The following is a 72,089-nucleotide window of genomic DNA, read 5'->3' on the forward strand; positions in this document are numbered from 1 at the left end:
TACGAGCTGCAGAACTGAATCGCTCAGGCACAATTTTTTATAAGAGCGTACAATTGTTGGCGTATGCCGATGATATTGACATTATCGGCCTTAAAAACCGCGCTGTTAGTTCTGCTTTCTCCAAACTGGATAAAGAGGCAAAGCGAATGGGTCTGGTGGTGAACGAGGACAAAACGAAGTACCTCCTGTCGTCAAACAAACAGTCGGCGCACTCGCGTATCGGCACCCACGTCACTGTAGACAGTTATAATTTTGAGGTTGTAAAAGACTTCGTGTATTTAGAAACCAGCATTTACACCGAAAACAATGTCAGCCTTAAAATCCAACGCAGAATCTCTCTTGCCAACAAGTGAGCATTAAAGTCCTCTCTCGACGAACAAAACTACCACTTTCCAGGCTTTCATCATGCCCGTCCCAACGTATGGCGCAGAAGCCTGGACGATGACAACATACGATGAAGCGACGCTTGGAGTGTTTGAGAGAAAGATTCTGCGTAAGATTTTATGGACCTTTGCTCGTTGGCAGCGGCGAATATCGCAGGGTATGGAATGATGAGCTGTATGAGCTTTACGACGACATAGACATAGCGCAGCGAATAAAGATCAAGCGGCTACGCTGGCTGGGTCTTGTTGTCCGAAGGGATACACACGCTCCGGCTCTGAAAGTATTCGATGCGGTACCAGCTGGTGGTAGCAGAGGATGTAAAGATCAGGTGGAAAAGGACTTGGCTTCACTTGGTGTGTCCAACTGGCGCCGGTTAGCACGAGAAAGAAACGACTGGCGCGCTTTGTTAAACTCGGCCAAAATCGCTTAGGCGGTTATAGCGCCAATTAAGAAGAAGAGAAGCGACTACAAGAACAAAATGCATTCAGAGGCGCAGGCGTAGCGGCCATCATTCTAGAGCCATGGTGCTGAACAGCCTAAAATAGTCGCGGCGCCGAACAGTTTCAATAAAAACTCATCATCAAAAAATTCATTGATAAATTCGAGCTCATATTTCTACGAGCAAAGTACTTTCATTCATAAAACGTGCCGCCCATATTTTTTCGACTGTTCGAAAATAGTCAATATTGGAATATTTCGCGTAGAATTATTTGCCAATATTTGGTAAATCTTGAAGTTTAGTCAAGTCGAGTGCCCGCTGCTTCGTACATATGTATTAGGGTGGTCCTTATTTTTCGAAATCAAAATTTTCAATGCAGGAATCTCTCATTATTTTGTTTTTGATAAAAAAAAATATTTCCCAAAGTTTCATACCGATAAATTACCGTTATCACGTGCCGCAATGCCATTGAAATCATGCTTAGAAAAGATATATGAAAAATTGACGATATGTTTCATTAAAAAAAAAAACATAAATAAAAAGAAATTCAATTAATTTTTGAATAAAAACTTAGTTCACTTGTTATTTTTGTTACTGAAGTCGACACTCATAGCCTCTCTGGTGTGTTTAGGGTAAGTTTTTCTATATTTCTCCACAACCTATAATTATAATATAAATGAAAATCGTTAATTTTTAATAAATAACAAAATTTTGTATGACGTGTTTTACTTACTTGAAGAACGAACTGCTTTTGGTTTTCATTTTTAGTGAAAGAATTGTTGAATTCTTCCATCAACTTCACCCCCCTTTCAGCTGTGTCGTTGACTACATTAATGTTGTCCAAGATTTTTTTCCCTTCAATATATTTCGGGTTAAGATGCCATTCAGCAGCATTTTCATTCAAAAATGCGGGATTTATATTGATGCGTTCAAATAAATTCATTGAATTTTCAGTTATTAAACAACTTGGAAGGTCTTTTTGTAAAAAAATTTTCAGGTCCATGTATTGAACAGAAAGTTTTTTCGAGGCATCGGTTTCATTTTTTGATTCACTTTGTTTATCCTGCATTATATTTTTAAGCTTTTGCGCCATCTTCTCTCTTTCTTTAATTGGCACATTGTGATCAAATAATGAAAACACGACCGCCTCATCTGCCAAGTACCAGAGATGATTTATAAACTTCATTATACATGCTTTTGCCACTGTTTCGTCTTTTTGTAGGTAATTATTCAAGTTTCTCAAAAGACAAGTATCTTGCCATAGAGCCTCGATTGCTCTGTTTGCTCTAAACCATGGTTTTATGTAGTTAACAACAATAAAACCACATATTCTGCATAATGCTTGTTTTTCATCTTCCGTTGTTTCGACTTCATTCCGTAATAGAAATATTTTTATACTATAAATGGCCTTTGCCATCCACCGAGCTTGATGATAAGCACCTGGGTTTCGTATGATATTGCCCTTAGGAAGTGTTCCACCCAAGAGTATTATCGATAATTCAAGGAATTCCTTATAATCATTACGTGGTTGGTGCTCTTTTTCAAGTGTTGTCAAGCAAAATTGTAATATTTCATCGCGTTTTCCTTCTAATAATGTCATTAACATACTGCTTGTGCTAAACTCACAGATATTTTGTGTATTTAGCTTTGAATTTTTTAAATAATGGAATGTCCGGACCAGTAGATTTAAATAGTTTTACACTTGAAATAGCCGATTGCAGCACCAACTCATAAACATGATGCCGACAAGCTAGATATAAAATGCTGCGACCAAGTTTCATTTCCAACATGGCACAGGCGCCATTTAATCGGCCGGTATTGGAAGATGTTGTATCAAATACAAAGGCTTGAACTTTATGTTGCAATGACCACTTTTCTAATGTGTCATAAACTGCGCTGGAGATTTCTTTTCCACATCCTGAAGGAATATGTGGAACTCCTAAAAGCTGCTCGATTACAGGCGTTTTGACTATAACGGGTAGGCGGTCAACTTTACTCGTATTGGTCAAATCTGGCAGTAATTTGGTATCCCAGTGCACTATTGCAAAGTCAACGTTTAAGCCTGAAAAATTTCTTTCGATATCTTTTGCTATATCTTTGCGATATTTATGTCTTGCTCGTCTAATAGATGACCGATTTATGACAAAGTCCATTGGATCTAAAGAAAGACTTTCCACACAAGCATTTAAAATATGTACTGCATCTCTATCACTGACATGACATTTATCTAAAGCAGCAGCAAGTCTTCCAGTCAGAATCAAATTTCTTGCTCTGCGGAGTTTTCTATTATCAGGCACAAGCGATAAATTATTTTGTTCTTCCCATGATGCTGTAGGATCGGAACAAGTATTGAGAAGTCGAGGTTCTGCCTCTTTCAGAAGTTTCTGAATCAGAAGAAGAAAATCTGGGAGTTGGAACTAGAAATCAAAAATATTTATTTATGTATTTTAATTGCTATTTTATAAATTTAATATATTACTTACCGTAGGTTTGATTTTTTTCCTTTTCAGCTTGTAGTTTTTGCTTTTTCAACTCTTTCTTTTTTTCAGTTACCGCTTTTCGTTTTTCTGCTGCAGTTATCTTGTTATCTATGCCAAGCATACTACCTACACGATTTGGTTTTCTTTGGGCAATTAAAAACTGTTTGTCTTTTTCAATAGGCATAATGTTCAAAGCATTTGCATGGGCAATGCCAAACAGATTATTTAATTTTTCGCTGAACGCCTTTTCTTTACCTTGTTGGTTATCTGTTCTTCGTTTACAGCTTTTTTCTAAATTTCGCCATTTTTCATACAATTTTTTTAACTTTTTCACACTATCACTCTTGTCTTTGGTCGGAATTCTTGCCTTTCGCCAAAATATTTCAGACTCGTCGATCACTAAATTTGCCGCTTCTGACAAATTCAAGCGCACATTTCGCATATTATTAAATAAAACAGATAAGCAATCTTGATTAGAAGGCAGCTTGCTGCCAAGAATTTGATTTTTCATTGCACCTACTAAATAAATTCCTTGTCGCGGCATTTTAAAGTTTTTCTTAAATGACAAATTTATGCCTCTTAATTTTTACTTCACTTCACTTCACTTATAATGAATCACACAAATTGCGTGGAGCTTAAAAAATTTTTAATGCAACTTCAACGCTAACAGAATAACGGAACTATTCGCAAAATAATTACAACACATATGTGTTATTTAAAGCAGTCAATATGCCCTTTATTGCTTGCTTCTTTTACGCTAATTATGATAACGGTAAAAAGAAAACCAGAAGATAGCAATATAGCAACACAGCAGTGTATGACAATTTCGTCACTATTGCCTTGACAACGTAACTTCAGTGGCATTGCGGCACGTGATAACGGTAATTTATCGGTATGAAACTTTGGGAATAATTTTTTTTTATCAAAAATATTATATTGAGAGGTTCCTGCATTGAAAAGTCACCAAAATATTTCATGCAGTACATTTAAGGACCAGCCTAATATGTATGTAAAGATGTGTATATGTACAATGCTGGGCCTATGATTGTGCGCTGCGCCTATGAATGCGCGCTGGATTTCTTGAGAAGCTTTACCGTTTTATCTTGAGCTGTGGCTGGTGAGCATACATACACACAGCATATACATATGCGCAAATGTATATAAATTCACAAATTTACATTTGCATATGCCATCTTCCTGTGCGCCTGGTAATGAAGCGTTTTCTATAGAGGATTTTGATTCAGTTGAAGGGATTCAACAAAGTTTTACAGACACCAGACAGACAGACATAACATATGTATATAATTTTGGATGATTTGGAAAAATTCAAATATAATATATAGGTCATATTAAAAAGCTACCTAACATTCTTTGCTTCTAATCACCAACAAATTCTTATCGACTTCTGCTAAATTTACATAATTCAGTGAAAAATGGTGAAAAATGTGTCTGTGGTGAAAAAGTCTTCGCGAGACGAGTACCCCTCGAAATTCCATACGCTCCTATACATTAACGTTCTCTGGTACGAATAAGTAGAAAACAGGAGTGAAAACAACGGGAGCTTACATTTGCTTGTTTACATATTAAGCGGTTATATACCTCGTGAGCTCGAAAAAATGGACGATTGTCATAATTTTTTTTTAAATATGTTTTAGAACTTTTATTCAAATGAGGCATATATCATACTGAAGGGTAACTCTCGAAGAATATATTTTGGTGTTTTTATTTAAAAAAAATGTTATTATTTATTGTTGATATCGCCCCTTCCCCGAAACGCCGTTTTTTAGAAGAGGCTTGTGGTGATCACGGTAGCGCATGAGCAGCTCTACTGAAATCAAAAAAATTAAATCGTTATTGTAGAAAAATGTTTTTTAGTGAATCTGAACGGTTTACTTACCCAAAAAAAATGTGTCTCGATATGAAAACCGCTTTGTACCAAAAAAACGATTTTGAGGGGTTGAAAAATTAAAAAAAAATTAATTCTAGCGAACTTTGCAAATATTTATAAAAAGTCAACCGTTCAGATTCACGAGATTTTAACTTCGAATAATTAGAAAAGAGTTTATGCAAATCGGTCAAATAGTTTTTGATACATAATGATCACCGCGACGGTAATTTTCAAAAAACACGACTTCGAGATAATCGCGTCTAAAGTTTTGCGTGCACTTCATTTATGGATAATTTGCGCGCTTCCACGGTCTCTAACTTTCGTTCTAGTGCTCCGATCTTTATGATTTTTTGAATTCTTATTTTTAAAATGGTGTACTTTTAGAATATGCCATAAAAAATTTTCGATTTTTTAGTCCACCGCAAGGTATATAACCCCTTAAATTTATTCTTTTTGGATTTTTATTAAAAGTTGCGCGAAATTGTATGTATGCATGTTTACATATATTAGCATGCAACATACATACATATGTATTTTATATATTAATAAAAATCTTAAAACAACGGGTATTATTAACAACCACTCAACGTCACTAATAAATTCGGTAAGGATGATGATGATGCAATTGGTTTTATTTTAAGTTCTTCAATTCTTTATATATTCACATTAATAATACTTATAGAGAAATGATTCAGGCACACACGAAGATGGCATATGCAAACACAAATATGTGAATTTATATTAATATGCGCATATATATGTGATGTGTGTATGTATGTGCACTTCGCCCAGCAAAAAATATTATGATTCCCTAAAACTCCTCAAGAAATCCAGCGCACATTCGTAGGCATAGCGCAAACTCATAGGCACAGCACATGCAATATGTATAGTAACCTTCAAATACTCTGATTTCAGAGTAAGTTTCTATCCTTGCAGATATATGCATATGTTTTTGTGCACTTGTTATCAATTGAAGAACTACATACGCAAAGAAATATACTAATTAAGTATTTACCTACTATCAGAGAACATAAAATAATTGTTTCGAAATTTTCTCCTAGTAGATATTGATATGTCCGTCACAGAACTCTTTTATAAGCTACTTGCGCTGTTTTCTGCAATTTACTGTATGCTCATGCGCGCACTTCGCTGCCGTTGTCGATAATTTAAAAAATATATTTACATACATATATGGGTGCAAACATATCTACGAGCCGCGACCATTCGACATGTCAAAAAATCAAGATTTACCAAATATTGGCCAATAATTCAAGGCGAAATATTCCATTATTGACTATTTTCGAATAGTCGAGAAAATTGGCATATGGACGACTCGTAAGTACTCTGCTCGTAGAACTGTGAGCTCGAACATATCAATGAACTTGTTGTTTTGTGCTGTACAGTATTTGAAACTATTCAGCGCCGTCGCGATTAAGTAATCAGGGCTGGTACGGCTGCGCCTGTGAATGTAATTTGTTGTTGTAGTCGCTTGGCTTAGAATTTAAGTTTTGGAAACATACGCATGTAGAGGCATATACATATATATACCCATAAGCATTGTTTTGCTTAGAATAGAAACATCTACGTACATACGTTGTTCCAACATACATATTTATTCATATGTGCATACATACATATGCTTATATCAACGCATACGGTTTAAAGAGGGTTTTTTGCATATGTTAGGAATATGTTTGCATATGTTTGTATGTTTGCTCTGGAATTTTTTATATGTAGATATGCATATGAGTTGTGTTATGAGGCAACTCAAGATTTTTTTCTGCCCACATACATAAATATGGATTGTAGATCTTATACCTGTATGTATTCAACACTTAGTAGTACATATATGAATATACATACATAATAATTTCAAAAGTACAACACATTGTAAATGAATGGTTTACAAAGTTAACTTTTATGTGGATATTTTGGAATAATTTTGATAATACATTTAATATTCAGTAAATTAGATTCTTAAGATTTCCCATTCGTACATGCATATGCTTAGAATTAATTTATTCATCCCACAAAAAATAATTCATTTGCGCATGCAAAATGAAGTCGGCAAATAATCATGAAAGAAAAATGTACAAGTCTGCTGTTATTTTATTTTGCCTAACACCAAATCATGGCATTTTACATTTGAATGCAACCGCTATATTTAATTCTGTTGACTACGCTCCGCTGTGTAAACTCTCTTATGTTGTGTTTTCCAAGGCCATGGTGAAATAATAAAAATTTCTTACCCGCGTTTTGTTAGCATTTGAGATTTAACCTGCTCATTCGCTCCTAAGTCTTCTCTATGAATTTACGTTATCTGTTATCAGCCGCAATTTTTGATTGTATAATATGCCAAAGTCTACTCTGACAAAAGGGAGCTGGTGCTATTTACCAGAAAATATAAACCTCCACCCTTTAGTGTTCCCAAATTAAACATCCATGTTCTCCCGCTTTCATCGGAAGTTAGGTACCTTGGAGTGATACTTTACTACAAGCTCCATTGGAGCTACACAATGAAAATCGGCACATTGCAAAAAGACCAGTATAGCCTTCCACCCTGCAAATCTATGTTCGGTAAAAAATGGGAACTCAAGCCACAGGTCCTGCTGTGGATGTACAACGCAGTGGTTTTGCCAACTTTAACGTATGGATGCCTGGTTTGGTGGGAAGCTCTTCGGAAGGGCTATAATGTTACTAAACTAGGGAGGGTGAAAAGACTGCATGCGTTTGTCATAACCGGAGCATGTAAAACATGCCAAAGTGCTGCCCTGAATGTCCTGTTGCACTTACTTCTCATCGCCTTTTACGTTATTTCCGTCGCAGCTCAAAGTACAATCAGGTTAAAAGAGTTTGGCCTTGGAGGCAATCTCTCAAGGGTCATGGTAGCATTTTCGGGCAGTCAACACCGTATTTCTCCGACCTTCGAACAGATCTCTCTATCCGCCAACTAGAGTTTAAGGGTCGTGCTAGGGCAACCTTCCAAATAGGCAGGATTGCATTGAGCATCCAAAGCTTGCTCCTCTGTCTTCCCTGACGGTTCCAAGATGGAATCGAGAGTCGGAGCAGAGGTTTTCTCTAAATCAGCCAATGTATCTATCTCCTTTAAGCTGATCAATACTGCTAGTGTTTTTGAGGCAGAAGTCTGTGCGATCTTGCAGGCATGCAAAATGCTAAGGGACCGCGGGAGCGAGGGAGAAATTAACATTTTTTCCGCAGAAAAGATTGAGCTCAATTTCTTAGTGTGCTATTTCGAAATCTGCAATACAAAATACGAGGGACTCAGAAAGTCTTTCGGACTCCTCGCCATTCAATCTCCAAACTCGTAGCTGTGTTTACCAGTCACTGAACTATCGGCACACATGCGAAAAAGCTAGGGTTACCATTTACCGCCTTGGCAGAAGCTATGGGGACCTTTCAGAAAAGGTGAGTGTTGAGCACTTTCTCTGTGAATGTTCGGGTTTGGCAGCTAGACGATTAAGGTCACAGGAAGCACCTTTCTTCAACAACCTGGGCAGTGCCCCAACCTATATCCCATCAATATTCTCCATTATATCAACAGCTCTGTGTGGTGAGAGAGCAATCAGCTGACACAATACAAAATTCCACCTCAACGATCTACGATACTGCAGAACGGAACGGTGTTCAGATTCATTTATATGGGGCTCTCATTAGTTTCATCGTGTCAGCTTATACGGGCGTACATTTACGTTGGTGAGTCTGATCACCATAACACTGAAACATGACATTTTACATATCAATGCAAACGCTATATTTAATTCTGTTGACTACATATGTATATATTCTGCAGAGAACGTAAATTCATAGAGAAGACTCAGGATCGAATGAGCAGGTTAAATGTCAAATGCCAACAAAACGCGGATAAGAATTTTTTATTATTTCACCATGGTCTAGGAAAACACAACATAAGAGGGTTATCATTGCGGAGCGTAGTCAACAGAATTAAATATAGCGTTTGGATTGAAATGTTAAATGCCATGATTTGGTGTTAGAAAAATTATTAATATAACAGCAGACTTGTACATTTTTCTTTCATGCTTATTTGCAGGCGCAAATGCATTAATCCTTGTGAGATAAATAAATTAATTCAAAGTATATGCATGCATGAATATGAAAGTTTAAGGATCGAACTAACTAAATTGTATTGATATTAAGTGTATTATCAAAATTATTTCAAAATATCCACATAAAAATTAAAAAAACCATTCATTTACATCAAGGGTTAGTATTCAACAATATGTTGTGCTCTTTAAATTATTATTAAATTATATTATATAACATCTACCATCCATATTTATGTGGACAGGAAAAAATCTTGACCTGCCTCATAACACAGCTCATATGCATATCTACATATAAAATATTCAACACCAAATAGACAAAAAAATGTAAACATATTCCTAATATATGCAAAAAAAACTCATCTAAACCATATCCCTACAAGACAGTGCAGAGCACTTTCGACAAAAGTTCCAACACATTTACAAGTATTTTATTAGTCTCTAATACATGCGCATTACACTGTGCGACAGTGAAAATATACTTTTATAGAGACCTAGTACAACTTGTAGGTATAGTAAAACTAAGAAACATGGTATAGGAGAAATTTCCAATACACCCCCAAAATCTCATTTTATGGCCATAAAACCGTTTTTCAGTAGGTTGATGTGAACAATCACTCCTAACTTCGCCAATTTCCATCCGATTTCGAATTTGTTTTTTTAGTTCGAAAGAACAAAAACAAGCCTTTTTGACAGTGTGTTGACAATTTTTGAAATGACAACTGACGAGACTGTAGACGGAAGTATTTGGAATTTTTTTATTTTTTCTCTATTTTTTCAACTTTGACATAATTTTTACGATATTATCCGATATTGAGGATTTTTTTTAGTACACTGCTGTTATAGTAAATTTAATTTTGCGTCGAATGAGCTATATTTGACTGTAATTGAATTAAACTTAATAGAGTTATGTGGGTTTTAAGATTTTTTCTTTTTTTTTACTACGAGATTTGGTATGCGTTTCGAAGCATGAAAATGATAACAAGTGTCATTATAAACACATAATATTTATTGGAGTATTGTGCAGTGCAGCACTGTACGGTATGGTACGGTGCAGTACACAACGAAACTGGTTCCAAACTTAAAAATGCATTGGAAACGGCCCTTTGGAGTTTAGTATGGTACGGTACATTTGTCATTCTCTTCATCAGTTTTGAATACTTCTCTGTAAGAAATTCGATCATCATCATTCATCTGAAGTCATCATCAACTAAATTCCATTGTTTAAATCGAGAAGCGAGCGTTTCAGATTGTCTTCCCGATAGAAGTAAATCACGAGAAAGATCCTGAAAATCTGAATTTGATACAATGTGTCGTTCTGAAGACTTAGAACCAGACGGAAAGTACTCTTCATCATCAGATTTATTGTTATCAGTTTGATCATCATCAGCAATGAGTTGAACTTCCTTCAGTTCCTGCAGTTGAGTCAATCATATCGTCCAAGACTACGGGGTTCTTAACAGTTGCAACATCAGCATACTTTATGTGCTTTCGAGCTTTATAATGATGACCGTTTACGTCCGTTTTATAAAATTAACAATCATCTGGTTTATGATAAGGCTGATGATGCTACATCATCGGAGAATATTGAGAAATTCGACTTTTCTGGCAACGTTTTAATTTTAACCTCTTGAATTTCAATGAAACAAACAATAAAACTTTGACGTTTTAAAAGGGTTAAATTATAATAACAAACTTCTTTTGTTAATCAATGTACAGTGTGAACTTTGGTACACTTGGGACCTTTTTCATATTTCCATTGAAAAAAAAGTGCTATAATATGTCAGATATTTTCGTAAGTTCTAACCAGTTCTGTTGTATGCAGTACAGTGTACTCTTATGTATACATATACACTCCAATCAATATTACGTATCTATAATAACGCATCAAAACACGTCCTTATTCCCATTTAGCGTAAGCTATACCTACATACCAAATTAGTAAAAAAAAAAATAAAATCTTATAACTCACACAACTCTTTTAATTTTAATTCAATTACAGTCAAATATAGCTCATTTGACGCAAAATTAAATTTACTATAACAGCAGTGTACTAAAAAAAATCCTCAATATCGGATAATATCGTAAAAATTATGTCAAAGTTGAAAAAATAGAGAAAAAATAAAAAAATTCCAAATACTTCCGTCTACCGTCTCGTCAGTTGTCATTTCAGAAAAAATGTCAACACACTGTCAAAAAGGCTTGTTTTTGTTCTTTCGAACTAAAAGAACAAATTCGAAATCGGATGGAAATTGGCGAAGTTAGGAGTGATTGTTCACATCAACCTACTGAAAAACGGTTTTAAGGCCATAAAATGAGATTTTGGGGGTGTATTGGAAATTTCTCCTATACCATGTTTCTTAGTTTTACTATACCTACAAGTTGTGCTAGGTCTCCATAAAAGTATATTTAATTTTTTTTTTTTGTCACACCGTGTTATCAACGCATATAGAACATTGTTTAATGGAGAAATCAAATATTTCATTTGATATTCTTTTCCCCTGTTCGGTGTGAATTCTATCTCTCTTTTACCTATAGCAATTTTTTATAAGTGAGTAATATATCTACTGTACTTCTGGAGGTTTTTTAAATAGTAGTTCTTTTCCTCCGAAATTTACCTGTAAAATGACGAAAATCTGTGATAACAAAAATATGTTGTAGAATTAAGGTTTAGTTACCATATTCTGTAAGTTGTGCTTTAATTATTGATGTAACATCTTTTGTCTACTTAAATAAAAATCTATCTATCTATCTCTACTGTACTTTAAACGCCAAGGCAACTCACTTGTATGCTTATAATGTGGCTGCTCTGAAAAAAGTTCTGTGTGAAATTTGGCTGTATTTGTTGTATGGTCACCATAGCCGAATGAGTATATGCTTGGCTAAAACTTGGAAATTCGTGAGTTTGAATCTCCTTGGATGATACACCGTATTGGTGTGTAAAAGTTTTTCAATGAAAACAAAAAAATATAAATTTTATAATTTCTAAATAAAACATTTTAAAGAAACTCCAGTCTGATTACTTTTTAACGAAAATGAGCAGTTGGTGCTGATTGCTTCTTGATGACGAAAATGAGTAGCTTGGCCCATCAGTGCTGATTACTTGTTGAGAACAAAAAATGAGAAGCTGCCTTGCCATTAGAGCATAGTAGAATATTTTTTAGTTATAAGAAATTGCCATTGGTAAAAGAGAGATAGAATATCACACCGACAAGGGGAAACTATTAGAACTTTCCCATGGCTAGAACAAAAATGTGTAATTGGATGAGGATAGTGATGATGATAATATGAGTGTTTATTTGATAGTCAGCTGCATTGTAGGGAATGTATGTACATATAAATGCACATACTCACTTAATGCCTCTACATGCATATGTTTCCAAAACCGAAATTCTAAGCCTAGCGACTACAACAACAAAATGCATTCATAGGCGCAGCTGTAGCGGCCATTATTATTTACCGACGACGGCGCTGAACAGTTTCAAATATTAAAAAGCACAACAAAAACAAATTCATTGATAAGTTCGAGCTCAGATTTCTACGAGCAAAGTACTTACGAGTCGCCCATATGCCAATTTCCTCGACTATTCGAAAATAGTCAATAATGGAATATTTCGCGTTGAATTATTGGCCAATATTTGGTAAATCTTGATTTTTTGACATGTTGAATCGTCGCGGCTCGTAGATATGTATTTTTTTTTTTTGTTTTTTTTTTTTTTTTTGGAGGTGGCAAAAAGCATTGAAAGCCGAAAAGTGTGAGACTTGTCTTTCGACTCACCCACTAAAAACCCCACCCCTGCTCCGTTTCCCCCCCGCGGGACGACCGTTAGGTAATACTTCACGGGAGGGGGAGCGGCCTATTGCCTCTTCATGAAAATCTGCGCTGATGTTCAGCACATCGCAGTTTGGTATTTACTTATCGTTAAGTATTAGTTCTGGGAGGGGAGAGGCCTATTGCCTCTACTTGAAAATCTGCGCTGCTGTTCAGCGTGATGCAGTTGGTGATTCCTAATACCGTTAAATATTATTAGGTACTACTTCACGGGAGGGGGTGTGGCCTATTGCCTCTACGTAAGAATCTGCGCTGTTGTTCATTGTGACGCAGCTTGGTAATTACTATCCTTGCCATGTTACTGACAGCGGACCAATGTTCTTCTGAGTCAAGCATAATATCTACTAGGTTGCTAACCATTATTGGCTTCCCCACCCTATCACTCTATTCTACTCTTTCCAGCTCGAAACGAGGGCAGACAAAGAAAACATGTTCTGCATCTTCAACTAGACTGTTGCAAAAGGTGCAGTACGGGTCATCTTCGTGCTTAAATCTATGCAGATAAGCCTTAAAGCATCCATGCCCACTAAGTACTTGGGTCAGGTAGAAATCTATCTGGCCATGCTTTCGATTTATCCATCTTGTGATATTCGGGATCAATCGATATGTCCATCGTCCGTTCATGGAGTTCTTCCATTCCTCCTGCCAAGTACGGATGCTTCGCTCCCGTTCAGTCCTTCGGTTAGTCAGCTGTGCCGGATCCGCTCGATGCTTTTTTATTTCGGCGAATTCTAGTGCAGTCAGCTTAACTGGTAGCATACCCGCGAGGACTAATACAGCATCTTCCGATACTGTGCGGAATGCACAGCACACCCTGAGGGCACATAACCGGTATACCGATTTAATGCCTTTCATGTATGTGCTGCAGTTAGTTGCTTCGACCCAGGCTGGTACCGCATATAGCAGGATAGACGATACCACACTGCTAAGCAACTTCCTAGAAGCCTGCTTAGGTCCTCTCGTATTCATCATAATACGTGTCAATGCAGTTACAGCCTTCGCTGCTTTATCGCTGGCGTATGTTAGATGCTGTTTAAAGCTTAACCTGTGGTCAATCATTACCCCGAGATATTTTATGTACAGCTTAGATTCTAGTGCGTGGTCACCTACTCTGAGATTTGCTGTTTCAACTATTTTCCTGCTACTGATGAGGACTGCCTCTGTTTTATGGTTTGCAAGGCTTAAACCACTAATGCGCAGCCAATCTTTGGTAATTTCGACCGCTTGGTTGCAAATCGATTCGGCCTGGTTTAGGAATTTAGCAACGACTACGATTGCAATGTCATCAGCAAACCCTATGATTTGGGATCCTGGAGGTAGTTGGAGACGCAAAACTCCATCGTACATTATATTCCAGAGGAGTGGGCCCAACACTGACCCCTGTGGTACTCCTCCGGTTACTCTGTACCTTTTCATTCCTTCGTCGGTTTTGTATTGCAGCACTCTGTTAGTGAAGTAGCTTGCAACAATTTTCCGAATGTAGGCTGGGACTCGGAAATTCTCCAGTGCATTTAGGATTTTGCCCCAGTTCGCTGTATTAAATGCATTTTTAACATCTAACGTTGTGACTAGGCAATACTCTTTATCTCCGTAGAGCCAGCGAGAACCTTCAATCGCTTTGCGAGCAATGCGCTTAACCGCTATAACAGCATCTGTGGTAGAGCGTGTTTTACGGAAGCCATATTGGTGCGGCGATAACCCTCCGGCACTATCGATGGAAGATTCCAGGCGATTTACGATTAGCCTCTCTAGTATTTTCCCTGCCGTGTCCAGTAAGCATAGTGGGCGGTATCCTGAGGGATCTTCCGCCGGCTTAGACCCTTTTGGTATTAGCACTAGCTTTTGCAGTTTCCACTCTTTCGGGAATGTGCATTCTTCTAAGCAGGAGTTGTAAACATTCAGAAAGATTTCTGAGTGCTTTTGGATTGCCAACTTAAGAGCTTCATTCGGGATCGCATCGGGCCCGGGTGCCTTAATGTTTTGACCACGTTGCGCAGAATAACCGGGCACGTCGTGGGAAGCGCTTTGAAGGCTTTTGTTTTTTTCATCACCAGCTGGTATGCAAATCCCCATGGATTGCTGTCAGCATCCTCGCATAGTTTTTGGAAGCATTGGCGTTTGCTGCTCTTAATTGAATTTTTTAGCGTTTTCCTTCTTTGTTTAAATAGAAGTCTGTTCCTTTCAAAGCTGGTCGTACCTCTCGACCGCTGATATGCTCTTCTTGCTCTATTGCATTCTTCGCGTGCTGCAGAGATTTCTTCCGTCCACCAGTAAACGGGCTCTCTGTGGTTTTTATTAGGCCTTGTTTTACTCATAGCTGCATCACATGCTTTAGTGAGTTGCCTCATGACTTGGTTAGCTTTTTCAGCTGCATTTCCAGTAGGTGTAAAATTTGCCATCATTATTTCGAACACTTCCGGGTCCAGTGTTCCAACCCGGTATCTGACCTCGTGCGAGTTACATGACTTCGGCCTATCATGTTTGCCTATAACGCAAAGTATTGCAAAGTGATCACTACCAGTGTAGTACTGGCTAAGGGACCATCTCGTACTACTCACAAGGCTAGAGCTAACAAATGTCAGGTCGATTATTGACCCTTTCCCTGCTCTTTGGAATGTTTGCTGGTTCCCGGTATTCATAAGCGCTATGTCAAGCATAGCGAACGCTTCTAAAAGGGCTTTACCTCTAGGGGTGGTTCGAGGGCATCCCCAGTTCAGTGCCCAAGCGTTAAAGTCGCCAGCTACAATGACCGGACTATGATGTTTAATGTCATGTGCAAGTTCTTCCAGTGCGTGTATGGCTTCCGCTAGGGTTAAGCTAGGTGGAAGATAGCAGCTGTAAACAAACAGCTTACCAACTCGGGCTCGTACATAGCCACGTGTTTCGTTTATATTTGTCATTCGTGACCTAATCATTCCACAATTCCATATAGCCGATTTGCCTGTTGTGTCGGACACCCAATCATTCCCATTTCCGTATTTATAGGGTTCGCTGAGTATTGCAATATCTATTTTGTGCTCTCGTACAGACTGTTCGAGCAGGCTTTGAGCCTTCTCACAGTGATTTAAATTCAGTTGGAGAAACCTCATTTATGTCGCATTTCTTTGAGTGCTCTTTGATATAAAGGGCACTTGTTGCTAGTCATCGCGTGTGCGGTGTCGCTTATTTGCTTCTTTTTCCAAATTAAGCAGCTTGCTGTTTGGGTACAACTCTTCGCCTGGTGGTCTTTACTGCCGCATTTAAAGCAGGACTTGGTGAAGTCGTCCGTACTTTTGCATCTCGCTGCGACATGCCCGTACTCCATGCACTTGAAGCACCTTTTCGGGTCAAGTTTTTCTCTAATACGGCAGATAACTAGGCCAATCCGTATTTTGCCTGCCGCTGTAAGCTTAGTGGCGATCTCTGGTGTAACTTTAAGGGTCGCCGTTTGCGTCCCACCATAAGCTTTTCGCAAGTTAGCAACTGCAGACAAAGGCACATTTAGTTCCCTGAATTGGCTAGTTATAGCTTCATGGACTTCGGCTTTCGTCGTGATTTCGTCGAGACCACGAATTTCGATTTGGCGTAGTTCAGTTAGTGCCCTTACTTCCACCACATCTCCTAAGGCAGCTTTAACTGCTTCGTTGATCTTCTGGGTGTTTGGATCAGAAGATCGCTCAAGCACCAGTAGCAAGTCCCCATTTGCAGTTTTCTTATCACCGTATACTTTCGAGTTAAGCTCCTGTAAACATGGCTCTGTTTTCACACGTTTCAGGATGTCAGCGTATGAGACATTGCCAACGCTTTTCACAACGATCGCGTCTTTACGGGGCGGTCTCTGTCGTCTGCGATTTCCCCTCGTGTTTGCTTCGTCTTTTTGCTTCCCGTCTATTTTTGGACTTTTATTGTTTCCTTTACGGGTTTTCTTATTTATTACCGTGTTCCAACCTTCGGAGCTGGTTTGCTCTTTTGTTGATACCGGCGTTGCCTTCAGTGTTCCATCGCGGTCACTTTTGCTCTTTTTTGCCGGGCTTTTCCGTGCAGCGACTGTGTCTATACATCTCTTTGGCGTACCATCCGTGACGCGCTTTATAAGAGGCGATGTTTGTGTGCATTTATTTTTTGCTTCGAGAACCACACTTTTTGACCCTTTTAGCATCCTTATTCTAGAAGTCAGAATCGACCTTTCTAGCTTCTTATGGAGCTCAGAAATGCTCGAAACCAGATCACGCATTGGCTGGTTAATGTTACGCTTTGGGAGTTCCATCATCTCCGTTAGCTCTTTAATTTTGGCACTGATGCTGCGGTTGAGCTCTTCTGTTGTGGCCTCCTTTGCGACACTGCTGTACTGCATGCATGGTGACGCAGATCGGGTTCTTCCAATCAACGGAGGCGAATGAGCCAATCTCGAGCTCCTTTGAAAGGGGTTTTTTACCAGCTCCCCACTGCTGTTACTGTCGTGTGCAGTCTCCTTTGGCAAATCCAATGATGGATTGATTGTTGCTCTTTTAGCTTCTTCTAGGATATTTATATTTATATTTTGGTTGCTAGAATTCATGGTTGTTGGACCCCAACTCGTAAGCCGTTATCCCTATCCCGGTGCGTAGTCACTTATTCATGATTCCATGGTTATCTTTGCAAGCAGGGAGGCCATGCGAGGGTTGACGAAGGCTCCTTATGAGAGCCCAAGTTCAGAGCCGAATCAGTGCTAACTAGGAATGTTACATCTAGACCTACGCCGACACTTAATGGCGACGGGATATGGAGCGTTCTTAGAGATTTGCCATAGTTTTAACGGGGTGGGGGCGGCTGCACCATTAACCTGAATGCCATTTCAGCTAGATTTCACTCTGCTTACTAAAGAAACAGAATAGTGCAGCCGTCAGCTCGTGGCAGTATGTTCCAAACATTTTCCAGTATATCGTAATTAAGACCTTACTGGGCTCGGTCTTAATGTAGATCATACTAAATTAGCAGCCGCCCCTAACATGGGGGACAGACGCTGACCAGGGAGCCGCCCAATATGAGTCAGTCGCTTCTGGATTTTTGTAATTTCACCATGCCTTTGCATGCCTTTGCATGGTGAGGGGGACACTTATTTTATTAAAGGCGGTGTCGTTTCGCCTTTGTCACAGAAACCTCTTCGGATTAGCTAGCTTTTAGACCGCTTCCTCCGTTTCTGCCGCTCATTGTCGGGGGCTGCTTATTTGTTAGAACTTATTCGCAACTAACCTGCTACTACAGGCCGTCCGGCTATCCGCAACCTGCCGACCCCCACGGTAGCTTAGAGCCCAGCTTAGTCGCCCGATCCCCGGGGAGCGCGACCTCCATACATATGTATCTACGTGTCGTAGATATGTATGCATCAATATATGTGTGCAAACATGTTTTCTGAATATTCGACAACCACAGCTGCTGTGCATTAAGTGCGCGCATGAGCATACAGTAAGTTGCAGAAAGCAGCACAACTAGCTTATATAAAAGTTCTGTGTCGGACATTTCAATACTAAGAGAAAATCTCGAAACATTTATTTTATGTTCTCTAAGGGGCGTCATTAAATTACGTGAGGTGTTTTGTTTTTAATTTTCTATACCTTCCTCCCCCCCTGGTGAGATGTCGTGAGATTTTATTCAACCCCCTCCCCCATCCCCCAATCTCACGTGAGATTTTTCAAAATGTGGGTTTCTTATGTAAACGCGTTGGATTGTTATTGTAAAAAGAAAAAAAAAAAAATGCTTCGTGTTTTTTTTACAATTAGTTAAGACTAGTAATCAATATTGCTGAGGTTATAAGCGTAATAAAAAGTTAACAATAGAAGACTTAAAACGTAACTACTGCGATTAAAAAAAGAATACCACTCTAATGCAGTCCATGGAGAATCATGCGCGGTTTTCAGAGAGACTATTGGGACCAACATGTCCATATGATTTTCAGTAAAATCATCTGCTCCTTCAACTTCGTTCTGATCTAGCCACTCTAAGCCGTTGACGCTTGCGCACAGTAACTCATTAGCTCGTCTTGTGACAATCTGTGAGGGTCGCACTTTGCGGAACATACGCGCTTGCTTAGCTGGTACAATGTGAGCTGCTCGCCTGTGCTCTGCAGCTCTTGTGATAGATGCGAAGTAAATACCGCATGTACTGCAGCATCTTTTCTCTAAATTATCACGTATACTTGGGCAATAGAGATCATAAGGCGTGCTGATGAAGGCATTCAGCGGTTGAATCGGCAGGCGTATTCGAAATGGAGCAAATGACTTTCCGTCATGTTCTTTAAAGTCCGAAATTGTCAAACGTCCATCAACCTGAGTGATAGGGTATGGAGGTGGCAGAAAACGGTCGTGAAGAATCATATGCAGATCACTTCGGCGTGCGCTGCAGCACTTAGGTCAAGCTCCATATGCAGCTTAGCAATCTGTTTTTTCATAGTATCTTGTGCTGGAGTGGGACGAACGTTAGATGGTGTAGTGTTCGACATAGCTTCATCCACATCATCGCTGATCACAAGAAGCTGATTTTGAATTATGTGAAAACAGTGAAGGAAATGACCGCGCTAATATTTTGTAGTTATGATTTTGGCATATTTTATCAAGAATTTCACTGTCTCAGTTTTTTTTATGCTATTAATTGTAACAATAAACTTTATATAATATAAAAAAAGTATTTTCTTAAAAAAATATATATTTAACCTACATTTTGAAGGAATGCTAAAGTAGACCGAACTTTTCTCTCAGTGGATTCCCTGAGAAGCCGTTCAATCTCATGTTTAATGTGATGTATTAACTCTTCTTTCTTCGGGAATTTTTGCTTCGCAGTATTTCATAATTTTCGTGGCAGGACTTCTTCGCCTTATAGACGTATCTTTTGACGTATGCGTTATAAAAATCTTGATAACTCATTTTAAATTAGTAAGAGCAAGAACTGAGTTGAGTAAAACATTTACAAGAATAAACAAAGGTTGTAACCTGTCCGTGTGTCGTTGCAACTCAGCTCGTACGCTCTTGTTCATTGAGTCGCGCGTTCGGCTGATAGTGGCGCGAAAACAAACGACGGGCTACACTGTACCGTAAATTCAGATTAAATTGCTATTTGGTATAAAACAAATATGGTGGTTTGACAGTAGTAATGTACCTATAAAGTCGAAGTATTAATGAAATTATTTTCTTTCGAACGGATTAGTGAATGATCTGAATCATACTACGATTACGCTTAAGATTAGATCTTAAGCATGTACAATCTGGATAATGGACCAAAATAGTGTATTTTTTTATTTTCAATCAGAAAAAAAATTGCGTGATATTTGCCGAGACCCCCCCTCTCTCCAATGTGAGATTAGGTGAGATTTGACTCGACCCCCTCCCCCCTTAAATATCTCACGTAATTTATGGACGCCCCCTAATATGTAGTAGGTAAATAGTTAATTAGTATATTACTTCCCGTATGTAGTTCTTCAATTGAAAAAAAATGCACAAAAACATATGCATATATCTGCAAGGTTAGAAACTTTCTCTGAAATCAGAGTATTTGAAGGTTACTGTACATATTTGAAGGGTACTGTGCATACAATTCTGTGCCTATGAATGTGCGCTGGATTTCTTGAGAAGTTTTGAAGAATCGTATATTAATATTTTTTGCTGGGGAAGGCACATACATACACACATCATATATATGTAAGTTAACACGCGCTACATTTATTTTCTCTTTTTTTTGCTTTTGCTACTTTTTACTTAATTGTTTAATTTAATAACACAAACAAGTCGTAGACATTAGGTAAGCAATTTATTTCTAAAGCGTGCCGGAAATGCAAATAACAGAACAATGACCTGCAAGCACTAATTGAGCAATTCTTTCTAAAGGATAAAAAATGCACTACTTGCATTAAGATTGCAAACTTATTATAATTAATAGAATTGTAATTAAAAAAAATTTTTAGTATTAATCTGGAGTCCAAATAAAGCGGTGCATTAGCTCCGACCCTTTTTAAAAAAGAAAATTCAATATTCGAATTAAAAACTGGCGCCCGAGCAAGGACCAGTCGTGAAAAAGTAAAAAGGGAAAAATGCATAAATCCCCCAACATAGTGTCAGTGTTTCGCGCTATCACAAAACAGTGTCTGTGAAAGGAAGAAACTAAAATTGACTTCCCAACGGCATCAATCCTACTTTTCCGACTGGTCATACAGGATTCCAAGAAGACTCAGGCTCTCTAGTGTCCGGCCGGAGACCGCCTCGCATTGAAGTGTTGTAGCAGGAGCCGCGGTAGCTTTAGCCGACCAAAAGGGAACTCATTCGTACAGCCAGCGAGGGACGAGTAGTTCAATGCTACTCTTACTGTAAATCATCGTAATTAACTAAGTATATTAAGTGACATTAAACCTTTTTAAGTAACTAGCGAAAACCCGCCCGTTCCGCTGGTCGTTTTTAAAAAAATCTAGATTAATTAATTTAATTAAGCCGAAAAATACTGTGTGTTTTTTATAAAAATTCTCGCGCATGAATAGTAATGAAAGAAGTTTTGAATAGTAGTAGCAATTAAAAAACGTTTGATGTGATTTACTTTATTACTGTTTTTATTGTAATGCTCTTTGGTATACAATATTCTTCGTTTTTCCATGCGTTGTTGAATAAATGAACAATACCGATGGCTTACCAACTCTTGAGCATGAAACATAAAGTTGGCCATGAGAAAAACATGGGTATTCTAAGTCAATACCACAAATTGATAAAGTTTGGCCTTGTGACTTATTAATAGTAATCGCGAATGCAAGGCGAACAGGAAATTGAAGACGTTTGAATTCAAACGGCATATCCGATGGTATCATTGGTATTCGCTGTATTAAAACGTCTTCACTAGAGTATTTTCCATTCAAAATTGTTGCTTCAATGACGTTATTTATCAATCTCTTAACTGTTAATCGAGTGCCATTACATAGTCGTGGTTGATTTATGTTTCTCAACATAATAATCGGTGCTCCTATTTTCAAGTTTAGCATGTGTGGCGGTAATCCAGGTAAATCAAGGGAATTCAAAAATTCAGTGGGATAATTTACAATATCATCTGGATTTGTAACAGTGTCAACGGATCGATATGTTTGTTCTGGACTTGGTATGTTAGCCAAAATAGCCGCATTCATTTCATTCACATCTTTATTTTTGAAAGCCATGATGGCTCGTTCACTAAGCCAATCATGATTTTTGTAATTTTGATCCAAATTTGGGAAAATACTTTGAATTAAATGTTCTTTCGTTTGACTTATTTGACAAAAGTTTGGTTGTAAAGTTATTAAGCCAGTTAAATTATCAACAGGAACTTTGCCATTTCCAATATCCAATAATTGCTTTGAAAATTCAGCAGCTGATGGATCATTTTGCATTAGAACACGTACATTTGTAGTTAGTTTGAGTGTTTGAACATGTCTCCACAAATATGATGATTTCAAACATGCAGCCAATTCATCTGCTACAGTTGCTCGAGGAATAACAGGCAGAGTTTGTCTAAAATCACCTGCCAGCAGCACTAAGGCACGACCAACCATTTCATTTTTACTACGTAAATCTCGTAATGTCCTATCAAGCGCTTCCAGTGACTTTTTATGTGCCATCGTAAAAAAACTGACATATATTTGCTTCAACCGTATATTTGTGAGTACCCAGGTAATACGTAAATATATGAATGATATAGGTAATATCTCATATTAGCATAACCTTTCTGCAAAAAATTAAGGAAACAATCACTAATCACGCCGGCAATGATACAATGAATTTTTCACTATAACTGACTTCAGATTAACGTTTATATAATAAGCGTATATGTAACATTTTAAAATTTTTTTTGAACTTTTTTTTTAATTTTTAATAATAAGTGGTCTTCCTCTTCCTGTAGCTATTCCTTTTCCTCTTCCATCTCCAGCTCCATCTCCTTTCTTTATCCCGGAAACGGGCAGTCAAATTACTTCACTTAAAAGCTTTCATCAACAGCTTCCATCTGATACCCATATTGTACAAACACATCCAAGGGTACCTTGGTCCACCTTTTCGGCTATATCTCGAGACCCTGGTCACTCAGAGATAAAAAAAATACTCTGTATTAAAGCACTCATCAGTAGCTTTGATTTGATACCCACAATGTAAAAACACATCCTAGGTTTACCCGGGTCCTCGTTTTGGCCTTCAACAGTGCCACCTGGTGGCGAGTGGAATCAATAAGCATATTATACTAACCTTCACCGTGGAAAAATATATATATATGTATACCAAATTTTAAATTTCATAATAATCGGCCCAGACACACACGACCAAAATGTATTCAATTCTAATGAATGCTATGTGCGGTACAAAAAATACGTGCGGCAAATAGCAAAAACACACTCACTTAACCGACGCACCGCACACACACGCGTTATCGGATTTCAACCAAACTTCACAGAAACCTTTGCCAAAGCAACACCAACAATGTGTGAAACGTCCATTGTTTTCCTTAAACGCGTTGCTGAGATTACCCCGAACAAACGCACACTTTTTTTCGGCTTAATTTTTATATATATAGATAACTGGAAAAATTAAATAAGAAATGAGTTATGTATCTAAAATACTTTAACTAACGGAAATTCGCATATGTACGAAAAACGTGTAAATAAGTCACATTAAGACAAAACCAAAGTTTTAATTTGTTAATTTGTAAATTAGATAAGGTTCAAACCAAGAATAATTAAAGAAAATATTTAATCAACAAAAATAAAGTGTATTAAAAATAATTTGAAAAAATTAGGAATAAAATAAACAAATCAATTTCTGGATCAAGAGAAAATTTAAATCCAAGTTTTAAACCGAAAATAATCGAAAATAATTTGAGGAAAAATAAATTTGAACAAATTTGAGAAATATAATTTTGACATTTCCGTTATCTAAATTATCCCGAATTGTAAAGCGTAAATAATCGCAGGTAATCTAATAAGACCATCGGTTCTAAGTCAAATCCCTCCGAACGCAAATCCCCAAAATGAAGAAAATAGGGACATAGTTAGGCAAATATCAGAAGTGTTCAATAGAATCTTTGACGACAGGTTAACAGTTAGGAACGTTATCGAGGTAGACGAACCTGTTAACATAGGACTCCAAGGTATTGGGGAACTCGACAAAATTCCTGATGTTGTGCGTTCTCTGCGAGAATTTGCAGGGGACCCAGGTGAATTCGAATCCTGGAAGAAAAGTGTAGATAAAGTTCTACAAGTGTATGAGCCAATGCGAGGCTCACATAAATACTTTGGTATCTTAAACACCATACGAAACAAAATAACAGGCCCAGCAGACATTGTGCTGGAATCCTACAGCACACCCTTAAATTGGACCGCGATTTCACGTTGTCTCACAAGGCATTACGGCGACAAACGAGACCTAGGTACTTTAGAGTACCTCACCTTAGTGGCCTCACTGACTCAGTGAAATCTAACTATACACGAATATTATCAGAAGGTTTATTCAAACCTCCCTCTGATCCCTCTGAAATTTCTTGTTTAGAAGCCGGATCGGAACCCCGAAAACTTCTTGTAGGCACGGATAGAAACAAAGCGTTGGATACCTTCGTTAGGGGTCTCAATTGTGACCTTCCTAGACTCCTAGGGATAAGAGAACCAACAGACCTTCCAGAGGCTATGCAATTTTGTCTCAAGCTGGAGAATCAAACCTATCGAGCAAATATCGCCAGTAGGAAACCTCCTGTAAATCTGCGAAGGAATTTCCCCCCACAGCACCATGCCGTACCGAAACCGTTTAACCCACACCTTACTCATTGGAATCAACCAATGCAGAAACAAACACTCCATTTTTGCTAACACTATAACCGGAAAAATAAAAATTAAATTTTTTTTGTTACCTTCCTTAAAGTCATTCCACGGCATCTTAGACAATGACAGCCTCAAGCAACTTTCGCCAGTAATCCACACAAAATACAATTATATGACAATACAAGATAGAGCCAGAATTAAAATAAAACAGCAAACCATACAATCGATTAACACAATAGACATACAGACTGACCACCTAAATGACAGACAGAAGACCACACTTAACGCAATTGCGAAGAATTTTCCCAAACTTTTTACCGAGCCCGAAGAAAGACTGACATATAGTACGAAAGTACAAGAAAGCATAAGGACGCCCACGGACGCACCAATATATACCAAATTTTATCCGTATCACTGAAAGTGTAAGTAGAGAAACAAATCAAATACTTGCTACAAAATGGTATAATAAGACCTTCAAGGTCTTCATACAATGGAGCTGTACTACCGCAAAACGACAAGCCAATAACTTTCATCTCGAGAACACTTTCTAAAGCCGAAGAGCATTACCCTGCAAACGAAAGAGAAATGCTAGCGATAGTATGGACGCTGAATTCATTGAGAAACTACCTTTACGGTTTCGCGAAGGTTAAAATCGTTACGGACCATCAGCCACTCACTTTCGCCCTAAGCAACAGAAACCACAACAGTAAGAAGAAAAGGTGGAAGGCTAGAATAGAAGAGTATGACTACGAGCTAATCTATAAACCAGGAAAAACCAATATTGTGGCCGACGCACTGTCAAGACCGCCACAAGTATCACAGATAAATTCATTCACAGGATCGCAACATAGTGACGAAAGTTCAGCGCATAATCTTATCCCAGCAGTAGAAGGACCTATAAATGCATTCAAGCACCAAATTTGGCTCCTAAATGGTGACGAAAATAGTTACCAATTCAAAATACCCTTCCCCACATACCATAGACATATTTTTAATCATCAAGATTACGATGACCAAATCTAATTTCAATTTTTAAACGTTATTTAAATCCCTCACTAATAAACGGACTTTTTAACTCAGAGCCAACCATGGGAAGAATCCAACGATTATACCCCCTTCATTTTTCTAAATTCAGAATACGTTTTACTCAAACCAAAGTCGAAGACCTTACAGACGAAGACAGACAGGAAATAGAAATTACTTTCCAATAATGAGTGCTAAGATAGGAAATCTAGTCAGGCAATGCAAAGTTTGCAAGGAAAATAAATATGAACGGCATCCAAATAAGCCACAGCTGCTAGAAACTCCCATTCCGAAATATCCCGGTGAAATAGTGCATATTGACATTTATAACACAGAGAAAAATTTAATTCTTACTGCAGTCGACAAATTTTCCAAATATGCCCAAGCTAGAGTAATAAAAAGCAGAGCTTCGGAAGATATTAGGGAACCTCTGAGACAGATAATTTTTGCATTCGGCATACCCAAAATGATAGTAGTAGACAACGAAAAAGCATTAAACTCAGCCTCCTTATGTTTTATGTTGGAGGATTAACTTGGAATAGAAATCTACAAGACACCTCCTTACGCAAGCATAGTAAACGGGCAGGTGGAACAATTCCACTCAACCCTCTCAGAAATTGCGCGCTGCCTAAAGGCGAAACGAATCCATAGAACATTCCTAGAAATTTTGGACAGATCGGTATACGAGTACAATTGCACAGTCCACTCAACAACAGGGAAGAAACCGATAGAAATATTTTTTGGACGCAGGGTCTCTACAAATCCTGACCAGTACGATAAGGCCCGGCAGGAAAATATCGAAGCACTTAGGAAAAAACAAGCAAAGGACTTAGAAGTGCACAATCGGAAAAGGGCCCCAATGAAAACATATTTGCCAGGTGACATTATTTACGTGCGAATAAATAAAAGACTATGCTCAAAAGGAAGACAAATCTAGTGTAGTTATAACAGAAAAAGGCCGAACCGTACACAAAAGAAATATTAGAACTTAACTTGCTTTCAGATTAATAATACCACTCGCCAGAGGCGAGTTCCGTATCCTCGATTACACAAATTCACAACTGGCAACCTTCAATACAGTATGGACCGAAATCCAAAATGGGACCTACAAAATTATACATACAATAGACACAGACGAATACCAAAGGACTTTGAACGAACTTAACTCCACGATAAGACACAAAATAACTTCCGGCAATTCCTTACTCCCCTTCTTGCACCATGAAATGTCCGAAATACAAAGTTTTCTAAGTAGACTAAAGCCAAAGGTAAACAAAAGATCCATAAACGCAATTGGTACCGCCTGGAAATGGCTCACAGGGAGCTCGGATCACGAAGATCTCGTTATGTTAGAAAATCATATAAACAACTTACTTGAAAATAACAATAACCAATTAATAATAAATAGAGCAATGAGCGGAAGAATAAATAATATAACGGAAGTGTCAAATAAAATACTTAGAATACTAAAAGATAAGGAAGATGTTCAGCATGATATGGCTGTAAACATTAAATTTAAACTACAATTAATAAAAGATGAAATCATAAATATCAATTATGCAATACATTGGGCCAAAGTTGGCATTGTAAACTCATATATATTTTCTAGCGTTGAAATGAAACTAATAAAAGAAATTATCGAGAAAAATAATATTCCATTCACTAATATAGAAGAGGCATTTGAATTCAGTAACGTTAAGATAGCCTCTAGTAGTTCTAAGATTGTGTACTTAATTGAAATCCCAATAAGTGACAACAATTTATGCGAATCCCTATTAATAAAAGCAATAAAGAGAGGTAATAGATTGTATAAAATACCATTTGAAAAAATTATAAGATGTCAAAATAAAAGCTTTGGAAAGAAAAGCAACTGTAAAGAACATAATCAAATTAAAATTTGTAAAAAGGAAAATATTGTAGACATCAGTAACTCCACATGCATTCCTCATCTACTCAAAAGCCGACCGCCTAACCGCATTACGATTAACAACCAACACGTTCCCACTGTCCAAGAAGTCTTCCCAGGAATAATACTTTTAAATCGATTTAACGACACCGTTCACATCGACAAAGAGAAGACTAACTTAACTGGATCATTCGCAATCCAGTACCATAATTCCACAATTATAATAAACAACCAAACATTTCTGTCTAAAGAAATCTCTAGCGGGAAACCCCTTCCTGCAGTTCTACAACCAAATGCAACACTTACGGCCGAAGAAGAATTGCTAAGCCTGGAAATGATGAAAGAACTTCACCTAAAAAACATAAACTGTATTGAGCATTTAAAAAGTATAGGGTTTAACAACTCGAATAGTTAATTTTGGGATATCTGGTATAACTTTAACTCTAATGGCAATCGCGGTACTAAAACTAACTTCAAAGAAAGGCCCTAAGCTAGGGGCCAAACACGTCTCCAAAGGTTTCAAAAACAGTTAAACAATTCCAACAACCCGAACCACATCCTCAAGATTATCCTACTCAGACGCACGAGGGCGTTCGTTTTTAAATGCGGAGGAGTTAACACGCGCTACATTTGTTTTTGCTTTTGCTACTTTTTACTTAACCCTCTAGTATCCAATACCGCCCGTAGACGGCCAAAGTTTGTTTCAGGCTTATTCCCTTTTAAAATACCATTTCGTTACTTTTTAAACTCTTTCTAATTCGGGGAAGTCCCAAAATTATTGCTGGTGCATTTGCAGCAGCGTCTTGTTTTTTAATCAGCCGTCATAGTCATTTGAAGTCGGAAAATAGTGAAGTGCGGTCAAATTAATTATTCTGCAAAAGTGGTGTATTTTAAAAATTAAATAAAAATATTAGACGTGTATTTAGCTTATAATATAAATTATCATAGTGTTGCTGGTTGTGTTCAAAATACGAAAGTTAGAAATAATAACAAACAAAAAAAGTGTTTCCTGTATTTTATAAAACTTTGAAGACAGCCAGTCTAGAGGCGGTCCTGGGATAACTCGAAATACATAACACTATGCGGTAAGTTTAAATTTTGATATTTTTAGAGGGGGGCTATGCTTAAAGTTTTGGTTTTTTAGAAATGGATCAACGACAAAAGAGTAAATTATCATCCCTTAATGATGAAGGTATTGCAACATTTTTGGATTTACTAGAAATCGACGATGATACAGACGTGGAAGAAGATTTGGAAGATCTTTTAGACGAAGATGTGGACGATGCAGAATTACCTATCGACACTGGAATTGACGAGGTAATTAACAGGGCGTTAAATTTGTCAGATTCTATGCAGGAATCAGAAGTGTGTGTCAGTTTAAATGGAAGTCCCGCGTCGTTTGCACATGTATTATCCCCATCTACTTCGACTTCCTCAAATATTCCGCAATCACAGAATCGCAAACGCAAAGCTCCTGGTGAGCAGGTTGTCGGTCAACGTATTGAAACTATCATAACCGATCCAGGTGAGTTTGTTGGGTCAGTTAATGATATCGATCCTATATCACAGATCTTTAAGAAAATGTTGTGGCGAAAGAAGAACTTAGTGCTAGATAAATCAGCGATTGGTTTTTCTGAACCCGATTTGGGAGATGATATAAAAAGTCTTGACACTCCCTTTAAGTGCTTCGAGTACTTTTTGGGCGACAGTGTCATCGACCATATCGTGGAACAAACCAATCTCTATAGCGCGCAAAAGAATATTAGCACTACCTTTTCAACAACCAACTCGGAAATACGAAAATATATTGGTATTTTATTTTATATGTCCGTGTTTCGCTACCCAAACGTCCGTTCGTACTGGGGTGAATATGCCTTCCAAATAATTCAGGACACAATGTCATGAAATCGATTTGATCTAATAAGAAGCAACTTGCATTTCAATGATAACTTACCTGATAAAAATGATCCAAATTACGACCGTTTGTATAAAATAAGACCTATCGTGGATCATTTCAATAACAGGTTTCAGTCCATTCCGATGACTCAACGTTTATGTGTCGATGAACAAATGAGCGCAACGAAGATGAGGACTTTCCTTCGACAATATCCGCCAGATAAACTACATAAATGGGGTATAAAACTCTTCGTTTTGTGTGACTCTTCGGATTTTGCTATAACTTCGAAATATATTGCGGCGCAGGAGACAATGCTGTTCTGACTGATACACCAGATCTTGGGGCATCAGCGAATGTGGTGGTCCGATTGTCCCGTAATATTCCAGATTTTAAAAACCATATAACATATTTCGACAACTATTACACGTCACTGCCACTTCTGGGTTATCTAAAATCACGCGGAGTACATTCGCTGGGAACTATTCGTTCAAATCGAATTCCGAATTGCAAACTTCCGACAGATCTTGATCTCAGGAAACAACCCCGTGGATATTCAACTGAATTTTGTGAATCTGCTTTAGGAGTTGACACTTCTTTATCAGTTTGGAAGGACAATAAAATAGTGCGACTCGCATCGAGTTACGCAGGCGAAAAGCCTTTCCAGAATGAAACAAATGTTATAAACAAGGAGTGGCGGTTCGTCCGCTCAGAAAAAAAATTTGTTGATGTCGATTGCCCCAATGTAGTCCGTGAATATAATAGTCATATGGGGGGCGTCGACCTCATGGATGGACTAATTGGGCGATATAAGATTCCGGTAAAGAGCAATAAGTACACAAACCGACTTTTTATACACCTGATTGATATGGCCATGATAAACGCTTATGTTTTGTTCAGAAGAATTAACCAGATTGACACGCATGCTAGGCAGTATCAACTGCCGAACTTCCGGGCAGAGATCGCATACGTACTCTGCAAACAACAATATTCTTCAATACCAAAAGCTCCAGGTCGTCCATGATAAAATCCTCAAGTAAAATTTACTGGAAGAAAAGCTTACTTACCTCCTGACGACGTTCGCTACGACGTAGTTGGACATTTTGCAAAGTTTTTATCACGCACCGGTAAAAAAAGGTGCAAATATCCTGGCTGCCCCTCCGAAACTCAAATCGTGTGCCGAAAATGTAATCTGAATCATTGTTTTTCCCAGCAAAAGGACTGCTTTCACAATTTTCACCATAAATAATTTGCACCAATTGCCTATTTATGCCCAAAAGCATGCCTTTTTTTTGTAGACATTTTTCTAAAACTATTTGAAATACGACTGACTGTTTGTTTTGTATTGATTTCTGTTAAAAACTTTCTGTTTCGTTCAATAAAAGTACGTAATACACTGAATTCGCAAGTTTTTCATTTAGATTTTTTTTTGTCGTTCTTTCCCAAAGCCGCCTGCAGGCGGGGTAAGGTTTTATCCCTATATAATCGGATGAAGGAACAAAATTTCGCTTTTTTGATAAAGAACCTATAATTTTACCATAATCTCCACCCAAAGCAATTTTTTTCATTCAAAAATAAAATTTGGGCACTAGAGGGTTAATTGTTTAATTTAATAACACAAGCAAGTCGTAGACATTAGGTAAGCAATTTATTTCTAAAAATGCAAATAACAGAACAATGACCTGCAAGCACTAATTGAGCAATTCTTTCCAAAGAATAAAAAATGCAATACTTGCATTAAGATTGTAAACTTATCCAAAGAATAAAAAATGCAATACTTGCATTAAGATTGTAAACTTATCATAATTAGTAGAATTGTATATTAAAAATAAATTTTTAGTATTAATCTGGAATCCAAAAAAGCGGTGCATTGCTCCGACCATTTTTAAAAAAGAAAATTCAATATTCGAATTAAAAACTTGTATATGCGCATATGAATGCATATAAATTCACATATTTGTATTTGCATTTGAAATCTTCCTGTGTGCCTGAATCATTTCTCTATGAGGATTATTAATTTGATATGCTTGAACCAAAAAGAACCAATCTAATATGTAATCAAGCACACAAATTATATGGACATATCAAATGAACAAATCTATTCTGTACGCAAGCAAATGTAAGCTAATGTAAACTACATTTTTTCACAGTTGCGTATCACTCTGTCCCTCTCATTCCTTTCCGGCAACAATATTAATTAATTTCCTACTGTTAACTTGTAGTGAAGTAATTTCTGAGTTGAATTTCTTACCCGTGTTTTGTTAGAGCCCAAAATCAGGAACGGGCCGGGACAACGCCTTCTCTGTGAATTTATGAAGAAATCTCAATATCAGGAGCGCATGGAATTTTGAGAATTCGTTTCGCGCGCGAATTTCACCACAGACATATTTGTCACGAAAAGTTAACAGATATATGCAACTTGTCAAATTAAACAGCAATTGAGTAAAATTCGTTTGTATGTAGGAAGAAAGAATGATGACGATGTGGGCTAGCTACAGGTACTTTATGATAAAAAACAAAAGTTCAATAGTGGCTTAGAAAGAGCAAATAATCCAAAAATACATACATATATTATACCTATCTATAAGGCATCTTCTGTTAAATCTTCTGTTAAAACTGTCGAGAATTTAGAAGACATATTTACATACATATATGGGCGCAAACATATATACGGGGCCACGACCATTCGACCATGAGAAAAACTCACGATCCGCCAGTATTGATTGATATTGAAAAATTGGCACATGGGTGGCTCGTTTTATGACGGAAAGTGTATTGCTCATAGCAATATGAGCTCGAGCTTATCAATGCATTTGTTTTTGTTGTGCTGTACAATAGTTGGAAAGGTTCTGCGCCATGGCAACTAGAATAATGACCACTACGGCTGTGCCTATTAATGTATGTATATATTGCTTGTAGTCTCTAGGCATAGATTTTTGGCTTCAAAAACAAGCGCAGGGAGAGGTATAAAGAGAGTGGCCTGTGTGCGCGGTTATGTAAGCATACATATATGTGAACTAATAATCATAGTTTTGCTGGGAGTTCAGAATGCAAATATGTACGTACATATGCTAGGTTCGAGGCTGAGGTTACGAGTGGGCGTGAATGCAAAAGTGGTGCTTTAATTTTTAAATTATCAGTGGTTTAAAAAGTTGAAAATAAAGAAATAACTGTGAGTATGTGTATTTAAGTGTGCATTAGCTAGCTAAAATATAGAAACAAAATAAGCTAAATAAGTAAGTTATAATAAATATCATTCAATTTTACTTTGCTATTTGTTTCCTCTAAATTGGTTTTGTATTGAAATGTTACCTATTTCAATTCGTCAAAGCCTTCGCTAAGTCTCTCAGTGCTGAAAGAATGCATAACGGTGGAAAAAAAGAACAATTAAGCGGTCACATTTCTTTCTAACTTCACTCCTCTCGCTGAACGTGGCAGTAGCAAAATTTGCTATTGTTTGTCTCAAAGTTATTTTTGCTCTTATTGAGCGGTCAATGTTCTATTGTTGTTACTGTGTACTCAACGTTATGTTTGTAATGTCAATTTCTCACGTTTAGGTAAATGTTGTTCCTTCTTGATCGCGTCCATATACACACATATGTTAGCATATTATATGCTCCTTCCCAAGCAGGATGAGAATCAAAGAGAGCTTGTATTATTTTATGATTTGTTTGTCTTGTACACCCACACGTACATACGTAAATATGTTAATATGCAATGACGAACTGTTATCCAAGTAACCCAGTAGGAATCGTGCCTGATATCCCGGTAGGAAAATTAGCATATACGCTACATTATACGTTTATATAGCCACCAACGAACTCTCGCAGCGTACAGTCGCTTTTTCGTTCCGCCGTGATATTTCGATCATTCTCTTTGAGTGTGTTTAACCAACGACCGCATTTGTACAGTTATATTTTTTCCTGTTATTTTCGGCCGCTAGTTCTTTTGTTTAGTTAGTGCATATAATTGAAAATTTGATAAAATTTAATTACTGATATGTTACTATAGCCCCTGGGGCCACTAACTTTGGAAACAACAGGTTTTCCCTGTTGTCCCCGTCGCCTAGAGCCAAACGCAAAAAACCTGAAAATTCTCCACTGGATATATTTCCTGAACTTCCAATCACCAAAACGGATGACCCCCGGTTCCTGGTTATCAGAGCCCTGAATGAAAAGAAACCGCTGACAAATTTATCCTGTTTTGCTGTCTACAAGGGCATACAAGCAATAAGTAAAGAAGTCAACAATATTACTGAGCTTCGCGACGGTTCTCTTGTTACTGGTTAAAAATCAGAAAATCGCTGACAAATTCCTAGTTGCCAACAAATTGCCGGGCGTTACAGATATTACAGTAAAATTACATGAATCTCTTAACTGCGTCAAAGGCACAATATATGCTCCTTTTATTTCTCACTTGTCCGAAGAAGAAATCGTTGAAGGACTTCAAGAAAATGGTGTTAAATCAGCATTTAAATTCTCCAAGATCAGCGTGGGCGTTCGCAAATACACTGCCGCCATCCTACTAACATTTGATAAATACAACCTTCCAGACAAAATTGAAGTCGCTTGGAGAACTTTATCCGTCCGTCCGTATTACCCGAATCCCATGCGTTGCAACGTTTGTCAGATTCTTGGCCACACTGCTAAAAATTGTCACAACTCAGCAATTTGTGCCACGTGCAACCTCCCCGCACACTCTCCTTCCGAATGCACTAGAGTTATGTGCGCTAACTGCCAATCAGACCATCCCTCTTCCTCAAATTTATGTCCTAAGTTTCAACAAACAAAAGAAATACTTAAAATTAAAACCATAAATAAATGCAGTATGCGTGACGCAATCAAAAAATATAATGATCAAATTCCTCCTACTCCGAACCCAAATTCATTTGCAAGTGTAGCAAAAGCTTCAAATAACAATATTAAAGAAACTACAAGTATATCTCAAAATAAAACTATTACGCCAAATAAAGTGTATCCTCTCACCATTCAATCTCCTCCCGAATCTCCTCTCGCCCCCTCTCTCATTGATTGGATATCCCTCTCCAATCCCCAATCATGTATGCAGCGCCCATATGGGTGATACAAAAACATACGCAAATAAGGCGGAAATAGTTTTTAGACTAAGTGCCCTACGAGCTGCCTGTGCTTTCAGGACAGTGTCGTTTGAAGCAGTATGTATCATCTCTGGTATCATGCCACCAGATATAATGGCCTCTGAACTGGGTAGAGTCTACCACAAAGCCAAAAGCCTAAACAGGCGACTATTTTTTTTTTTTTTTTGTCGGGACAACTAGCAAGTGCAGCACTCAGACATTTATCAAGTCCATTGTACTTCACTTGGATTCCCCTTTAATTTTCTTTAAATCTACCCGCTCTCCGAAGAAATCTGAGTAGATCTTGTGGTGCTAAGGAGCCAAGATGGTCGCTTTTTAACACATCAGTGCCAAAGACCTCAAACCTGATTCGAACGAAGGCGGGGCAGACACACAGGAAGTGGTCCGCCGTCTCATCCTCCTCTTCACAAGCTGGGCAGAGTACACTGTCTGAGATGGCTAACCTTTCCATGTGCCTTGACCACAGGAAGTGGCCCGTCATCAATCCAACCAGCCGTCTGTACTCCCCTCTGCTTAATGACAGAAGGGTTTGCGACAGTCGATCGGACATGACAGGTAACATCAGTTTAGTCCATCTGCAGCCTCTCAGCCTGCCAAGCTCGCTTGTGGGTAGTAGTTACCCATTTGCTAACCGTGGCTGTGATGGCCGCAGAAGGGAGTGGCAAAACGGGCTCTGGGCCAAAGAAGTTGGCCTCAGAGCCCATCCTAGCTAAGGAGTCAGAGGTCTCACGATACCCACGTTTCCCGGGACCCATGCCAACATCAGGCTATTATGTCTACCGACACAGTTCAGCCTGGATTTACAGGACTCGACTACCCCTGATGTTGTTGGGGGTTGTCTAACGCCATAAGCGCAGCTTGGCTGTCGCTGCAGACACATATAGATCTGCCTCTCCATCGTTTTTCCACAACAAAGTTCATCGCTTCTTGAACTGCATACACCTCCGCTTGAAACACAGATGCATGCATTCCAAGAGCAAAGTGCAGTTTTGTCCCGCTGGATTCCACGTAGACCCCAGAGCCGGAGCCATGCTCGGTCCTGGAGCCATCCGTAAAAATGCGAAAACAGTGTTTGCCGGGCTCATTTTCAGAGTCTTCCCACAACTGAGTTTTTGGTAGCACTACACTGTATCTTGATGGCATGGAGTCAAGGGGCATGGAGAGAATCGTTGTATCGATGTCCATGCCTTCTCTGTGTTCCAATGCCGGACAAGGGACGTACCAGTTCCCATTGTGTTTCAGTCTGCAGATGGCCTTCAAGGCCTCTCCTTGGATGAAAGCATCACGTGGTGGTAAACCAATCAGAGCATCTAGTGCCGGGCCTGAAGTAGTCGGAAAAGCTCAGGTGCAACAGATCGCCACAGTGCGTTGTAGTCTCGATAAGGTCCTCCCGACTCCCACTAGAGAGAGAGTCTACTCATCCAGACCACTGATGCATAGGTGATAATGGGTCTTATCATAGCCGTGTAGACCATGTAGGACCTTGCTAGGTGAGAGACCCGAAAGCTGTCAGTACTTTGGATGCCTTTGCTTCAACGTGTGATTTCCATAGGAGCTTACTATCGAGGATTACTCGAAGATATTTAATTTCCTTGGATAGCTGGATTGTGACTCCTTTTAGCTTTGGCAAAACGACTCCATCAAGCTTCCTCCTTCTGGTAAAGAGGACAATACCAGTCTTGGTGGGATTTGCCGATAGTCCATTCGCACAGCACCAAGTAACAATCCGATCCAGAGTTTTCTGCATTTTCCTGCAGATGTTCATAAGCGAAGGGCCTGTTACCAAACAAGCAACATCGCCCGCATATGCTTGTGCGTAGACTCCCGAGTCGTTTAAGGTGGTGAGTAGAGGATCTATTACCATGCACCAGAGCAATGGAGACAGCACACCGCCTTGGGGGCAGCCTGTATTAACCCCAGATGACACCAGCAGATCTTCCTCTGCTCGTACCGAAACGATTATTTGGGCCAACATCGAACGAATCCAATTTACTAGCACCCGGTCTACGCCGTGCCTACTAGCAGAGTTACACATACTATCAAAAGTGGCATTATCAAACGCCCCCTCTATGTCTAAAACGATACCCATAGCGTAGTCCCTCCTGTCGATGGCCAGCTCTACCCTAGCAACAAGGTTTTGCAGTGCCGACTCGCAGGATTTTCCACTCTGATAGGCATGTTGAAATGGAGACAGAGGGTGAGCCTTTAGCGACTTCTGACGTATGCGCAATTCCACCAGTCGTTCGAGACTTTTCAGCATGAAAGAGGTTATGCCGATGGGCCCAAAGCTTTTGGGGCTGGTGTAGTCGTCTTTTCCAACCTTTGGGATGAAAGCGACCCTCACCATCCTCCAAGAGCGTGGTATGTAGGCCAGTGCTAGGCATGCAGAGAAAATTTTCTTCAGGGCTGCTGTCATGGACTCTGCACCTTCCATCAGCATGGCAGGATATTTGCCATCTGGTCAGGGCGACTTGTAGCCGCCAAAAGATTTGATGGCAAATCGAATGGCGGCCTCATTCACCACAGATCTGGCAACGAACCAGTCATGCCGAGAAGGTGTAACTGCTCCGACAACTGCCTCTATTAATAAGGGCTGTTGCCGGCTGACGCTTATCTGATTACCAGGAAAGTGAGATTCCATCAGCAAGCTGAGTGTCTCACTTTGGACAGGCTGACTCAAAACATTCGGTTAGGGCAGCGTTGAGTTTCTCAACAGCCGCCTCAATGGCCTGTTCTTTTCGAAGTCTTGGTGGCGTAACGTCAAGGTCCCGCAACGCCTCCCTAAACTTCTGCCAGTCTGTTTTTCTTGGGTTTCTAGAGGGCAATGGCATTTGTGCCTGCTCGCCATACTGAAACTCAATGTACCTGTGGTCCGAGCACAAATATTCGACAAGGACTCTCCAGTTCTTGATTGATCACCCAAGTTTTGAGTTTGATAGGGTTAGATCAATCACCTCCTGCTTTCTAGCTGTTACAAACGTTGGCTGTGAGCCTTTGTTATGTATGTCTAGGCAAGAGGACGCGATAAATTCGAATAGTCGAGAGCCCCGTCCATTGCACTTGCTGCTGCCCCACGAGACTAGTGGGAATTATTAAAATCGGTTCATTTTTGATTAAATTATGAGCATTATATAATTAAAAAAATCGATTTCGATCCGAAAAACAAAATTGCCGATAAATCTTGAAAAAAATCGGTTCAGTTTTGACTAAGATATGAGCGTTTAAAAAAAAATTTCTTATATATTTAAAAAAAAAAAGCCGAAAAACAAAATTGCCGATAAATCTTAAAAATAATTGTTTTCGGGCGAACAAAAAAATACGTTCTCATTATTTTGACCAGAGAGCAACATATTTGGGTTACATCGAAATCGAAGAAAATTACCCGAATAGCCCGGTTGAATTGAAATGGAAAGCATAACCGAAAAAAAGGACAACATTTGGCCAAACCTAAAGCCAAGTAATAGTTTTCAAAGCATTAATTGGAATACAAATAATGGTTCTCAAAATACAAATTGGCAAAAATCTAAGCCAAATAGTAATTCGCAAAATAGCAATTTTAAACCAAATAGTAGCGTTGAAACCCCAAATTTGAATTGACGGAATTCAGACCCTTACCACAGTTTGTGATACAGATCAATCAATAATTTTTCAGTTGAAAATTATAGCGGGAATTCAACACAGCAATAAAATTCCAGTAAATGAATTCAGTCCAATGAACCAAAGTCTTCTCAAATTAGAAAATATTATCAAAGTGGGCAACAACGCCAAATTAATTCATATCAACAAGAACCAGAGCCAATGGATATCGGTAATTTAAAAGAAGAGGAGCACGTACATTTTTATATGATAGTATTGCATCAATTGGAAATTGTAGAATTAGATGTATCATAGACACCGGATCAGAAACTAGTATAAGTAAGCCTAATAATCTTTGGAATACTTTTCCGAATCAACAACTCAATATAAAACTTATAAAACTATAAACGGAATAAACCAAGTGACTCACAAATTAGTTATCCCAATACCTAGAGAATGTAATATCTGAGGTACCTTCTTTTCGAAGGTTATTGATTTCCACAGCAAAAATTATTCATCATTAATAAGTCAAAATTTTCTAATCGCTCTTAAATCTGCTCACTTGAACACAGCGACTTAGAAAAATTCAGACATCTAAATTCGGAATAGACCCAACTTACTGACCTTCAGACCCAAAAAAGATTCCTGACCTCGTTGATTTTTGGGTCACCAAAGGTCTATCGTACCTGCAGATAACCTGCAAATCCTGCCTGGATCTTTCTCTTGACCATTCGCCTATAATAACAACAATAAATGACATATTCGAAAATATATCTCAAAACTGTCAGCTTTTCAACAGCCGTACAAATTGGACTCAATTTAAAACCATTTTGACATGGATACTTGGCATAAAAACTGTTCTAAAAAGCGAGGGTGATGCAAGTGTAATCCGACAAAATGTATCCAGAATGCAGCGGGGTCATCCACCACTCATGTGAGCCGTCATATGCAAAGAAGCTTAAGCAGCGGTATCTTCCTAAGAACCAAACTCAAAGAGAAACGCAGGGCAAGAAAAATATGGCAACAAAAAAGGTCTCCTGAGCATAAAGAAATAAAAATTTTATTGAGAGAGCAACATGATATCATAAAACACCTGCTCTTCAACAAATATTTTTAGGGGAAAAACCTCTTAAAGTAACAGATAGCGCTAAATATAGGGAAGCTAAATTGGGGGCGCACAGTCGCAGATAGAGTACGAAAAGCTACGACGACATTATACTCCTGCGGAAGGCTCATTGGGGAAAAAATGGGTTTGAAACACAGAATGAGACACTGGTTGTACACAGCAGTAATTAGACCAATTCTCTACTACGGTATTGCAATATGGTGGAATGCCCTTGAGAAGGGCGTGAACTTTAAAAGAGTTGACAACGTCCAAAAACTTGCATCTGTTCTTATAACCGGTGCAACGTCAACCACACCATCGAAAACACTGTATGTGATATTAAACTTCCTTGCGGTAAGCCTGCAGGCAAAAGACATTCCACTTTAAGTAAGTGGTCAAACACAGACTATGGCCACGGTAAATTCCTGGATGGCGCGTTGGGGCTTCTCGGACAGGTGGACTATACAGTCCCACCTATACTTGCCATAACAACGTTCACGACCCCTATCCTCGAGGGAAGAAAGGGAACGAGCCGTGGTAAGAAAGGTCGAGTCCATCCATGTATACACAGATGGCTCAAAGCCCGAGGGCGGGGTGGGCGGAGGTTTATATTCTGGGGATCTCCTTCAGTTTTCGGCTTCCCGACTAGTATAGTGTCTTTCAGGCTGAATAGATGGCAATAATGAAAGCCGTGACACTCGTACAGTGTGATGCGATACCTGGAGATGATATATGGAGATGATTCACTGATAGCCAGGCGGCGATTAAGTCCCTCACAAAATAGACGACAACCTCCAAGGTAGCCATGAAATGTCGCGCTTTTAACAAGATGGCGGATTTTACCTAACGATAACATGGGTTCCTGGCCATAGTGACATTGAGGGGAACCGCAAAGTCGATGAGCTAGCGGCAATCGTTACCAAATTGACTGATGAGTACATAGACAACGATATAGGTATACCCTTGCAAATATGGAAACTACGTGTCCGCGAAGAAATTGTAAGAGTAGCGAATGAAAGATGGCGTAATGATGCCACTTGCTAAATCCCCCGACAGCTGTGGCCGGCTCTCAATGCTAAACGCACGGAATTTTTACTAAGAAGAGATAAACACTTATCGGAAGGCACGCCCAAAGAATGCGTGTGCAAACTCATGACTTCTGCTGAAGTTGTCTAGACGAGGAAGAGGAAGAGACGGTCCCGCATCTTCTGTGTCATTGTTTTGCTCTATCCAGACGTAGACTCACCATTTTGGGTGGACAATCCTTGAAGTAATTAGAATTAGATATCTTACACAATTTTTGAAAAGTACACACTGGTTTTAGGAGGGAGGAGGGCTACTTCCCCACACGGCATCACAATGGGCTATGAGCCTGAGTGGGTCCCCAAGTGAACAACCACTTCAACCTAACCTAACCTAACACGATAAAGAAATGAGGCGGAGTCTATGGGGCTTGAACATACCACACCTCACCAACTATTCCTTGTGAAAGGTCAGCCAAAAAGTAAGTACAACAACAGAGTACCGCCCACCACTTCGTAAAAAAGATGGTTCATAGGTGAAATCGAGAAATCAGAGCTTTTTTCTGAATATCTAAAATATATTTTTATACCAAACGATACTGAAGCTGTTCCTTGTTTTGACATCACTGTGCCCTTTTAAACGAACCCTATCACATGGAGCTGCCGATGGGAAAGTTAACCAAAAGTGAAATATTAACTCTATTAAAAAGCTAAAAGATCACAAAGCACCAGAGTATGATCGCATCACGGCGAAGATTCTGAAAAAAACTACCTCCTGAAGCCTATAATTTCATTACTCATTTGTTCAATGCTTGCTTACCAAGAAACATTGTCCTAGCTCAATAAAAAGTGGCTGAAGCTTTCGACCGGGTGTGGCACCAAGGTTTACTCTTTAAAATAAAAAATAAATTATCACTAAATGTCTATTTGTTACTTGAATCGTATCTAAACCAACGAATGCTCTACGTTGGTGTATTAGCACGCTGTAACGGCCAACTCTTTTTTCCTGCGGCTAGTCACCTAGAGTTGCATAATAGTACAATCTACACAAGGACGCCACACACTAATACGCAATTATGTCTACAACTCGACAGCCCTGACCAATTGAGTGCAAATATTTACAAACTTAAGGATGACACTACATTTAGGAATACATTGTAGACAGTGCCACCATCTGTATGTGCGGGTACATTATTTTTAGGGGGCTGGAAAGAGGGTAGATAGTCAAGTGGGAAAGTAGAAAAGTGTCAGAGAAAGAGATAGGAAATAATAGACAGAAATAGAGGTTGTTAGTCCTGTGAGAATTTTCCAGATTCTTTCGCAAATATATATGTAAATATGCTCCAGTTTTAGAGAACGCATATTACCTATTCTCACGACATCGGAACCCAAAACTCGTAGAATTGCTCAAGAAAGGCAGGACACTCACAGAGAAAGTGCTCATTGCTCTCCGCCTCCTCCAATCAAGAGAGTCACACTCGGTTCTCAATAATTCCAATGGTATTCATATGCTGATCACATAGGTTATGTCATGTAATAATACCGCCCATCAACCGAACGTCTTTCCTTAAAAGTTTTAGTAGAAAGCTTGACTGTTTTCTGTTCGGACTTGTGACATAATACTTCGAAGATCTGCCGTGTTCTAGGCCGGGCCATCGCTCTTGATGTAAATTGCATACATAATCGCCGATCCAGTTCATGACTCCTGCGGTACTGATTTCGATTATTAACTCTGGATGGTAAAAACTTCCGTTTGGAAAACCGTTGCCATTTCCCCCATAGCATAGCGATACTTATTACTATCGTTTAAGTACCATCCGCCTCCAGACCATATTTCATCCTTCGACCCATCGGTAAAGAAAATATCCGTCAAATCTCCCTGAATGCATTCTGGATTGCTGCATTGCTCACGCAATGGAAATCTGACACCAATTTCCTTCCAAATGAAACTATTGGTATCAGGTCGTCTCTAGGTGCCAAAAACAGTCGATCCTGCTTAGATAGCACTTAAAGATTTCTCTGTGTCCCGAAGTTCCGTCTTTGTGCCAGAAACCATATTTATGGAGATACACATTGTTTTTATTGCTTCCTGTTGAAACTTAGTATTCAAGGGGAGCAAATCAAGCATAGCATTTACAGCATCGCCGGAGGTAGTACTCATGGCAACCGTAATGCATAAACATACGCTTCTGTGCAGCCTGTATGGTTCCCGGAGTGTGGACTAAACCATGCTCCGTCGACACCAGCCCACAGAGTCGTAAATTATGATTGTTCTGATAAGTGCTGTGTATATCCATAGGACCACAGCAGGTTTCATAGCCCAGGTTTTTCCAAAGGCTCTACGGCATTGTTGAAAGATGCTCAATACGCGATTCACCTTCAGTGAAACGTGTGTCTCCCAAGTCAGCTTCTCATCGGAACAACCAAGTGCCACACCTTTTTGTGTTGGAAGACTAGGTCCATCCAATTTCCGTTTTCTCGCGAACAAGACTATGGTGGTTTCGTTCGGATTAAGGAAAAGACCTTGTCTCGTGCACCAGTCATCGATTTCGTCCAGAATCCTCTGCACTTTCGTGCAAAGCGTCCTTAAAGACTTATCCGATGTTAGCGCACAGACATCGTCAGCATATGCTTCAACATAAAAGCCGAGTGCCTGCATATCCGCTAGTAGGGAGTCAAGTACCAAGCACCACAATAACGGAGAAAGAACACCCCCTTGGGGACACCCTTCTTGGCCCTGACGGTGATTAGGTCGCCACTGGTCTCACCAGTGGTTAACAGCCTGTCAAAGAGCACGGAATATATCCAATTTATAATGGTTTGATTAACTCCGTGTCGTTCGGCAGATAAAAATATTGAGCCGAAAGTGGCATTATCAAAATCCCCCTCCATGTCCACGAACACGCCCATTGTGTATTCGTCAGCTTCCAGCCCGGCTTCAATCTTGCTAGGTAGGTAGGTAGGTAGGTAGGGTGGTTGTCGTAAGACACACTTAGACCATCGGCAGGTCCATTGTGATACCACTGGAGCTTATCCTTACTCTACGTGTTCCTTTTCAAACCATCCGGTTGCTTTAATAAACGAGCAGAGCTTCGTTAGTTTTAGATGGGCTATGTCCGCTACATCGGTTAGAAATGCTGTATCGAGAGTGCGCAGCCTTCTCATAGCTAGGCTTTCACACTCACATAAAAGGTGTCTGACTGTTTCCCCTTCTTCTGTATTAAGACAGCTTCTACAGAAATCGAAGTAAGGGAGTCCTAACCTTCTAGCGTGGCTGCCTATTAAACAATGACCAGTTAAAATACCTATCATTTTTCTTATAGATTCTCTGTTGAATCTCAGAAAGATCTTCGATCGACCGCTGTTCCAGTTCGGCCATGTCTGTCTGCTTAGTTCGCATGTTGTGAGGTTTTGGCAGATTGTATTTACCTTTTTGATGGTTTCCCTGTCTATAAGTAATTTAGAAGTGGCTATGGGCATGGGTATCAGCGCCTTATCCGGTTCGAGATTGAGCTTTGTACCGGTTCTTGCAAGTTCCTCCGCCTTGCAGTTTCCTGCGATGTTCCTGTGGCCTGGTACCCAGATAAGGTGCACCTTGTAGCGCTTAGATACGTCATCTAGTAGTTTAAAACATTCTAGAACTGTTTTTGACGAGTGTGTTTTTGATTCCAGCGCTTTTATTGCTGCTTGACTTTCCGAGTAAATGAAGACTTCATTTGCGGATAATACTCTCGTTTTTATTTCTTTAAGTCCCTCTTTTATGGCAGTGACTTCCGCCTGAAATACACTGCAATGATCAGGTAAGCGAAATGATTGGCATACTCCGAGTTTGTCGGAGTAGACCCCTCCACCTACTTGGTTGTCCAGTTTTGAGCCATCTGTGTAGATGTTTACGTCCTTTATCTTGACAATGAGCCCGTTATCCCATTCCCCTTTGGAAGGAAATACTGTGACAAAGGATTTATCGAAATTGATGTCCTTGGTCCTACAGAAATCCGTTGTGCTGGGAATGCAGGGGAATTGTTCTAAAATTGAGGCGTGCCCTCTTTGGTACGTTCTGAGTAGGCCGATTTCTCTTAGTCTGAGAGTTGCTTTGGCAGCTGTTTGCTTACCGTACTGCTCTATTGGTAAAATGTTAAGCATAATATTTAGTGCATCTGTGGGTGTGGTTCTGAGGGCCCCGCAGATGCACAGACTGGCCATTCTTTGTACGTGTGCCATGGTTCTTTTGATGTACAATTTATCTAGGATTGGTCTGACAATTGCCGTGTAAAGCCAGTATACGATAGATGGGGAGAGACCCCAACTTAGTCCTATTAGCTGTTTACAAGAGTATAGTGCTATTGTCGCCCTTTTTACTCTATCTTCGACATTTGCCTTCCAAGTTAGCTTTCGGTCTAGTATTAGACCTAAGTAGCGGGCCTCATCATTAAATGACAGTGCGTTCCACCTAGGGTCGGAGGAGCTATATTTGGAATTTTATGCTTCCTGGTAAATAGGATGAGTTCAGTTTTATTGGGGTTGACTCTTAGCCCATTTGCTTTTGACCAGTTTTCAACCATGTTTAGTAAATCTTGCATGACTTCTCTAAGTGTATTGCGGAATTTCCCCTTTACTACCATTGCAACATCGTCCGCATATGCTACGACGTGTTGTCCTCTAGGCTCTTTAGCAATGAGTTTAGTGCCAGCAATCATAGGAGAGGGGACAGCACACCGCCTTGAGGTGTTCCTCTGCTAACTTTTTTCTTGATCTCTGAGGCCCCTAGGGTTGCGATCACAAATCTGCTCAAGAGCATGTTTTTGATGAACTCAACCAGAGCGCCAGAGATCCCGAAATCCGTCAGTGCCTTTATTATGGTATCCGGTAGGATGTTGTTGAACACGCCCTCGATATCTAGAAAGGCTACCAGTGTGAATTCTTTATTATACATTGACTTCTCGATTTCTGTAACAAGTGAGTTAAGTGCTGTTTCTGTTGATTTCCCTTTACAGTACGCATGTTGTGAGATGCTGAGCTTATTAGGGCTGATGTTAGCCTTAATATGCTCTTCTAAAATTCTTTCTAATGTTTTTAGCAGAAAGGAGGATAGGCTAATTGGCCTGAAATCCTTAGGTGTTGTGTGTGAACTTTTTCCCGCTTTAGGGATAAAGACCACTTTTACCTCTTTCCATACTGATGGGACACTTTTCAGTTTCAGAGCAGCCTTAAATATGGCCGTCAGCCACTCCATGATGTAGTTGAGTGAATATTGTATCCAGGTTATCCTAGTTTCAGTGATTATTTCTTCAATGTCAGAGTTTGGACTTTCTGTACCATTGTTGATTAACACGTTAGATGATTCATTGCTGGGAAAGTGTGTGTCCACTAGCAACTTCAGAGTTTCGTCACTCGAAGTAGTCCAACTCCTGTCCGGTTTTTGGAGGTATCCGGTGGTATAGTGTTTTTTTGAAAGGATTTTATGCAGTCTGGAGGCCTCTGTGGTTCCTTCGATTTCTCCACAGAACGTTCTCCAACCAGACCTTTTCGCTTTCCTAACTTCTTTTTTGTAAATTTTTAGCTTACTGTAGTAGCAGTCCCAGTCTTTACTCTCTCGTGTCGCTTTCGTTCTATTAAACTGTCTTCTGCTGTCGTTTCTTAGTGTAGACAGGTCTTCTGACCACCAGGGCGGCTTTTTCTTCCCCTTATACTTAATTAAGGGGCAAGCCTTGTTTAGCGCAGTTCTACAGACCTCCGAAAGGATTTGTACGTGTTCGTTCAATGATTCTTTGTCTTCAATAGTAATATTTTGGGAATTTGGAAGTCTTTCCTTAAGTTCCCGTTTATATATTGTATATACCAGTTGGTCTTTTTCAAGATCCTGCTGGCGGGCGGGGCCCGTGAGTTGTTTCCCCAAAATTTTATTTCTATATAGCGATGATCGGAGTAAGAGTGTTCATTCAGAACCCTCCATTGCGTCATCTTTCCGTAGATGGTTTGACAAAGTAGCGTAATATCAAGAACTTCTTGTCTATTGCGCGTAATAAATGTAGGTTCGTTGCCTTTGTTACACACTAAAAGCTTGCTACATATAATACAATTAAAGAGGGACTCACCTCGTTCGTTTGTATCCGAGCTCCCCCATACGGTATGTTGGGCATTGACATCTCCTCCTAGGGCTACTTTGCGGTTGTGTGCTTTGCAGTCTTCCACAAGGCTTCTTATTAGCGGCGACGGCAGTGGACCTGTGTCATCTCCGGCAAAATAGAACGAGGTTAGCCAGATGTTGCTTCCGCTCACTTCCCAGCTAACCGTCTTAGTATCTGCGTTACTGAAATTTTGAATCATAAATATATTAAGATGTGCTTTTGTCATTATGCATGCTCTTTTAGTACCTTCACAATTGGTCTTGTATACTTTATACCCTGATGTCCTCAGACCGCAGATTTCACCATTCCGTACCCAGGGTTCCTGGATGAGGACTACATCCGGCTGGTCTTCTGCCGGACGCTCCAGGAGGGCAAGGCAGGCTTCTTTACAATGATGAAGGTTTATCTGTAGAAGATGCATCAGCTGTTAGCGTTATGTCTGGGTCTTCTTTGCTTTCGCATAAGAGTTCCCTTTCGGAATACTTACGCTGTTGTGTGTAATACTTACTATCCCGAAGTACAGCCTCCCTAAGCCCATTTCTGAGCCTGAAGAGGCGTATTCTTCTTCGGTGGGCCGGTCGTCTTCGCTCATTGGCTCGGTTTCGCTCATGGGTTCTAGTTCGCCCATGTGCTTTTCACCTTCCTTAGTGGCGAGGAACTCAATTGCATCTGTGTCGGTTTTGTAAATGTGAAGCTTCACCTTTACGAAACCGTATCTCAGTTGCCCATCGCATTTCGCTAATGGTTCGATTGAGTTCTCTGTGAGGAGCAGGAGAGCCTGCATGGTGGCGCGCTTCTGCTCCCTCGATTCTTCCGCGCTATTTTTGTTGGTAAGAGTTTTGACATACTTCCATTCCTGCGTTGGGATGTCCGGATTGCAGACCCGAATGAGCTTCATAATCTCTTCCGGGTCTTCGACGGTTGAAGGTAACCAAACCCTTGCTCGCGGCCTGGACGGAATGTCCTTCCTGTCCACGACCACTAGCTTGGCATTTGGGTACACTTCGCCGACTTTGGAGATGGCCTCTTTATACAGTTGAACCGATCTCTCATCGTCGCATGCTATAATTTTTATCTGGCCTTGGTGCCAGCCTAAGTCTTCGCACGCAGGTGGGGGGCCGGGGTTCTCCAGAATAACCTTCAGTGCCACTTTCGTTAGCTCGGCCTCGACCCATTTCCACTGGGCCTTGGGGATCATACCTTCCGGGTGGTTCCCTTCCAGGACTCCTATGATAAGGCGGTCTTTTGCAACCTCCGCAAATGATCTTCTGGGCGTCACGCCCATTGATTTGTGCCTTTTTGCGTTTGGTTTATTATCCTCCAAGGACCGCTGCCGTTTTGGAGCCGATTGTGTTGGTTTGAAGTCGGGGTTGAAATCAGGAATGATCGCTTTCGCTCTATCAATCGCCTCTTTCAACTCCTGTGACATTTCACCTTCCTTTGGGTGAGTTTCGTGCGCCCTTCTTAAGAGCCTAGCTGCGTTTCTGCGATCCTGGTAGTTCGCTTTCGCTGGGTCTACCACCCTCACAAGCGGCCATCCTTCGGTATCGGAGCTAGCAGTAGCATTGCTTCCGGTCGGGACCGTTTTTGGGGGCTGAATCGCAGTTGACTGCCGGGCTAGTGCCCCCCTACTTGTACTTAGAGCTGTGTCCAGTTCTGAGAGTGTGTCAGCTGTCCTCGCTTTCGCTGATGTCGCTATATGTTTAGATCGACTTATTAAGCCGATGGATGGCGTTTTCCTTGAGCTCGGTGCGACCGTTTCTCTTGTTGCGGAACTGTTTGTTCCTGTCGGTCTATTAGAAGGAGGACCGATCTCCTTTTTTTATTTATTTTTTGATAGTCTCTTTGCATTTTGGACCCACGAGTGTCGGAGAAAGGATGTCCGCCCGTGCATAGCTCCGAACTACACGGGTAAGGCTAGTTATTACGGAGGGCGCCAGTTATCCGTAAGCTCCGTTCAAGACTTGGTTATTTATTAGAAGGGCTCCAAGCCTGACAGATTCTCGGCACGGGTCGCATCACACCTTAATCCAGCCCTTCACCCCCGACCACGTTAAAGGTACTTTGAGTAGTGCTGTACTATTGAGGAGTATCGAACCCTACCCATAGTACCCTTAACTTAGCTAAGCACCTCCTGAAAATAGGAAAACTGTGGTACTTATTACCAGCTGGCACCCTCGGAGAGGGTTCAGTGGAGGATTTTCGCCAGCCTCAATCTTGCTAACAAGATCGTGTAAGGCTGATTCACATGATTTTCCACTCTGGTAAGCGTATTGGTTTCTACTAAGTGGACTTCTCGGCAATAACCCCACCCGAATATGTTCCCCCACTACTGTTTCTACACTTTTGAACACGAACGATGTCAAACTAATTGGTCTAAAACCTTTTGCTAGGGAATAGTCGTCTTTTCCTGGTTTCGGAATAAATACTACTCTTACGCGTCGCCATTGGGATGGTATATGACCAATTGCAAGGCAGGCTGTGAAGATCCTTTTCATGGCCTCATCTAGCCTGTCTCCTTCTTTTTTAAGCATTGCTGAAAATATTCCGTCAGGTCCAGGTGTCTTAAAGTTTTCAAAGGAATATAAGGGGTCCTCGAATCGATTTTTTTTTCACTATCCGACTAGCAATCTACCGGCTGTACCTAGAGATTCCACCTTCACTACTACGTTACTGCAGAGAATTCTATAGGATACAAGTTTGGCTTTCCGTACGCACCTCTTATATTCTCTCTGTGTAAGTCGATGATGCATCTTCAATCATTTCTATTGATTTGAGTTTTTTCAGGTTTGGTAATCGCTCTGTTACAAGCTAACCAAACTTGTCTCAGTCCACATTTCGAGGATTCCTACCGGAAGGTATTGAAAGTGTGTCAATTTTTAGTCGGAATTCGACAAGACGATGATTAGAAAGAGAGTCCTCTTCCAAAACTCGCCATCGGTTGATTTGATTTCCAACCGACCTGTTGGTAAGTGTTAGAACAATCACCTCTTGTCTCCTTTTGGTCACAAAAGTTGGTTTGTTACCAGTGTTTTTAATAACCAAATCAGATGACAGAATAAAATCTAGTAACTTGCAACCTACGGGGTTGCATTTGCTGCTTCCCAATACATATTATTATATTCTGCATACTCGGCCGTCGTAGCCGAATGGGTTGGTGTGTGACTATCATTCGGAATTCACAGAGAGAACGTCGGTTTGAATCTCCGTGAAACACCAAAATTAAGAAAAAGATTTTCCTAATAGCGGTCGCCCTTTGGCAGGCAATGGCAAACCTCCAAGTGTATTTCTGCCATGAAAAAGCTCCTCATAAAAATATCTGCCGTTCGGAGGCGGCTTGAAACTGTAGGTCCCTCCATTTGTGGAACAACATCAAGACGCACACCACAAATAGGAGGAGGAGCTCGGCCAAACACCCAAAAAGGGTGTACGCGCCAATTATATATATATATACTTTACTACTTCTCCTAGCTCCCCTGAAGGAGGTGACTGTAAAGAGTCAGTCAGTCAGAATGTAAGTAGGCCAAAACTATGATATCTTCGGCACTGTTCCCACTCTTCCAGTACTTTATTTTTGCAACAACGATATCTCTGGAGCATAGCTCTTTTAACATCGTATGTTCGATCAACTTTGTCATGATAATACATGCTCGCGGTCTCATACTCCCTTCACAATGAAGTATTTGTCCCTATGCTGCTTTGCTATGCTGCAGATTTATTTTCGTAAATATTACTTCGGTACTGAGACTGAGTCTATTTACGCATTGTCCTGAACACGAAACTGAATTCGCCGAAGATGTAGTTGAGGACACCATACTTCGACTTCAGCACCTTGAGAGACCTCCGAAGTGGTAGAGTGCCTAGTGCACGAGTATACTTTCCAGAGAGTCGTGTCAATGTTTTTGTTTTGAACACGGATGCGTGTGACGAGTTCCGCTGAACTACAGGAACAACAGGACCCGGAATCAAGACACTCGCTTGTACTAGCCTTTTCTTTCTCAGGCTGGAATTTTTGCTATCTCCTTTTCCCGCCATTCTCGGGAAAAAGCATTGGAGCAGTTAACTTTTACGATGCCGTCCACCACGCTTTTCCCTCGATAGCTTTCAAGATAGTCTATCTTTTCCAAAGATAGCTGTCAAGATAGTCTTGTTGCCCTTTGGACAATAGACCACCTTGTTTGTCGGTATGCCATGCCTCTACTGCCATTGCCTTTGCTGCCACTCTCGCGAATGATTCGCCAGATGTTGACGGAAGAGTGTCATTCGACATTTAAGGTCCCGTAACCTTTGCCTTGTCAGGTAAATGTTGCCTTGGATAGAGTCGAGAATGCAGGGATTTCCGACTTCTGTCTCTCGACTTTCCCCTTCTTTCTTCCCGGTGGTTGGCAGAGACCCCGTTGCGTTTCCGGAAGAGTACAACATTACAGAGGAATCCTCTGTTCTGCTGCGCTTTCCTGTTTCCGTTACAGGTGTCGAAGTTGAGAGAGCTTGAGTACTTGCCATTTTTCGCCACTAGTAGTGCGCCTCCTCCGGAACCCTGGGTGTCAGACCGACACGTTAAGGTCAAATGTAGTAATATCATTTTTGTTTTTTCTTCTTCTTCATTGGCGCTATAGCCGCTTACACGATTTTGGCCGAGTTTAAAAAACCGCGCCAGTCTTTTCTTTCTCGTGCTAACCGGTGCGAGTTGGACACACCACGTTAAACCAAATCTTTCTCCATCTAATTTTTCCAACGTAAAGGAGGTCTTCCTCTTCCACCAGCTGGTACCGCATCGAATACTTTCAGAGTCTGAGCATTTGTATCCATTCGGATGAAATGACCCAACCAGCAAAGCCACTGTCTATGTCATCGTAAAGCTCATCGTTCTAATGGTTGCGATACTCGCCGTCACCAACTTGTAAAGGTCTAAACATCTTACGCAGAATCTTTCTTTCAAACACTTCAAGTGACGCCTCATCGGATATTGTCATCGGCCAAGTTCTACTAAGTTAATAGTAGGTTTATAATGGATTAGTGATTGATATTATATTCGTCTTAACAGATCAGTATCTTTCAGAAACTTATATAGCTTACTAATGTTTTCAGTGGTTGTCTCTTAGAAGATTGAGAGGGTCGATTGCGCCAAAGATTTCGTATCGGAGTGTGTCACTGTTTAGACATTCTACGAATATACATATGTACTATCGATGCATACTCATCGCAAAATGGGCATTTCCTAGGACTGGCACGTAGAAAACTATGCCCATGTGTTAAAGTGTTGTCCGAGGCGTAGATGGATGAAAGGCTTTATATATGGAATAGGAATGCCAGCTTGAAGATTAAGTTTTGTTCTGGATGGATTGTTATCAGAATAGTGTTGTTTGTAAGTTTTCCAGTCATTAATTAGTTGTCTGTATTTCTCCCTTGCAATTGCAGCGAGGATGGTTCCATGTGTAGAAGTCCACGCAAGTGGGGAAAGTTACTGATCGCCATTCACTTGGGAGTGGCCAGGACGATTCTTCTACATATGGTTCAAGCAGCTCACAACGGCCGGGATTAGCCCACGTATCCTCTGGGTAGCTCCCGAACACCCGTTCGGGAGTGAGCTAAAGTGAGAAGGCGAAGCATTCCAGGATAGCTGGTTGTGCGTTGGGTTTGGGACCCGCCACTTAAAAATCCCCCCCAATGAAAAGAATTACAAAGCCTCGGATGCGAACTGCCTTTACTGATGACGACCCCTGCAAACGAAATAAGGAATATGATTTGAGGGCATGCACCTGGAATGTCCGGTCCCTTAATGGGGAAGGTGCCTCTGCCCGGCTGGTTGATGTCCTCGTGAGAGTAAAGGCTGACATCACTGCCATCCAAGAGATGCGATGGACGGGGCAAGGTAAGAAAACCATAGGACCTTGCGACGTCTACTACAGCTGCCATGTAAAGGAGCGCAAATTCGGTGTCGGATTTGTTGTGGGAGAGAGACTTCGTCGCCAAGTACTGTCGTTCACTCCGGTGGACGAGCGTCTCGCAATAATCCGCATCAAAGCGCGATTTTTTAACATCTCGCTAATTTGCGCCCACGCCCCGACGGAAGAGAAGGACGATGCGACCAAAGATTCCTTCTATGAGCGCTTGGAACGTTCCTATGAGCGCTGCCCCCGCCACGACATAAAAATCGTGCTTGGCGACTTCAACGCCAGGGTGGGCAAGGAGGGAATTTTTGGTCCCACAGTCGGAAAATTCAGCCTGCACAACGAAACATCCGGTAACGGACAGAGGCTGATCGACTTCGCCGGGGCCTGAAACATGGTAGTCTGCAGCACCAGATTCCAGCATAAAAAGATACACCAAGCTACCTGGCTGTCTCCTGATCGAAAAACGCGAAACCAGATCGATCATGTTGTGATAGATGGAACACACGCTTCTAGTGTATTAGATGTACGTACGATCCGAGGGCCCAACATCGACTCGGATCATTACCTTGTTGCAGCCAAGCTGCGCACCCGCCTCTGTGCAGCAAAAAACGTACATCTACCTACGCAAAGAATGTTCGACATCGAAAAGCTGCAATCACAACAGACAGCCAGAAGATTCGCCACTCGACTCTCACTCCTGCTCTCGGAGAGCACTGCCCAACAAACCGGCATGCGCGAGCAATGGAGCAACATTTCTCGTTCACTACGTACCGCCGCCGAAGAAGAAATCGGATTCCGGCGAGCCCGAAAAAACAATTGGTACGACGAGGAATGTCATGCTGCCGCAGAAAGAAAGGATGCCGCCTATAGAGCCACGCTGCGATCGGGCGCAACGCGAGCCATGTGGGATCGCTACAGAGAGCTGAAAAAGGAAGAGAGACGTATTATCCGACAGAAGAAACGAGAGGCCGAAATACGTGAGTGCGAGGAGCTTGAGATGCTGGCCAATAGGAACAACGCCCGAAAATTTGACCAGAAAGTTCGGCGGCTTACAGAAGGTTTCAAGACCGGGGCGTTTTCCTGTAAGAACAAAGACGGCGATCTGGTGACTGACGTACAGAGCAATCTTAAATTATGGAGGGAACACTTCTCGAACCTGTTAAACGGTCACAGCTGCGCATGTCATAGAGAATGTGAAGATCCCGATACCCCAATCGTTGACGACGGAATTGTCGTTCCGTTACCCGACCATGACGAGGTGAGAATAGCAATATCACGGCTAAAAAACAACAAAGCCGCGGGCGCCGACGGACTGCCGGCTGAGCTATTCAAACATGGCGGCGAGGAGCTGGTAAGGTGCATGCATCAGCTCCTATGCAAAATATGGTCGGATGAAAGCATGCCTGCCGATTGGAATTTAAGTGTGCTCTGCCCAATCCATAAGAAGGGCGATCCTGCAATTTGTGCCAATTACCGCGGGATTAGTCTTCTAAATATCGCCTATAAGGTTCTAGCGAGCGTATTGTGTGAAAGGCTGAAGCCCACCGTCAACCAACTGATTGGACCTTATCAGTGTGGCTTCAGACCTGGAAAGTCCACCATTGACCAAATATTCTCAATACGCCAAATCTTGGAAAAGACCCATGAAAGGAGAATCGACACACACCACCTTTTCGTCGACTTCAAAGCTGCATTCGACAGTACGGAAAGGAGTTACTTGTATGCCGCGATGTCTGAATTTGGTATCCCCGCAAAACTAATACGGCTATGTAAGATGACGTTGCTCAACACCAGCAGCGCCGTCAGAATTGGGAAGGACCTCTCCGAGCCGTTTGATACCAAACGAGGTTTCAGACAGGGTGACTCGCTGTCGTGTGACTTCTTTAACCTGATGTTGGAGAGCATCGTACGAGCCGCAGAACTTAATCGCTCAGGCACAATTTTTTATAAGAGCGTACAATTGCTGGCGTATGCCGATGATATTGACATCATCGGCCTTAACAACCGCGCTGTTAGTTCTGCCTTCTCCAAACTGGATAAAGAGGCAAAGCGAATGGGTCTGGTGGTGAACGAGGACAAAACGAAGTACCTCCTGTCTTCAAACAAACAGTCGGCGCACTCGCGTATCGGCACCCACGTCACTGTTGACAGTTATAATTTTGAGGTTGTAAAAGACTTCGTCTATTTAGGAACCAGCATTAACACCGATAACAATGTCAGCCTTGAAATCCAACGTAGAATCTCTCTTGCCAACAAGTGCTACTTTGGACTAAGTAGGCAATTGAGTAGTAAAGTCCTCTCTCGACGAACAAAACTAACACTCTACAAGACTCTCATCATGCCCGTCCTAACGTATGGCGCAGAAGCTTGGACGATGACAACATCCGATGAAGCGACGCTTGGAGTGTTCGAGAGAAAGATTCTGCGTAAGATTTTTGGACCTTTGCACGTTGGCAATGGCGAATATCGTAGACGATGGAACGATGAGCTGTATGAGCTTTACGACGACATAGACATAGCGCAGCGAATAAAGATCCAGCGGCTTCGTTGGCTGGGTCATGTCGTCCGAATGGATACAAACGCTCCGGCTTTGAAAGTATTCGATGCGGTACCAGCTGGTGGTAGCAGAGGAAGAGGAAGGCCTCCTCTGCGTTGGAAAGATCAGGTGGAGAAGGACTTGGCTTCACTTGGTGTGTCCAATTGGCGCCGGTTAGCACGAGAGAGAAACGACTGGCGCGCTTTGTTAATCTCGGCCAAAATCGCGTAAGCGGTTATCGCGCCAATTAAGAAGAAGAAGAATTGCAGCGAAGATATCTTTCTTTTTGTGTAATTGAACATGTTGCCTTTGATCCACACGTGTCCACGAGTCCACATCAGTCTGATTTTTCTGGGAGAGGTTACCAGTGTATTGCGGATGATATTTATTTCATTTTGATCATTGAGGGATTCAATAGCTTCAATGCATGAGCTACTAATATTAGTCCAAGAACTTTATCTACAATACTTGTATTAAGATCATTGAAGTTGTTGGTTAAGTCACAACAATTGTGTTATGATATATAAAATTTTAGTTTTCTCCGCGGACATGGTTGTACCAGCAGATTCTGACCACGATGTCAATTTAACTAAAATTTCCTCAAACACTGACTTGACATGTGTTGAACTCTGTTGTTTAAAACACTACGTCATCAGCGTTTTTACGAAGTTCTTGATCTTTGGACCCACATTCGAAGTGCAAATTGCCTCAAGACACTTTGCATAGCGATACGGTCGAATGCTTTTTAAGAATCAAATGCAAATATAGTGGTGCGGTTTTTGGAAGACAAAGAATTCGATATAAAATAGTCTAAGTGCAGTAGATTATCGATAGTTCCGATTCCCTTTTTATAGGCAGCCCGGGGCTAATGAGGTTTTGTCTGTTAGCATACCATGATAAGCGATTGACAGCAATTTTTTCAAGAAGCCTTCCTAAACAGGGCAAGAGTCTCTAGCTGCTTACCTCAGAAGAGGTTTTGTTGGGTTTTAAGATAGGAATAACGCACGCAGTTTTCCAAAATTGTGGATAACAACTGCTGTCAAAGATTCGATTATAAATATTGAGAAGTCGAATTTTCACTGAGTTCAGCAGATTCTGAATGATGGAACAGGAGATCTTTAGATTTTAGTCCCCTAGCATTCGTGTAGTCAGAACCCGATATAGTGTTCCACGAATTCACGCCGCCTCCAACGATGCACTTAGAGCTGAATTGGTTAAGAAATTATGAAAAATCGGGTGTCGAGAAGATTTTTTAGGATGATTATAAAGGGTAATTTTTTAAGAGCTATAGGAAAGTTTAAAAAAAAAAAATTCGTAAAATTCAGAAAAGTGCATGAATATTTTATTTAAATCGATAGTACAGTCCATATAATTTAATGGTTGAAGATTATTTCATGCAAATGTTGACCGCGACTGCGCTTCAAATGGTCCATCCGCTCAGTCCAATTTTGGTATACTCTTTCCAATGTTTCGGCCGGTATCTCACATATAAATGCTTTAATTGTGTCTTCCAATGCGTTAATTCAAACAGGCTTGTCTGAATATACATGAGCTTTAGCATAGCCCCACAAAAAATAATCTAAAAGCGTTATATCGCACGATCTGGGTGGCCAATTGACAGGTCCCGAACGTGATATAAAAAGTTCACCGAACTCGCCTCTCAACAAGTCCATTGTTACGCGTGCTGTGTAGCATGTGGCACCGTCTTGCTGAAACTACATGTCATGCAAGTCCAGCTCTTGAATTTTGGGCAAAAAAAAGTTGGATATCATTTCACGGTAGAGCTCACCATTCACAGTTACGTTACGATTCGCAGCATCTTTGAAGAAGTACGGTCCAATGATACCTCTAGCCCATAAACCGCACCCAACTGTGAGCTATCTGGATACATTGGTAGCTCTTGCAATTCTTCTGGCTGATCTTCACTCCAAAATCGACAATTCTACTTATTCACGTACCCATTGATCCAAAAATGAATTTCGTTCCTGAACACAATTTTTCGATAAAAAAGTGGATCTTCGGCCAACTTTCCAAGAGCCCATTCACCAAAAATTCTGCGTTGCGGTAAGTCGTTCGACTTCAAATTTTGCTGTACTTGAAAGGCTTCACACCTAAATCCTTTCGCAAAATTTTCCACGTTGTTGAATAATAGAGGTCCAATTGCTGCGAACGGTGACGAATCGTTAATTGATGGTCATCATTAACACTGGCCTATACAGCTGCGATATTTCCTTCTGTTCGCATTCTACGTAAGCGTGTTGGTGGTTTGATGTCCAATAACGTAAAGTTGGTTCTAAATTTAGTCACAATAGCTCGAATAGCCGCTTCAGTGGCTCGATTATACTGACCATAATATGGAAGAAGCGCGTGATAAACTTTCTTAACAGAACACAAATTTTTATAAAAAAATTCAATGATTCGCAAGCATTGTTCGTTTGTAAGACGATTCATGGTTAAATTATAGACCAAACTGAAGATGTTTGACAGTGAAACAAAACTCGAAACGTGCGTCAGCTGTTTAAACCAACTGTTTAAAAAGATAATAACTAAAAAATCACCCGTGCTAGCTTGGTCGCAACATTTAGTATTTGAATTGCTATTGCTAAGAAATTCGTTTGAATAGGTGAAGGCTTGTGTGGGATATTTCTTTTTACTAATATTGCAATTTCTTGCTTTTTGCTAATGATCTGAGGTTGGTTATAGAAATATTCTATGTAGTGTTTGGGAGTATAAACAGCTTGATTTTGAGGTATATGAGTTTCAGTTGGAAAAATTATAGAAGGGGAATAATGTTTATTGAGTATTTCAAGTTGGTAATAGTTATTGAGATAACCATTCATGTTCCATTACAAGATTGATAACATGTTAAAAGGCAAGAAATATGGAATGTGAAAGATAGTGTAAGAATAAATACATACACACGTACTCGGTTGTGACTACTTAGCAATGTTTTCTGGCTCAGCCTGTACTGAGTCGGAGAGCATCAGACCACTACAGTCATTACTTCGTGGTGGTAGAAATATGTGATGGTTGCTTGGGGTAGAATTTGAGGCGAAAAGGGTTTTGTCAAAGTGGAATTGAAAGATGTGGAGGGTGATTGAATTATTTGATGTTGTATTGGTTGTTGTTGTCGTCGAGGTATGTAGAAGCGCGTAAAGAGGCGATAGATTTGTTGGAGTTTGGCAAGCTAGTGAGAGTTGAAGTGTCATTTAATGAGGTGGAAATATTTGATAATGTTTTAGATGGATTTCTTGTTTTGTTGTTTTCAGATGGCCTTTTTTATTTGGGAAGAAGGCCTTTATATGGAATGGTGTGTGAGCATGTAGAGAAATGATTTTTGAAAAAGTTGTGAAAGAAGTGTTGATGGAGCAATTCGCGCATACGGTTCTTGAGCATTCGCCATCCACGTGAGCGGGGAGACTGCAGTTAACGCATGTAGGAAGACCTTTGCAACTTTTTATTGTATTCCCGAGCTTTTGACAGGTTTTGCAGCGCATCGGATTGGAATAATAAGGACGGACTGAAATTTTTCGCCAAACTACATCAATTTTCTCTGGCAAATTATATGCCTCAAAGGTGAGAAGCATTGCGCCTTTTGGGATTAGGACTCCTTCAACTCTTTTCTGGAATTTATAGACTGCGCATACTCCATAATTTTCTAGGCCTTGAATAATTTCTTTTCCAGGCAAATGTGTAAGAAATGGCGCGAAAATTGGGCCTTTCACGGAGTTTAGGTGTTGATGGTAATTGGCTGAAATTTTGCAGATATCAGAAAGCATTTTTGTGTTCACGAACATTTCAACAGCTTGTTTTTAATTTTTACCAGCAAAAGAAGACTGCCGTCACGCAATTCAGAAATAGTGTTTACATCTTTGCTAATACCTAAAATGTCTTTGTGGACCGCAAAGCACGAAACATGTCACAGTGGTATTTTATCATCTAATGTTTTAAGTATTATAATACATACTTAGGATCGTCGTTTTTAGTGATGCAAATAAGGGGAGCTCAGGAAAGTATTCTTGAGATTTATTGGCTTTTTTCTTCTTGTGTGGGGACTAGAGGAAAGTAGGGCAAACATATTTTCCCCTAGATTTTAAGCCCTTAGGGGGCTTTATGTGACCACCAATGTCTCATCGCTTCCAGCTACTACCCGGGAGACCTAATCCACCAGCGGAGTGCAACAAGCAAGAAATCAAACTGCAAGCTGTTTTCGACGAACTTAAATCTCTTAGGTGATAAAGGAGAAAATGATAACTGTAATTAGCTCTTTGCTAAGCGGCAAGAGAAACTTAATTAAAAAGATAAAAGATCTACAGTTTGGAGTAAAAGCCGTTCGTCACAAACTTTACGATCTCTATGTCGCTGCTACAATTCCCGCTTGGCTTAGTCAACAATTTCATATACTGCAAGACAATATTTCTGCAACAAGTCTAACGGTTAGGCGCGATAGAAGTGAAACCTTCCGTAAAACAAACTGAGAGAGAATGAGACGAAAGCAGCATTAGGAGCGGGGTAATTATAGGTTCATTATAATATTGCTATAAAGTTTATATTTTATTTTCTTCAGTATCCGCGATACTTCTGGTGTATACTTTATTAAATTTTCATGAATGAATTCCGTGATTCTATTTATTGATTGATTCGGTGAAATATAAATTGCCACAATTAAAACTGTTTTAGTTTTATTTTCTTTTTGTTTTTTTTTCTGTCGATATTCACGACACTTTTCTGCATTATTTTTCGGCATAATTGCGGTAAATATTTAAAAATGAAAATATTTACGAATATAAAAATACGGACGCAATACAGCACACGCGGTTGCTATTATGAGCGTCGTAACGCGTATATTACACAGCCGTACTATTATACACACAAACATTCGTAGGACGCTTGGTCTAAGCAAGTATTAGGTAGTGTAGTATATGTATACATAATGCCTTCTCGCTCGCCGTGGCTCCGTAATACGCAGGCGCACACACATACGTACTAGCATACATACGTATGACGCTTGAACTAAACCCCAAAGCAAGTAATAGGCAGTGTAGTATACATATTACAATACTCACTATACTAGCGTGGCTCAGCAGTACGCAGCCACACACATATACGTATATCAACATATATCTCTTTTTAGTGTCGCTTTTTCGTTTCATCGAGTCTCAAATCACTCCTAACGATTCTAAAGAAGTTTTCACTTCAAAAAAACAACGATCGAGTATTGGATTCTAACTTAACGCCATCATATTTCTCTTCTGCTTCATCTAACTTTTATGCTGCTGCTGCTGCAGCCGCTGTCGACTCTCCAGTCGACAACACTCCCATTATCAAAATAGCTAATATAGTGTGAATGCAAAAACATTATTCGCACTCTCCAGCGCTGATTACGTCGTTGCTATCACAAAGCATCAAACAGTGCCGCCGGATAACCTTTCCCTTGCTGATTCGTAGCAGCAGTCGGTTAATGATGAAATGTTTATAGCCGTTGGTACTAAGAACAAAAGACCAAAATGTAAACCGAAAAACACTGTTCTTGGCTGCAATGCAATCCGAGAACTGGATGTAATTGTAGCTATGAAGTGGGTCCATTCGGCATATTTCAACCACACAGTGACCGATGAAAGCATAATTGAACATGTACACAGAGCGAACTTTCATGTTAAATGTTAGTACAGAAAGATGTCGAACCATTGAGTATGTAATCACAATCGAGTCACAATCTCGAAAAACAATTATTTTGTAAGCGGGCTGCCAGTACTGGAACTATTTTTACGCTCAAGCATGTTGTGAGACTCATAGTACTCACACTCACCAACGTATCCCTTACCGCAACTCATAGAGAACACAAAGTGAGCAAAACTCATTTCTTAGAAAACAACTGCGTTCTTTTAGTTATAAATTTACACAATACAAAGGTTTGTGTGTGTTTTTGTTTGGTTGTATCGACACAATGTTGCCATTGATATTTTTGCTTACACACTTTTTCACACATCCGCGTTATCAGTTACAATTTTTCATTGTAACCAAAACCACTAAATGCAAATAGTTCATTTATCTATAATTAACATTATTCAACGTTGATTTTAAGTTATTTTAATAAAAATTAAAATTTGTCTAAGTCTATTTTGTAAATAATTTCGAAATGTAATGATTGGCAACACTATGTGGTGAGAGAGCAATTAGCTGACACGATTCTGCGTAAATTTCCAAAATCCTATGATAAAATCTACGATACTACGATACGGAAGGGTGGTAATCTTTCATTTACAAGGGGCTCTCATTAGTTTCATCGTAATGCTGCGCATACTCACCGACGTAAATGCTAAAAATTTGGTTGGGCATTCATCATGCTATGTTATATAGGTGCTTATACATACATATATAGTGCTATTTTCAAATTCATATACAACAATTCAACAGTATTTTAAAAAACAGTAAGCTTAATATTGAAATGTTACAAAAAAGTTATAGAATTCAAAATGATGATAAAAATTATTATAATTAAATTAAATATATAAAATTAAATTAATGATTAAAAAATTAAAGCCATTTGGCGTAACACCGGCCACCTTGACAGGATCATGATCCTTCAACTTCTGATGGCAGTACCGCGAGCTTGTGTGCTGCGGTGGTGTGTTGTCCTCCTGGACCAGGACGAGGTCGTTCAGCTCGTGGTTGCGCTTGGGATGCAACCAATTGCTCCTCTGTTGAAGACCCAACAGGTAATTCCTGGACCACAGTCGCCAAAACTGTTGCTTGAGACAACAAACAAGTTGCCATCTGTCGCAGCAGCGCATTGGGTCCATCGGTACTTGGGCTGGTGGCGGCGCTCGAAGGGGGCGCCCAACTGGTGGTTGCGCTGGTGTTAGGGTCTCTTTATCGTTCAGGACCTGACACAGTGGTACCAGGGGTCGCAAGTTGAGTATTGCTTCGACCTCGACAAGCAGCGTCTGCAGTTCTTCGGCGGTGAGCAGCGCGTTGCCGATTACGCGCACGAGAAGATGTTTGGCGAACTTCACTGCTGCCTCCCATAGCCCGCCGAAGCGCGGCGCCCTGCGGTGGTATAAAGACGAAGGTGAATCCTTCTACCGTTCCGTATTTCTGGACTTCCGTTTGTTGGACCTCGAAAGCCTCCCTCAGTGTTGACGCTGTATATTTTTTGCGGCATCCCTCGGCGTCCAATGAACCTATTTAGGGCGAAAAGAAAACAATTAGAAGACAAGTATGTTACTAGTTCTAAATGTGCTACCTTTGAAGTGAAACAAACGAAGACTGCGATATACAGTTTGTCAAGAATATCTTTGCATAGGGAAGAAAAATTTAAAATTTTAGCTTTGATCGAGAATTCCAAAAACAAATAAAAAATCAAACAAAAAATTTATACACACATTCCATTACTGTACTTGTCTACGACTATTAGGCGTCAACAGTTATTAAATAAACACACACATTACAAAAACAACAACAAAAAAGATTTTTACTCTATTTAAAAAGTGTCAAACAAATCTTTGCATAACTGATGAAAACAACAAAAAATGCAGTTATTTTCCGCGAATTTCATTCATTTGGGTTTTTTTGCAAATGGTATGGAATGTGAAAGGGGTAAGAAATTATTTAGTTGATTTAATTAGTTTCGGAATATCATATTCCAATGGTATTTTTTCCCACTCTTCTCTGATGAATCTTATTAATTCGATTGGGTTAATGTCGGGACTTTCGGCGGGAGTATCAACAACTTTGGTGCAGTTGTAAAGTAACCAGGGCCTGCATAAATAAGATTTATGTTTGGGATCATTATCTTGATAGTATTTGTGATAAATTTCTTCGAGTTTTCCGGTTCAACAAAGCCGAATTTTCTAATACTGCATGTCAATTCGTTTTTTAAAATATCAAGATATACTTTCTTGGACATTATTTCGTCCAAAATTTCGATTTTACCCACTCCCATTGTTGATATACAGCCCCAAACCATTACTGACAGTTTTGCAATCTTTACGGTAGGGATAATATTTTTGTTTTGTAGTGCTGTGAGAGGCTTACGCCAAACTCTCTGGGGTCCATCATGGTAGTAGCAGAGAATGTTAATGCAATGAGAAGGAGCAAATGTTAAACGAGCTTTTTTCGAGTTCTAATTTGTAGATTCATAATAAGGTCATTTCAAATTCAACTTTGCTCACGAGTGGCGAATTGCAGATATTTACCACGCGAGTGACGCGAGTGGAGGGTTTCTATATTTACTTACCACGCTAGGACAGAAATTCAGATTTTTTCTGCGTTCACCAAACTACTGAGGAAGTTCATAAGATTTTTCGGCACACTACTAAGGAAATCGAAGCGAATAAATTTGCGATTAAGAAGGCCACGCGGCAGTTAGTTTGTGGTGCAGAAGCTAAAGTCGGCGGAGTTATTCGTTTTGTTTTTTGGCACGTATTTAATTCAGGTTCAAGTCCTGAAGTCATTTTTTTTTTTCTTGCACATTTTATTTTACAATTGAAACCAGGAAAGTTTGGTAAAATTTTTGGGTTTATTTTAATTAAAATTTCTTTAAAATACTGTTTTTTTTTGTATTTTATAAATGGAAATTTCTTTTCGGTATAAAATAGTTCATACTGGATATGACCTGATTTTTATATAAATCAATCAAAACAGAAAATATGTACATATGTCTATAATCTATTTCATCAAATCCAAATTATATTGATGAGAAAATATCATTCTAATATCCGTCCAGAAAGCCAAACGCGCAAACACACATACATATGCATATAATTACGAATACAAACTTTCAACTAACGCAGAATATGTGCATATAAAACTGCGAATCGAATAAATGAGTGATTTAGAAAAGTTCGTTAGTGATTATAGATTAGCGCAATCGTGAAAGACGTGTTGTGTGTGCGGTACATAGTCTCAATTTTGACTCAGGTTCAAATCCTGTACGCGGTTTTTTGTTCGATATTTCATTTTTTATATTTGGTTTAATTAGAATTGATTTAAAATAGTGTATTCAGGTTTTTCTAATACCTGTTATTTAGAAATTTATTTTCTATATAACATTATTCATACTTCTTTTGAATTAATTTATATGTAAAACAGCCATAAAGGCAATCATATGAATATGCATTCCTATATTTAATCTCTTCAGTCAAATCTGAACTACTTACATACACATATTGATGAGAAAATATTCTAATATCCATGGATGCATCCAGAAAGCCAAACGCGCATACACGCATATGTATACAAATATATACAAACCTTCAACGAACGCAAAATGTATGCATATAAAAAACAGCAACTGCGACCGTCTTCTTCTCCGTCAGTGAAAAGATGGGATATGTATACCCTATGAGCAAAAAGAACCGGGAAGGTGATGTTGACTGTTTCCTTCGATTGCCAAGGCATAGTCCACCATGAGTACCTTCCATCGGACCAGACAGTCAATAGAGAATATTATTTATCCGTTTTGAAACCTTAGAGAGATGCTGTGTGTTGGAAACCGCCGGAAATGTGAGCAAACATTTCTTAGATTTTGCATGATGATAACGCGCCATCGCACTGATCAAAGAGAATACAAATCGGCCTGCCGGGGGTGTTTGGAGGACTGGGTTAAACGTTGGCACATGTGTGTTGCTTCAGACGGGTCAAATTTTGAAGGAGATAAAATAAATTTGCCTTAAATTTAACTCTGTTTTGTTTAATTTAAACATTCCCGGTACTTTCTGATCATAAGGTACATATATGCGGCTTTGCGGACAGCAATGTGTGATTCGCTGGAAGTCGCATTAACTCGCGACTGTCGCACAGTTAGAAGACATATTTACATACATATAAGGGTGCATACATACATACGGAGCCGCGGCCACTCGACATGACAAAAATTTAAGATTTATCAAATATTGGCAAATAATTCCACGCGAAATATTCCAATATTGACTTTTTTCGAATGGTCGCGAAAATTGGTATATGGGCGGCTCGTTTATGAATGAAATTGAAATATGAGCTCTAACTTATGAATGAACTTTTTGTTTTTGATCTAAATTGTTCAGCGCCGTCGCTGATAGAATCATGGCCGCTGCGACTGCGTCTACGAATGTATTTTGTTTTTGTAGTCGCTAGGCTTAGATTTTAGCTTTGGGCGACATGCGCATGTGAGGTATGTGTTTTTGTTGTGTTCTAGAATATTTTAGAATGTGTGGTGGCAAAGCGGCCATCGCGTTGCGCTTGCTGTTGCTTTTGCGTCGATCAAAGTATTGTGTTTTTGTAATTGCAATATTAGGAATATCGACTGATGAAAGACAAAAGTATACATAAGCAAGAAGGGAGCGCTGTGCTCGCGCATATATGCATGAATGTATGAACGTGCATGGATGTAGTAACATATGAATACAATTATTTTGTAGGAAGTTTAGAAGGCAAGTAGGTATACTCGTATATGTATGTATATATGCTAGGACATAAAGTGGGATATATACATACATAGAGCAGAGCTGTTTTTGCACTTGTTAGGAAGAAACTCGTTCACTAGTGCGTTTGTGTATTTGATTTCTTGTAAGAATGTGATGTGGTATGACATGTGTACATACATAAGTCAAGGTTATTTGGGCATACTTGCATATGTGATATGATGTTCTTGCGCTTGTACATTATTGTTTTTCATATACAAATGTACATACATACATATGTATGTAAATGCTGTCGAATACATAAACTATAAATTGACATACAATATAAAATAAGTGTTGATTTATCTTAAACCGTTCTTTTTTTCTGAATGCAAATACCTCCTATTGACATGTACATACATATTATGTACTTATGTATATTTCATATACCATCATTTATTTACATATAAAGTATACGTTCATTTATGTACATATGTGTGTAATGAAAAACTTCATGAATTACTTTCAGAACTTTATTAAAATTTATTCGCGTCGCGCGCATGCACAAAACCTTTTGTTCACAGGCGCAGAAATAAACGCTCTGCGTATTTATCCTCCCCACGTGACTCGCCATCAATTCTCCGCACAAATTTTTTTTTTCGTTTTTAAATTTTTTTTTTTTTTAATGTAATCGTAAAAAAATTTGTAATATATTTTATGTATCCGCTTATCATTTCAAAAGTAACAAAATGGTCAAAAAATAAGCAGTCGAAGAAATAAACGCACCGCCTATTTTTCCTCGCCACATGTTAGACTCGAGTTCAATTCCCGACGCAAACTTTTTTTTATAATTTTTTTTTTTTAAATCGTTTTTTTTTTAATGTAATCGTGAAAAAATTTGTAATACATTTTATGAATCCGCTTATCATTTCAAAAGTAACAAAATGGTCAAAAAATAAGCATTCGAAGAAATAAGCGCACCGCCTATTTTTCCTCGCCACATGTTAGACTCGAGTTCAATTCCCGGGGCAAACTTTTTTTATAAATTTTTTTTTTTAAATCGTTTTTTTTTAATGTAATTGAAAAAAAAAATTATCTAATAAATTTTACGTATTCGCTTATTATTTCAAAAATACGAAAATAGTAAAAATTTAATTGGTTTAATGTCGAGGTGAGAAATGTGTTGTGTGTTGAGGTGAAAGATATGTGGTGTTTCTAATTTTTGTGTGGGCAAAAGTCAGTGAGGTGTCTATAAACTCGGTGTGCTAAATGACCTTATTACAAATCTTTCAAATCTCAATTGTACTAAAAAAAGCTCACAGTAACATTTGCACCTTCTCATTGCATTAACATTCTCTGGTAGTAGAGCAACATTTTCCTCTCATCTGAGAAAATAACGTCATCCCAGTACTCTGTGGGTAGCGATATGTGCTCGGTGGCAAATCGCAATCTTTTATCAACGTTTTGTGCTGATAACAGGGGTTTTTTCCTAGCCACTCTTGAAGAATATTTGTGTTTTTGCAACACTTTTCGAACAGTTTCATGAGAAACTCTTAACCCGTAGTCTTTTTCCGCTTGAAGAGCTAATCCTCTTGTACTGCTTTGCGGGCTATTATAACTAGTTTTAATAATTTTACATTCAATTAGCTGCATCACTACTTTTGTTCTGCCTGTAGAGCCTTTCGACTCGAGGCTTTCCTCATTTTCAGCACGGTTTATTATATTATATACAGTTATAATTTTGAGGGAGAACATATCCCCGATTTCTCGGGCTGATTTGTCTTGGTAGTGATTGAAATACACTAATTGAATAATACTTTTTGAAACTCGTTTTCCTGGCATTTTTTTATTCAAATCTGAGATCACTTGAATCACTGAAGACAATCACTTTATAACTAAATAAATTCTTGCCCCTTTCACATTCCATACCATTTGCAAAAAAATCCAAATGAATGAAATTTGCGGAAAATAACTGCATTTTTTGTTGTTTTCATCAGTTATGCAAAGATTTTTTGACACTTTTTAATAGATTTATTTAATAACTGTTGGCGCCTAATAGTCGTAGACAAGTGCAGTTATGGAATGTGTGTATAAATTTTTGTTTGCTTTTTTATTTGTTATTAGAATTCTCGATCAAATCTAAAATTGTATATTTTTCTTGACTATGACAAGATATTCTTGACAAATTGTATGTTTTTACTGGGGGTCTACCTCATATTTTTAATGTATATTAGTATATACAGAAGCCTCGGGGGAGCCTGGAATCCCTAGAGGGCGCGTCCCCAGGTGGTGGATATGGGAACACCTCCCAGATATGGGGGGCAGGAAAGCAAATATCTCCCGCGAACCACACAGGTCAAAGACGTAAAGTTCGTTAAAAGAACTCCCTCAACCCAAGGTGTTATGCCTATTGGGTGGGCTTGGCAGCCGGGGCACAAAATAAGGCTGTGTCCGAACGAAGCCCTCCTGATATCAGGCCACCTCAGGTTGTAACGGTGGCCACGCCATGGTAAGGGGAGCTACTATGGTCGACCAGATATTCCCCCTTTATCCTCTTTGGTCCCCGCGCATGGCGACAAGCGCAGCTCCCTTGGCGGGGCAGATGACCGTACGAACCAGATGAAATGTACAAACCAAAAAATAACAACTCGGATGACGGAAAAACAAACATGAAACATAGGGAAAAAAGGGCTGGAATACGGAAGCATCGACAGTACGGACTGATAAAATAACGAACACGCGGACAAAACCACAGGGCTAGCACAGATAGACAGGAGAAAGGGAAGAACACACTTAAAACAAAGTTGGACAAGACGTACAAGCAAGGACGAACTGAGGATGTCTGGGTCACCCTCATAGGATGAGGTCTTGGCCTCCAGCCAAGAAACAGTTGAGGGCCACAATACGCCAACACTTATAAATCAACCAGCAACATCCGTTAAGGCCATGGGGTAAAAGCGTGGTAACAAAGGTCCCTAGAGGTATAAACTCCTCCAGAAATCTCTCGCTATCCTTGGCAGGATTCGAAAAAACGAAACCGAAGGTAAAGTTCATCCCAAAGATGAGACCGACACGGCAAGATGACAAAAGGTGGTTGGCGAATACTTGGCATTCCAGGCCGCCAATAAGACAGATGCCAAAAAACGAAACCGCTCGCATGACGAAACTGGGAAGATATCAAAGAAGCATAAGATCTCGGATCAGGGTACAGTTGCCTCCAAACCTACCAAGCGATTTATTGAGGTGGAACGAGACCATCTTCAAATGGCATTGGTAGATTAAACTTGTAACCGCGGAAAACCAGTGATTGACAAGTGTCAGAGATTGAGGCACGGTTGACTCGCATAGTCATTGACCATGTCATGGCGAACCCAGAGGGCCAAACACCAGGTTTCGACTCGGTGCGGGTAGTCCGCGGTTATATATATATATATATAATTGGCGCGTACACCCTTTTTGGGTGTTTGGCCGAGCTCCTCCTCCTATTTGAGGCGTGCGTCTTGTTGTTGTTCCACAAATGGAGGGACCTACAGTTTCAAGCCGACTCCGAACGGCAAATATTTTTATGAGGAGCTTTTTCATGGCAGAAATGCACTCGGAGGTTTGCCATTGCCTGCCGAGGGGTGACCGCTATAAAAAAAAAAATTTTCTTAATTTTGATCTTTCACCGAGATTCGAACCATCGTTCTCTCTTTGAATTCCGAATGGTAGTGACGCACCAACCCATTCGGCTACGGCGGTCGCCCGGTCCGCGGTTACCGTGTCATTAAATGCGATGCCCAATTCTCATTAAATTTTCTGACAAACGTAATTGGTAAAATCCAGAACAGCTGGTAAGGCTTGAAACTCAAGCTAGTTCCGGCTAGCAAGATTCTAGGAAGGCCGATGGCCAGCTTCTGGGTACCAAACATGGAGTTTGAAGCAAATCAATTAATCCCCTACTTTCCGGCGTATAATCGCTCGGTGCCGATGACCGATTGGTCGACCATCAAAGCAGGGTATTTCCTCCTTCTAACTACAGAAGAGAGTTTGGGAGTACTGGAGAAAGTGGAAAACAAACTTCGGTGTGGCATAAGGAAGGCCCAGCTGAAGATATTCCGTTCTGCGATCCCGGAAGAGCAGCAGGATGAGGTCGATGATGCCAACGAACTGCTGACTGGCATGCAGCTAGATGACACCGAGTCCGAAAAAGGAAACCAAAAAACATGGGTTTAAAGGTTGTCCAAATTAATCTGCAGCATTCACAGACTGCAACGGATAAACTAACCGTTCTCCTGGCGGAGGAGGACGTGGGCATCGCATTAATTCAGGAACCCTGGGTGCAAAGCACCGCACTACAAGGGTTCACTAGAAAAAACTATAATCTCTATTATAAACGGATAGAAGGTAATCCCAGAACATGTATTGTAGCTAAAAAAACACTTAAACACATTTTTAATTCCATTATATAGTTCACAGGATGTGACGGCTGTTGAGGTGGAAGCCACTGACGGAGTCAGGTTAACACTAGCCTCTATATACATGGCACATGACAGACCAGCACCGCCTGCGGAGGCACGTAAACTTGTGCAGGAAAACCCAAACAAAATCCTGATTTTCGGATGCGATGCCAATGCGAGGCACGCTTTATGGGGAAGCTCCGAAACAAACGACCGAGGGGAGTCTCTTTATGATTTCAAAATTAAGACTAACTTGTCGGTATGTAACAGGGGTAACACTCCCACTTTCACCTTTCCCAGTACGGAGTACTTCAGGGGATGGGAGGAAGTGATTAATGTTACTCTATTGTCTGAAAACAGCTCAGTAAGGTTAGACAATTGGAGGGCCTCTAATAAAAGGTCTTTTTCGGATCACAGCTGGATCTTCTACGATCTGGATCTTAATGTTGATCCTACCTTACCGTATAGAAATCCTTTAAGAACCAACTGGAAGAACTTCAGAAACATAGTAAATAAAAGGATAGAAGAGATTCCCATCTACCAAATCACTCTCACCTAAAATCTTGGGAGTAGGGTCATAACACTGGAGAAGTCATGGTTGAGCAGTGAGCTCTTAAAACCAAGGGAAAAATCTAGATCAACGTTTAGCCTCAGATACTCGACAGGAAATCGGGAATTGTACAGAGAGAGTCGGGGACAGCACAACAAAGCAATTAGGACCGCCAAGAAAGAGAGGTGGAAGGAATTTTGTTTGTCAATCGAATCCACCAGGGATTCTGCTAGGCTTAGTCGTATTCTGTCCAAAGATCATTCAATGGCTTCTTGGGCTAAGAAGCCTGATGGTACTTGGACTGGTACGACAAAGAATAGTTAGAACTTCTGCTAAACACGCATTTCCCGGGGTGCAGCGTGGGAGGGGAAATATCAGCCTGAGCGAATATAATCCGCAGCATATTACAAAAGAAATAATCTAAGGAGAAAGTTGCATGAGCAATTAAATCTTTTTCACCTTTTAAATCTTCAGGGCCAGATGGGATCTTTCCAAAGATGTTACAGGAAACCTTGGATTGAATCCTAGGGGAAATGTTTAAAGCGTGTTTAAGCCAAAGTCATATTCCAAATATTTGGAAACTAGTCAAGGGCGTCTTCATACCAAAAATAGGCTGGAGGGGGCATGAACCAGCGAAAGACTATAGGCCAATCAGTCTTTCGTCGTTCCTGTTAAAAACCTTTGAAAGACTTTTGGATATATATCTCAGAAGCTCTTTGGAGAGCTCTGCTATATCAACGGCACAAATCTACGGAGACAGCGCTTCACGAGGTTATCCGAGCAATAGCGGGCTCTCTAGAGAACAAACATTATGCGACGCCGGAATTCTTGGATATAGAAGGCGCATTTAACAATGTTAGTACAGATGCCATCCACCGGGCGTTGATAGACCTAGAGGTGGACAGTTGCATTAGTAACTGGGTCATCTCTATGCTAGAAACCAGGATCATCAAAGCTAATATGAGTTATATCAACATAAACACACATCTCCACTTCTTTCGCTATGTGTGATCAGCAAAATCTTAATAAAACTTAATAGAGGTGGGGTAAAAGCGGTGGCATACGCTGATGATGTGGTGTTAATGGCGTCAGGACTGTGTCCTAATACGATCAGTGGGATCATCCAAAGGGCGTTAAGCGAACTTAATTATTGGGCCACAGGCTGAGGCCTAAGGTAAAACCCACGTAAAACAGAACTTATGCTTTTCACCACCAGATACAAGGTATCAAATTTTACCATACACAATAATAACGGACAAACTCTCTCACTATCACCCAACGCAAAGTACTTAGGGGTAATTCTGGACTCCAAACTTATCTGGAAATTAAACGTCGAAGAACGGGTAAGGAAGGCAGAAACTGCTTTATATGCCAGTAAACGTATGCTTGGAAGAAGATGGAATCTTCAATCTAAGCATACATTATGGCTGGATAAGGTGGTTATACGACCTATTTTATCGTATGGTTCGGTAGTTTGGTCAAAAGCTGTAGGGAGGGAGTACAATACCAAATTACTCGGCAGAATACAAAGATCAGCCTGCGCAATAACGGTCGGTGCAATCAGATCATGTCCTAGAGAGGCTCTTATGCACTCTCACACGTTATTCCATAGGCTTACATATAATATAAAGAAGACGGCAACCATGAGTGCA

The sequence above is a fragment of the Anastrepha ludens genome, chromosome X (genome assembly GCF_028408465.1).
Source record: "Anastrepha ludens isolate Willacy chromosome X, idAnaLude1.1, whole genome shotgun sequence".
In the NCBI taxonomy this organism is placed as follows: Eukaryota; Metazoa; Arthropoda; class Insecta; order Diptera; family Tephritidae; genus Anastrepha; species Anastrepha ludens.